The 60,948-nt window shown below is 39.0% G+C and overlaps 1 protein-coding gene, 5 long non-coding RNA genes and 1 pseudogene across 7 annotated transcripts; 4 read left to right on the top strand and 3 right to left on the bottom strand.

Annotated features, from left to right (window-relative positions):
• Window positions 1-21,358: 21,358 nt before the first annotated feature.
• On the bottom strand, window positions 21,359-22,042 carry LOC131256509 (uncharacterized). The gene is made up of 3 exons (XR_009176854.1): window positions 21,947-22,042; window positions 21,676-21,754; window positions 21,359-21,526 (listed from the first exon to the last, which is right to left on the bottom strand). It is a non-coding gene; the product is annotated as an uncharacterized LOC131256509 (long non-coding RNA).
• Window positions 22,043-23,242: 1,200 nt separating this feature from the next.
• LOC131255866 (uncharacterized) lies at window positions 23,243-25,821 on the bottom strand. Of its 2 annotated transcripts, none has more exons than XR_009176493.1 (3): window positions 25,465-25,821; window positions 24,779-24,980; window positions 23,243-24,409 (listed from the first exon to the last, which is right to left on the bottom strand). It is a non-coding gene; the product is annotated as an uncharacterized LOC131255866 (long non-coding RNA). The 2 variants fall into 2 exon arrangements; XR_009176492.1 differs by having other exon boundaries at window positions 24,779-24,946.
• Window positions 25,822-26,932: 1,111 nt separating this feature from the next.
• Window positions 26,933-28,226, bottom strand: LOC131255865 (pyrroline-5-carboxylate reductase-like). Its single transcript, XM_058256745.1, has one exon. It carries the CDS (start codon window positions 27,873-27,875, stop codon window positions 27,147-27,149), a length of 729 nt encoding a protein of 242 aa, XP_058112728.1. The 5' UTR covers window positions 27,876-28,226; the 3' UTR covers window positions 26,933-27,146.
• Window positions 28,227-31,625: 3,399 nt separating this feature from the next.
• LOC131255864 (uncharacterized) lies at window positions 31,626-33,036 on the top strand. The gene is made up of 3 exons (XR_009176491.1): window positions 31,626-31,747; window positions 31,853-32,717; window positions 32,909-33,036. It is a non-coding gene; the product is annotated as an uncharacterized LOC131255864 (long non-coding RNA).
• A 113-nt stretch (window positions 33,037-33,149) lies between these two features.
• Window positions 33,150-34,181, top strand: LOC131255863 (uncharacterized). Its single transcript, XR_009176490.1, has 3 exons — window positions 33,150-33,300; window positions 33,834-33,891; window positions 33,988-34,181. It is a non-coding gene; the product is annotated as an uncharacterized LOC131255863 (long non-coding RNA).
• A 2,927-nt stretch (window positions 34,182-37,108) lies between these two features.
• LOC131256507 (large ribosomal subunit protein uL30x-like) lies at window positions 37,109-37,843 on the top strand (annotated as a pseudogene).
• Window positions 37,844-37,999: 156 nt separating this feature from the next.
• LOC131256508 (uncharacterized) lies at window positions 38,000-39,354 on the top strand. Its single transcript, XR_009176853.1, has 2 exons — window positions 38,000-38,418; window positions 39,137-39,354. It is a non-coding gene; the product is annotated as an uncharacterized LOC131256508 (long non-coding RNA).
• The last annotated feature ends 21,594 nt before the right edge of the window (window positions 39,355-60,948 follow it).

The following is a 60,948-nucleotide window of genomic DNA, read 5'->3' as shown; positions in this document are numbered from 1 at the left end:
CAAAACCCTCTCCTATCTCTCTCTTTTCCTTTGATTTGAGTGCACAAATCTCTCATTTGTGTCTCACATACCTTCAAGTTCAACAATCTATCCTATTTCCACCTATCATTCTACTCCAATGGCTCTATTCGAGCTTGTGACGGCCATTTTCTCAGTTTTCATGCTTCTTTCTCTCATGGGGAAGAAGAGGACTCCTGTGGATGAAGCCGGGCTTAGTCACCCTACTCGTTCAAGGAGGCCTAAAGGCGCCACCACTAGTGCAAGTGCCGATCGGGAGATCAGGACCAAGTGGGAGCTTGATCCCCAGGCTCCCCTCAAAAGGATCCTCCTGACGGATATGTCTTATGGGAGATTTCAAGGTCGCAAGGTCCTCTTTGAAGCTTATATGGATGAGAGATACTTTCGGCAATATCTGATGATGGACCGCCTGGTCGAGGTAGGGTGGGGTCCTGTATTCGAGGGCGAGTACCACGCAATTGTGGGCACAGTCTGAGCCTTCGACGCCCACATTCGAGAGCCTACGTTAGAGCCCTTGCAGTTCAAGATCCTAGTTGGTAGAGATCGGGAGGCCACAATTGATGCTGGGTTGATAGCTCGACTTATGAAGATGCCGCTTGGCGAAGTGCATGCAAGCGAGAAGAATTTGAAGAGTGCACGTGAAAGGGATCGCCGCACGCGATTCCTTTGTGGACAACTGGCCCGCTGGAATCCGAACAACAGCCTCCTAGCAACCAATATGACTGACGACTTCCGCCTGCTCCATCACATCTTCACGTACAACGTGTACCCTAGGTGGAGTAACCGCAGCGAGTGCACCCGTCTGATGGTAGATTTTCTATACAAGTGGGGCAGGGAGAGAAGTTGTGCGTGCCTACGCACGTTCTGCGGCAAATAGTTCTTACCACACGCTCCACTAGAGCGTCTGATTCACTCCCATTCGGTCGACTCATATGCAAGATTGCACGTGAGTTTGGCTATAGACTTGGGGCGGAAGTGCCGGTGCTGACCCATTATATCAACAAAACTACTCTCAATCAGATGAAAATTGGGCCACAACAGCGACAAGCCCGACTCGATGAGAGTGAGGACGAGACGATAGGTGAGGAGTATGAAAGCGAGGAGGAAAGCAGAGAAGAGATAGAAGAAGAACAAGAAGAAGAAGTGGAGGTTCAGGACACGGATGAGAGCTCCCCTCCTACGACAACGGGGCATGACCCTGATCGGGCTGCTAGGGAAGCTCGCTTAGCTCGATTTAAGGAGGGCCAGGCTGCCCTGCGACAGGAGATTATCAATGTTCAGGCCCTCGTGAAGTACAAGTTTAAGAAGGTGACCCGCACCTTGAAAACTATCCTATGTTGCCTGTAGGATAAAGGCACCCCTCCTCCGTTGCCAGACTCGAATGTCTAGTCATTTATGCAGTCGTCCTGTAGTTTATTTTGTTGCTATTTTAGAATGTTTGCGTTTTAATGTTTAAGAGCTTAGTAGTATCGTAGGTAGATAGTGTGTTTGTGTTTGTTAGTTGTCTTAATGTTTGCAGCTTTACTTGTAATAGCTCATATGCGTTTCCTGTCATGATTCATGTAATGGGTATTTCATGTATTGTGACAATTTTGGTAAATAAAATGCATGAAATTTCTTTAAGCTGTGTGTAAATGCTGTGTGGTTGAGGTTGTGGGCATGCTTAATCTGACCTGGGTTGCACCCTATGTTGTATATAGGGAATGCTACCTAAGGCCGCACAGAGTACGGCACGGCTCACTCTTGGCGATTCGTTTGACGGGGCATCTCCCCTAAGCAATAACCATACAGACCCCAGTTCGGGCTCGTCTCTCTCTGACACGATGCCGAACTCTCAGCCAGCTACTGGCCCCACCAATGGGCCTACACCTGTTGTACCATCGGTTCCAAAGCAGAACCATGCGTCCTCTTCGACGCAATCTGTACCTCAGTCGGCTCCCCCTACCAATAGGTTGGAGCAGATGATGTTGTTAATGCAGTAGCAGCAGGTACAACAGCAGCAGCAGCAGCAGTAGTTTTTGTCTACCATGGCGGGAATTTTTACCCAGAGCATGGGTGTGGCTCCGCCTGCTCCATTTACATCCCCTGCTGGGAATACAGGTGCCAGCGGCTACTTTGAGTGATTTCATCGCTTACGGCCCCCTACCATTGCGGGTACTCACAGACCAGAAGAGACCGAGTATTGGCTTGACCGCATTTCTAAGATGCTAAAGCCGCTGCACTGCACAGAGCCAGAGCAGGTGGAGTTAGTCACCTTCATGTTCGAGAAGGAGGCCAGCTTATGGTGGGATATTGTCCTCCGTACTATTACGGTCGGACACATATGGACGTGGGCAGATTTTGAGACCTGCTTCCATGAGAAATACTATCCCATCACCTATCACCACGAGAAGGAGAGCGAGTTCCTTCGCCTCCAATAGGGAGGGATGTCAGTGGCAGAGTACGAGAACAGGCTTACAGAGTTGGGTAGGGACGCCCCATTGATTCTGACAGATGAGCTGATGCGTATGCGGCATTTTTCTGAGGGCCTGCGACCAAATATTCGCTCGAAGATGTGTTGCACTAGCATACCTAGCTATGCTGAGCTAGTGAGCATGTCCATGAGGGCTGAGCAGGACGGGGATAAGCAGTCTCGTATGCGAACACCGATGGCTCCTAGGCCACGACCAGAGATTCCAAGCAGATCATTCCTCGAGAAGAGGCCATGGGCAGATTCACTACCAAGGCTGACAACTTCACCTGCCCCTGGGAGGCGACCTAATGTGTGGTATGCCTACTGCAAGAGGTCAGGCCACACGGAGGTGAGCTGCTTCACCAGGATGAGAGATAGCGACTTCTCACCACCCCAGAGGATCAACCGCTAGCTTTTCCAGGCTATATCAGCACCACCTCTATTCTCGGCACCAGCTCATCCATCATTCCGGCCACCCGTACCTCAATATAGGCGGCCTCAACGACCTATGGTACCTCAGCCCAACCGATCTTAGCAGGCGCGCGTTCATGCACTTACATCAGAAGCGCCTGATTCTACAGCTACCGTACCTTTGGCCTTCCAGCTCACCGCCCACATTGAATGTACCTCTATATTTCTGTTGGTGGATACGGGATCCACTATATCCGTGATATCATGTTCTCCAGTCCAACGCTTAGGGTTGAAGACGACTCCAATGGTTGGGGTACGAGTTATCGCAGCACCAGGGACTTTTACAAATGCTACAAAAATGTGTAAGGGTTGCTTGGTAGATCTAGGGAGCAGGACGATATGCATTGACTTGATTGTCACCACGATATACCATTTCGACGTCATCTTTGGTATGGATTGGATAACTGAAGTGAGGGCCGAGATTGACTGCGAGACCCGACTAGTGACAGCTCATGGGCTTGAGGGCACGCCCTTTACGTTTCCCGTGCAGGTCAGTTGCCTTTTTCGAGTTCTTTGTTATGCTTCCTTACTGAAGAATGTTGATGGCCCGGCGCTTGAAAACACACTAATGGTTTGAGAGTTTGAGGACGTGTTCAGTAAGATACTCGGACTACCTCCTCGACGCGAGATCGACTTCACTATCGACCTTGTGCCTAGTGTGACACCAATATCTCTTCCGACTTATTGCATGGCTCCATGTGAGATGGAGGAACCGAGAAAATAAATTGACGATCTGTTAGATGCTGACGTCATACGACCGAGTGTCTCCTTGGGGAGCACCCGTGTTGCTTGTGAAGAAGAAGGATGGGTCGCTGCTATTGTGTATTGATTATCGTAGGTTGAACCAAGTGACGGTGAAGAACAAGTATCCCTTGCCCAGGATAGATAATCTGTTCAATCAGTTGAAAGGGGCGCAATATTTTTCGAAGATTGATCTGCAGTCAGGGTATCATCAGTTACGCGTCAAGGATGAGGATGTGCAGAAGACGGCTTTTAGGACTAATTTTAGATACTATGAGTTTCTCGTGATGTCGTTCGGCCTTACGAATACCCCGACCGTGTTCATGGACTTGATGAACAGGGTATTTCAGCCGTTTCTTTACCAATTCGTCATTGTATTTATTGATGACATCCTGATATACTCTAAGAGTCGGGAAGATCACGAGGAGCACCTGTGGGTAGTCTTCGATACACTCAGGAAAAACTAGTTGTTTACACAGTATAAGAAGTGCGACTTCTGGAAAGAAGAAGTCAAGTTCTTGGGACATGTGGTGTCAAAGGAAGGGATAACTGTGGACCTTGTAAAGGTAACCGTAATTCAGGACTAGGAGCAGCTCGGTTCGATTACCGAGGTGAGGAGTTTTCTTGATCTGGCAGGTTACTATCAACGATTCATTCGCGATTTCTAGAAGATAGCTAGACCTTTATCTCAGTTGACACAAAAGGATCTAAAGTTCACTTGAAATGAAAAGGCGGAAGCAGCTTTTCGTGAGCTGAAGGACAGAATGACGTCCGCCCCTGTGCTAGTATTGCCAGAGCAAGGGGTCAAGTATGTTATATGCACAGACGCGTCTCGTGTCGATTTGGGTTATGTCCTTATGCATAAGGACAAGGTGATTGCATATGCCTCGAGACAGTTGAGGAAACACGAGAAAAACTACCCTACGCACGACCTGGAGTTAGCAGTTGTCATCTTCGCACTGAAGCTCTGGAGACATTACCTCTAAGGAGAGGAGTTCGAGCTCTTTTGCTATCACAAGAGCCTCAGATACATATTCATTCAGCGAGACCTGAATATGAGGCAGTGACGATGGATGGATACCCTGAAGGACTTCAGGTTCGAAGTCTCTTACCATCCTGGCAAGGCCAACCTGGTGGCAAACGCACTGAGCCGCAAGAAAGCATTGGCATTTTCGGCTCCGTTGATGATAGCAGAGTGGGACATGGTAGAATTCGTGTGAGACTTTGAGTAGAAACTCACAATGGAGGAGCCGTATGAGGGCATCACACATATTTGAGTACAGCCCCTCATTGATGACAGGATTATCGTAGCTTAGACAAACGATGAGCTATTGGCGAAGATGAGAAAGCAGATTAGTGCAGATGAGGACTCAGAATGGAGAGTTGGCACGGATGGAGGCTTACGCTACCGTGGCCACCTATGCATCCCGAACCTCCCTGACTTGAGGAAGGAAGTTCTTGTGGTTGCTCACAATTCAAGGATGGCAATGCATCCTGGCAGTACGAAGATGTACCACGACATGAAGAGGTCGTATTGGTGGGACAATATGAAGGCTCACATAACAGATTATGTGTCCCGTTGTCTCACATGCCAGTAGGTCAAGGCAGAGCATCGCCGACCTCTTGGACTGCTTCAGCCCATGCCCATAGCTGAATGGAAGTGGGATTTCATTTATATGGATTTCATCTCAAGCCTACCAAAGATGAGAAAGGGACATGACTCTATTTGGGTGATTGTGGACCGATTGACTAAGTCGGCCCACTTCCTCCCAATTAAGGTCTCGAACTCTACAGACGAGTTGGCTAGGTTGTACATCAGTGAGATAGTGCATTTGCATGGAGTTCCCCTGGAGATCGTGTTAGACCGAGACACGCGATTCACATCTATCTTCTGGACTCGTATCCAGGAGGCGATGGGTGTGAAGTTAAAGTACAGTCCACCCATAGACTGACAGGCAGACAGAACGGGTAAATCAGGTGTTAAAGGACATGTTGCGAGCTTGCGTGCTTGATTTCAAGGACAGTTGGGACGACTGTCTTCCATATGCAGAGTTCGCTTACAATAACAGTTTTCAGTCAAGTATTGGCATAGCTCCCTATGAGGCCATGTATGGGCGCCCGTGTAGAGCACCACATTGCTGGGCAGAGGTTGGCGAGAAGAGTTTGATTGGCCCAGAGTTAGTATAGCCGACCTCAGAGAAGATCGACATTATCAGGCGACGACTTCTGATGGCGCAGAGCAGACAGAAGAGGTATGCCGATACGAGACGGCGACCGCTAGAGTTTGAGGTCGGAGACCATGTGTTCCTCAGAGTTTTCCCTATGAAGGGAGTCCTTCAGTTTGACAAGAAGGGAAAGCTTACGCCGAGATTCATTGGCCCATTCCAGATACTTGATCGAGTGGGTGTGGTGGCATACCGCCTTGCGTTGCATACACCACTTGCAGGTGTGCATAATGTGTTTCATATATCTATGCTGAAGAAATACGTTCCCGATCCTTCCCACATTATCAGATGGGAGCAGGTGCAGTTGAGCGAGGACGCTACATATATACTGCGACCGACGCGTATCCTAGACAGGAAGGAGCAGGTATTGCGTAGCAAAGTTATTCCACTTGTGAAAGTGCTGTGGACGCATCACACGGAAGAAGAGGCTACTTGGGAGACAGAAGCCGAGGTTCGAAAGAATTACCCTCAGATTCTCGAGGAGTACGAAAATGTACTAATTTCAAGGATAAAATTTTTCTTTAAGGGGGGTAGATTGTAACGTCTTGAAAAAATCCGTATAAAGACCCAAGTACCACCTCAGGCAGAAATCGCACAAGACCAAATCCTTTAGAAATTAGGTGAGAATTAATTAGTGTTAAACTAGTTTATCTACAAAATTAGCACTAACCACTTTAAATATGATCTGCAAGACCCAAACCGTGCAGTATCATTGACGCTACATTACCCTGAAATCTAGAATCCATCCTTAAACCCGGTTGCTCTCGGGAGCACACAGAAACTCCGTATCGGACCTGGACCACACGTCGAAAGTCCAATAACCGCAAAACTATAAAGTTATGACCGCATTACTGGACTTGACAATCCCACGGAAATCAAGTCTTAATTGTGTTTAGAAATGCATAACTTGAGCCCGGAGCAAAGTGTGTGAGAAACGTGAATATCTTTAGAAATGAAATCCGAATTTAAGTAATCTGAGTCGTGTCGCTTGCGGGTCAAATATAAGGATTCAGACCGTCAGAATCTAATCCAAATACACCCTCGAATCAGGGAAAATGTCCCATACATGGCCATGTACTTGTGGCCCTGATCGAGTGACCGTGACCGTTGAACTGAAATTGGTCTGCCACGGCTGATCTGTAAACCCGATCGGAACGAAAACTCAGCCTGACCTAGATCCAATGTCAGGGAGCTTAAGTCCGACCGCACGTGGAAAAGGGGCCACCAGAAGTGCTCCGTTGGGCTGAAACAGACGCCCTTTGGATATAACCTAAGTATATCTTGGCCCTGGGGCCATTCTCATCAATTCTAGGCCTATAGAAGGGCCTTAAACTCTCTCTCATATTCCATATAAATTCTAAAACCCTAAGAAAGAGAGTAGAGGAAAAGGAAAGGAAAGAGAGAGAAAGTGAGAGAGTGAGTTGGCGATTCTTCCTGGGATTCGATCCCGCTACTCCATGCACTCAACTACCATTCTTGTATCGCTATACAGGCGATTCCAATTCCGTTCTTAGGTAAGAAAACCTAACCCTAACTTGTCTTAGGGTTTTCAATTAGTGTAATAGATGAATTAGCTAACCTATTCCCTGTTATAGGTTATTGTGGTGTCGTAGACAAAGACTAAGCCTTTAAACTGAGTTCCTTATGTGTCTACCGGCGAAAGGTGCGGACTATAAACGTATAGGTTATGGTTTTCAAGGCTTTTAATGTCGGCTAATGATTTATTATTGACATGGGTGTCATTTCACATGCCAAATGCGTTGTCTGTTTCGCTTTACACGTACATACGAACTATGTTGAAGTAGTGCATTTCATGTGTTTGTTAAAATGTTTGCATGAGTATGGATTCTGGATATGGGTTTTCCATGATTAATTGTTATAGACATATGGTTGAGGTATACGTGACAACTCCTTAGTGAAAGGATTTGCCCTAATACGTGCTATCACCAACATACGTCACGTATGTTGGAATATTTAGTCTAAGTGTTTGTAGAAGTGTCTGAATGAACAAGTATGTAGTAAATTGTACTTTACATGGGTGTTGAGATGAGATTCTCTACTACCTTAATGATGTATATGATTTCCTCCATATAACTTATATTCTGTCTGTTTTACTTAGGGATTGCATATGTGTGAATTCATGTTTAAGTTGAAATCCATCAAATGCTCACATGCTTGTATGATTGGAATATGTGATCCATTACTGCTTTGATTATCTTATAAGATCATCTATTATAATTGAATGTGCTTGGGACTACGGTATAGTCCAGGCAATCAGTAACAGGCACTGAATAGGTGGCTGAGGTTGTTTCGCCACAGAGGACGTGTTCGATGAATTCGAGCCGTACTTGGGTTGTCGGCAGTGGTTAGGCCACACGGAGTGCTTACGCACTTCATGTCGATCAACTCAACGTGCGCTCGTACTAGTCGAGCTCATCAAGTAACCCGATTTACCCGATGTATGTTCACCATGTATGGATGCTACTGCTTGAATCTAAGGTACCAAACTCACCAGTGAAAATCCCTTTAACCTTAGTACCTCGATCCGCTAAGACTCATGAGCCGGACATGGTGGTATGGGACACCGTGGTTGAGCTGTCGGCCTACGCTGGGGTGACGAGCCTCCCCGTAGTGTCTAGTGAGCAACATAGCCTCGTGAGCCGAATACGGTGGTATGGGATACTGTGTTCGAGTTGTCGGCCTACACTGATAAGGTGACGAGCCCTTTGTAGTGACCTCGAGCGTACGCTAAGACTGCGTAGAGGCGACGAGCCTTTCCATAGTGACAAGAGTACAAATTAGGCCTACACTGATAAGGTGACGAGCCCTTTATAGCGACCTAGAACCGTAACATCGTATGAGATTTACTAGGACTGACGACCGTAGAATGGATTATCATTTGGGAATTGATATAAGGGAGGTACATTAGCTTTCCAATCCTGATATATGAAAAGGACTAATAAGAACTTGGTAATCATACCCATGCATCGCATTGCATGTGCCGTTTGGCGATGTGTAGAGAGCACGAGAAAGTGACTGACATGCGCGACCGTTAGATGAAGATCGCTGAGGGAGTGCAGGCGAGGGCACGCATCATTTATACATACCATTCCTACATTAATCAGAGTACTTAGGGATGTTCGATTGTATTGCTTTATCATTACTGCTTAACTGAATTGATAACATGTTAACCTTTGCTTTATTGTTCCACTGAGTTGATTACTCACTCCCACGTTATGGGGCGGTGTTTTAAATACCAACCAGACTCTGTCTTAGTTGCAGATGGAGACCCGACTGGCGAGGCAGGGCCAGATTTCGAAGACGAGGAAGATACTTTCTCGTATATGCAGTATTCAGGTGAGTTCATATAGACTGTTCTGATCGATGGGGCTTCGGGGTTACACTTATAGAGGACTCACATTTTTGACATTTTGTAACTTAAAATAGTATTTGTAATATTTCACCTGGGAGGTGTTTATACTCTGGAGATGTACCACGACTTATATGTTTTATATCCATCTATTACAGTCTTCCGCTTGCATAATTTAACTGTCTCTGGAGTATGATATGCTGTTTTGGTATGATCCCATTCATGTTTAATGCACTAATATGGACAACATTAATCATCATTTTCTATGTTGCATAAGTGATGCGTTGGAACTCAGGAGTTGGACTTCTACTCGACCCCCGATTTTCAAGGCGTTACACCCACAGTAATGTTTACTTACCATCCAACCTGTTCATAATATCAAAAAGATATGAATGAAGAGAACACAAACATCAGCTTGATCCAAAACTTCTATGCCCTCCAAGAATTTTTTAATGGTAGAGGTTCAATCACACTATTTCCTGTGCTGTGGTCCACTTGAGCTTTGGATATGCTTCCTTTTTGTTCTTTAGACCTCAAATTAACTGTTAACATGGATGAACACAGTAGATAAAATAAATAAATAATAGTGGACCCCACAGAGTTTACTCGGTATGCTAAGGGTAATGAGTAACTCACCTAAATATAGTGGAGAGGGGTTTCCTTAAAACATTCATAATCATATATTGGGTCTGCCTAAATGTGATTTACATATCCAACCCACCCATTATGTGTCCCACTTGGATGCGGGGTTAGGCGAAGTTTTAGCTGCATCCAAAACTCAATGTGGGCCCCATTAAGTGCTTTTATATTTTTTAGGATGTCTTCACATAGTTTTAGATGGTATGGCCCACCTAAGTTTGTATACGGATGATTTTTGAGATATCTTTTAACCTAAAGGGGACACATCAAGTGCACAATGTTGATGTTCGACACACATCATGATGGGGCCCACAAAACTTATTAACATCAATTCTTAGGTTCTCACGAGGTCAATAAGTTGGGTCACAATTTTGACCAGAATATTTGACCCATTTTATGTCTGGTCCATTCACTCTATTTTACTGATCATTACCATCAATTTGACTAGTTACTCACCTTGATCAGGCTACATATGAAAAAGATATTGGTTATACAAGATTGATCAACAATTGGATTGAAATTTGATTTAAACATTTAAAGTTATTTACTCTTTAATCCGGATTGATTAGATTGTCCAAAAATGGTTAAAGGTTCAATTAGTGGATGTGCCTAATAATTTAGTAAAAATATTTTTTTTTCACAGATAAATTTTAATTTCCATTTAAAAATCACATTTTTTTTTCAAAATGTATATTTTTTCTCTTAATTTTTCTTTGAAAACTTTTAATAAAATATCATTTTTATTATAAAATATTTCAAAAAAATTTATAACACAAATTTTGAATTTTTATTTTCAAAATCTTAAAAATTTTCTCAAATTAAAAAATTTTTTTTTCTCAAAATCTTCAAAATGCCATTTTTTTTCTTCAAAAGCATCATTTTGTTTTTGACTTTTCAATATTCTTTTTAAAAATGATATATATTTTTTTCAAAATCTCAATGTTTTTATAAATAACTTTTTCTTTTAATTTCAAAATTTGAACATTTTCAATTATTTTTCAAAATCACAAATTTTTTCACCTTCTTTATTTTTTGTTTCAAAATGTTTGTTTTTTGTTCAAGTATTGATTTTTTAATATCATTTTATTTTAAAATTTTCAATTCTTTCGAACTTCTCCATTTTTTTTAAAAAGAAATTTTTTCGAACTTGTCAATTTTTATCGAACTTCTCAATTTTATTTTATTTTTGAAAATACAAACTCTCATTTTCTTTTTCAAAATATTTTCATTTTTCAACATTGTCAAAATTTTCACATTTTTTTTAAAATCTTTTTAATTTTCTTTTATAGGATATTATTTTTTTCTTGAAATCAAATTCTTTTTTTCAAAATTATCAACTTTATTCAATATTTCTTTTTTCTTTTACCCACAAAATAGATCCTTATTAAATCACGATTTTTTTTCATAATCTCAATTTGTCTCAAACATTGTTAAATTTTTTAAACTTCTCGATGTTCTTTTTCATGTGATATTACAAATCATTTAAATATTAGTTTTAAATTTTAAGAAAATAATAATTTCCACTCATTTGACATAAAAACAAAATGAATTTTTTTTTTGCATTCATTCAATTGTCAGAAAATAATTTTAGATACAAATATGTACAATTAAACCACTAAAATTCTATTAAAAAACAATTCTTAGACTAAAAAGACATAATTTTCCACCATATTCTACGAAAAATGAAAAAAATAAATGCCGAAGGCAAAAGTCCTTTTACGACGGACCGAAAACCGTCGCAAAAGCATAAAAAACCGTCGCGAATTGCTATTTTGGGCGGGAATTTGAATCTGATTGTTGGCCATCGTAAAATCAAAATTTGCGACGGATTTTGTCCGTCACAATTGACGACGGACCACATTCAGTCGTAAATCAGATTTTAGCGACGGATTTTGGTCCGTCGGAAAATTTCGCAACGTACTGATTTTCAAGAAAGTTGGGATTGGTGACGGACCTTTTCAATAGCGATGGAGTAAAGGAAGGGATTTTTGCGACGGACGAAGTCCGTCGCAAAATCTGTCGCAAATTCCATTTATTTCAATTTTGGCAAGGAGAGTCGGCCGTTTTCTTATTTGATAAAGAAAAGAACAGAGTTTGTATGAGACAAGTCTATATAGAATGCATTCGGTTGATCAAAGAATTACTGAAACTACTTCCAGTATTAGCTGCTCCTGTGAAAGGTAAGCCGCTTATTTTATACATATTTGTAGCTGAAAATTCAGCCGCAGAAACCCGAACTCAACCTCGACATCACTACCCCCGTCGCCGCCCCCAGCAGAAAGCAAGCCATCGTTTTGGAAGCTTTCGGAGGCGCTGCCGATCTGAGAATTCTGATCAGCGAGAAATGAATCAGCGGCATCAGAGACTAGGATCAGAGAAGATGAAGGATTGAGAAGGACAGAGGATCGTCTCTACTACTGTTGCTGCTGTTACTGCTTGCCATGGAGAGGGTTGCGAAGGGTATTCTTGGAATTTCTTTGAGAGGAGGAAAAGGCAGAAGGGTATTGGTGGAAATTTGAAAGATACAGGAAGAAGGAGAGTGTTTGTGGGATTGAGAGTGAGACAATGGAAGAATAGGTTTGGATTTCATCCAATTAAAATGTAGGTTTTCCACCCTTTTATTATATGGTGGTGACTATGTACCGTACACGTGGCCCACTAGTAGGTCAATCCAGATCGTCCAAATGGTGAATTCCGTTGTAGATAGAGCATCTGAAGGGAATCAATTGTTATCATCTGGTTGATGATGTTAAATGGACGGCTGAGAAAGCAATAATTTGTTCAGTGCCAGTATGGTATGTGAGCCAGCATATACATGAGTTTCGTATTCTGACAAATGGGGCCATTGGTTGGGTAATCCAGACCGTTGTTCTGTTTTGGCTCTCTACAGATGGACGATGGATCAAAAAGTACATGATAAGAGGAGTGTTATCTGTTGGATTTGTGTCCTACGGATTGACCGTTAAGAGTAATGCAACAACGGTCTACATTGTAAAGTATTTCAATCAAATGGTTTGGATTGCAATAAAATGGGCCCTAATTGTGCAGATGAAAACACGTGTGTAATGTGCGAAGATGCGGACCATACGCGCGTATTTTACCATTTCTTAAATCTTAAGCGTTGAGCGGATTAGCTGTTACCCGGTAACCTTAGTGTGTATTACCCATACAGTGGGGCCCACCTTGATGATTTTTTGTATATCCATGCCGTCCATCCGTTTCTCCATACAATTTTAGGATGGGTCCCAAAAACTATTAAGATAAAAATCTTAGGTCGACCACACTACAGGAAACAGTGGTGATTGAGTGCCTCACCATTAAAAATTCCAAATAGCCCATCGTAAGATTTTTTTTTCTAATGTTTATTTACAATCAAACCTATTGATAATTTCAAAAATATCTAGATGAAGTGAAAATACAAAGATCAGATGCATCCAAAGCGGATTTTAGCCTACAAAAGGTTTTTAATGGTTATTCATTATTGTTTCTAGTGGTATGGTCCACCTGAGATTTATATTTTATTAAGGTTTTGGATCAAGCCATAAAATGAGAAGTAAAAACCGATGGACGGAGTGGATATACAAAAAATACATCAAGGTGGGCCCCGTGTGGTAAGGATAACACTCACTTTGGTGTTATCCACTCCCTAATAAGTGGTGGTTACCATTTAACATACACGGGGCATAAGAGAACTTCAATCTAGACCGCAAATCGGAATTCTTACTTTGGACGAACCGTAGAAAAGGATCGAACTGATCAGATCAGCTCAGGTTTCTGATATTGACCGTTTAATAAGTATTAGCAACCATTTTGATATTGTCTGCCATTTGATGGCCACGATTGGACGGTTAAGTTGTACCATTGGAGGGGATGTGTTCTGTCCAAGTAGGCCACCGAATTTGGAGGGTTTGGATCTGATTGCATTGATGTGATATGCATGATGGATAAAAAGGGTTTTGTCTGATGGGACACCTCCGTTTAGAGATGTATGTCTCTCCGTTCAGTTGGGAATGTAAATCAACTAACTCCCGGGGATTGGGTGCCGGACCTAGCTAGAGACGGACGGTTAGGTCGAGGGCTTTGTGGGCCCACTGTGATGTATGTTTTTCTATCCAAGCCATCCATCCATTCTGAAAAATTAATTTTAATAAATATTTCAAAATTGATGCAGATTGAATGCTCAAGTGGACCACAATCTAGGAAACAATAGAGATTGAATGCCTGCCACTGAAAACCTTAATGGGATAGAAGTTTTGGTTTGATACGTATGTTTCCAAGTCACTCAGTTCTTCAATCTTTCTCCTTTACAGTATCATGCTCTACAATGATCTTTTAAAATAGATATATCATTAATGTAGCCTGGTAGGTCCATCTCTAGCTAATAGGACGGACCGTCTCTAGCTAAATCTTGGTAAGAGGAATACTCAATCCACGCCCTCAAATAACCATGTAATAGCCTATTTTGGTGATAATTATTTACCATTGTATTTACTACATCTTTTTCCATGCAGAGAGTGACGACTTATTTTTTTTACTCTAAAATCAAGGAATTTGTGAAATAAATATGGGGCTCACCATGATGTATGTGGCTTATCGGCACCACCCATTTATTATGCCAGCTAAATTTAGGGCACGGAGTCTAAAAATGAGGCAGATCTAAAACTCAAGTAGACTACACCAGAAATAGTGGGAATCAAACACTTGCCGTTTAAAAACTACTTGGGTCCCAAAGGTTTTGGATCATGCTGATATTTGTGTTTTCCCCTTATTCATGTCTGCCTGATCCTAAGAGCTAGTTACATGATGAATAAACATCAGTATAGGCCCAATAAAGAAAATAACTTTCAACCGTGGATAAATTAAGGCCAATATTTCCTTTCATGTGGGTCATTTGAGTGTTGGATTTGTTGTGATAAAATAGATCTACAGTGTAGATATATCACATACTATGGTGGGGCCCATGGATTTGGTCAAAACTTTTGGACTAGTTTTTATTGTGAAATTACGCACCCATTTTCAAACCAAGTGACAAAATAATAATTACTTACATCTATGTAGGAAAATTAGACTGACCCTAAATGAGGAAGGATTGCTTGGTGTCACTTTGGTGGTGTGTTGACGTCACCACGTTCAGAGGGCCCCACCATTTATTGATATTTGTTTTTCAATATCATTTTAGGAGAAGCGGGTTGGCTGGTGTACATCACACCAGCTGTATAGCTGCTGTATTGACGTCAGCAAGTTTTGTGGGTCTGAGCATGAGGTATGTGTTATATCTAAACCGTCCATCCATTTGACAAGCTTGTCTTAAAGTTTGAGAAGAAAAATAAGACAAATCTAACTAGAAAGTGGATCATGCTACAAAAAGTAATGGGGGATTGAATGTCCACGAGTGAAACACTTTTTGGGTTTACAGAAGTTTTGGATCATAATGTAAAAAAAATTTCCTCTTAAGTCATGTCTTTTGACCTTATAAACAAATTAGATGTAAAATAAACGTTATGATGGGCCTTACAAATTTTTTAACGGTGAAAATCATTATCTCCGCTGCTATTTGTGATGTGGTTCAGATGATCTTTGAATATGAATCATTTTTTGAAAAATGCTCTAAAAACGGATGAATAGTGTAGATATAATAAATACATCAGCGTGGGTCATATAACTTTGATCTCCTTTAAACCATTGGTACTACTCAGAGATCGAGGAGCGTCAGTGCTCATCCTGACATGAAACGTACCTACAGCAGCCATCTAGCTGGTGCACATCGCACCCCTATACACGGCTGTATTGACAGCAGCAAGTTCCCTGGGTCTAATCATGAGATATGTGTTATATCCAAACTGTCCATCCATTCGTCTTAAGGCTTGAGATGAAAAATAAGACAGATCTAAATATCAAGTGGACCACACTACAAACACCAGTGGGGGATTGAAGCGTCTACCATTAAAACCCTTTTTGGGATTCCAGAAGTTTTGGATCAATATGAAATTTGTTTTTCCTCTTCATTCAGGTATCCGTGGACTTATAAATAGACTGGATGTAAAATAACATTATGGTGGACCTTACAAATTGTTTAATGGTGAAAATCATTATCTCCGCTGCTATTTATGGTGTGGTCCAGATGATCTTTGAATATGATTCATTTTTTGCATAAAACTGTAAAATGAACTCTAAAAATAGATGAACGGTATAGATATAACAAATACATCACTTTGGGCCCCATGTAACTTTGATCTCCTTTGAACCATTTGTTCAAGTTGGAGCTCGAGGAGCGTCCGTGCACGACACGTACCTACAGCAGCTATATAGCTGGTGTGAGGTACACTAGCCAATCCGCCTCCCATTTTAGGGCATGACCCAAAAATGGTATAGATCCAAACTCAAGTAGACCACACTATAGAACGTGGTGGTGATAGAATGCTTACCACCCAAAATTTATAGGGTGGGATAGAAGTTTGTGGTGGTGATAGAATGCTTACCACCCAAAACTTCTAGGGAGGGATGGAAGTTTTGAATCAAACTCATATTTGGTTTTTTTTGTTTTTTCTCTTTGTCAAAGTCTATGTGACCTTACGAGCAGGTTAGACGGCAAATAACCATCACAGGGAGCCTGCTGCTTTTTGTGGTGTAGTTCACTTGAGCTTTGGATCTGCCTCATTTTTTGAGTCATGCCTTAAAGATGGTCTTGGAAAATGAATGAGCGGTGTCGATGTGAAACATACACGATGGCCAGGCCCACAAAACTTGGTGACGTTAACACACCGCTAAAGTAGTGGTGTGTGGGACACCACCCAATCCGCTTCCATGAAAATATGTTCCCCTTTTGACCTTCTGCATTGCAAATATATCTTCGATTTAAAGGAGGAAAGGCTGTCAACAAGCCGGGCCGGACTTGGTCTGTCTCCTCCTGGATTTTGAACTTTTGGGCTGGGCTCTCAGGCCAGGCCTATTGAAAATATTGGTTTTGACGGGCCCAAGTCAGGCCCATTAACTCCCCTAGGAAATATGTATAAAATCCGGTCTGTCCATCAAGTATCCCTTGATCGACTTTGTTCACACAGTTTAATATTAAAAAGTAAACTAAAAAAAACGAAAAAACTAAAAAAAAAAAAAAAACAATTTCGAAATACTATTTTTGGGTAATCCTCTCATATCAACAAGGCATGGGAGATGGTTGAAGTCAATGGCATATAAACACCACAGTGGGCCTTACACAAAATCAACGGTGGATGTTCAATCCAAATTGTTTCCTATGATATGGCCTACTTGAGTTTTGGTTCATTATGATTTTCACGTCCAATAGTGAGCAGAGGCATCCTTACAGGTGCATTCATGCATGGCCAGATCAATTTTAGGCTGTGGTTGGGCTTATTTCCTTTAGCCCGACCCTATCTCCAATATAAACCATTGGTTTAGTTCATCTAACATTATTATTATTTTTCCTTTCTGGACCACTTACAATGGGTCCTTACTCATGCCTAGGTGATAGACTCACAAGAGTTTTAACATAAGGTCATGGGTTCGAGTACCCATTATGGTGAAATCCCACTGTGGTGTGAGTGCGATTTGCTTTGAAAATGCGTCCATGAATTTGAATTTGAGGTCACTTCTACTCTGTATAATGCTAAAATGGCCCATGAAAACAGGTGGACCACCAATCATGTCAAACCAGCACGATCACAGACCGCCACCTGTACAAGGTGGGGCCCGCCTGACGACTTGCCTGCGTCCAGCTACTGGAACTCTACCCTCAACATTCCTCAAATCCCAATTCATGCTACCATACCGATTCGAGCTGTGGATTCCAATCTCAAATCCCAATTCATGCTACCATGAAACACCCATTTGAGCTGTGGATTCCAGTCTCAGCATTCTTCAGATGTTCCTTCAACTTGTGCAGCTCTTTCTCAGCCAAGTGAAGCTGTGTTTCCTTCGCCAATACTCTCTGCAAACAACAGGGCACTTGTTAACGAAGAGTTCAGAGCAAACATTACCATCGAAGGTTGGGAAGCGAAAGTCCTCCAATCTCACATTCCTGCATGCAGGATTCAGGTGTTCATAAAAAAAATTAAAAAAAAATACACTGGTCGGATCCTCATGTGGGCAAAACAGTTCAAATGTGTATGGATGGTTCCAGAAGTAACCCGTGATTACATTCAATGCATACATGTGACCCACCAAATGACTGGACATACGTATTTTTGGGCCACAGGACAAGCGCAGAGGGGTGCACCTTATGAAGAGTCCAGATCTCCCAGACATGCCGCATTGACTTGTCATGGCAGGACTAAGAATTGGAAGCCTACTACAGGAGGTAGTCTTGAGTCTTGACAGGCTTCCAGTAAAGCTACGTCAATGGAGACCAAATAGAATGTATAGATCCATGTGAACAAGAAATAGAAAATACGAGGAATTCAACAGCAATATGATCCTTCGTATGGTTGATGGAAGTGTTAAGTGGCAACAGATTGGAATGAGGGAGCAGGGAAGTATCTGTTCCAAAACATTAGCAAGTATAAACAGCTTTGGAGCTGGAGCATAAGTTTGATTCAAAGCACGATTTGAAATGGGAGAGAGCTTGTTAGGATGATTATGCAACTACGCATTTTATGTCCAGAGAGAGCGGTTGGGCTTATAAAACGAACATCAAGCAGCTTCCAAAAAATACCATTGTCGTCGTTTCAGAAATAAATGCCTTGGATTTATAGGTTACCTCTGTAGGGAGAGCCTTTGATCTCTTCACAGTAGATTTCTCAGCTGAGAAGGCTCCTTCACCAAATAAGCTGACAGCAGCTTTGACAGATTCAAATGGTGCTTTACTGCCTATCTCTCCAACCTCTACTTTCAGAGAACCAGTAGCATTTTCGCGAGCTTTTAGGCCCATACTGCCTTTTTTCCTTTTGAAGCCTGTCTGCTAAAAGCCTGAAACAGGTCAGGAATAATAGCAACTGAGCAGATATAGACAGAAGAAGAAAGAACGGTGCTTATGAATTCTAGAAAACACAAAACTCAGATTGGTCAGTGTAAATTCAATTTTTTTTAACAGAAACAGGCATGCCATCAAGGAAGAAGGGAATGACATGCTTACAGATTCTATATGAAACATCTGAAGATGGACTGCAAGACACCCCACTCCTTTCACCTCCACCTCCCATCCTGAAAATTGGCATGATAATACATACTGTAGTGTAGTTGCCTGTAGGTGATCAGATCTCTGAAAATGGTACTTTTGATAAGTACCCACGTTGTCATATGGACATTTGTATAGGGTTGCTGGACTCGGATTAATTGCATAGTGTAGAGCACAGCACCTACAGGGTATACTATATACATGGCAAAACGCTGTTAGACCCACCGTGATAGATGTGCTTTATTCACACCATTTATTTACTTTGCTTAGGTTATTTTAGGGCATGATCCCAAAAATGAGGCAGGTCCAAAGCTTAAGTGATCACACCACACGAAGCAATGGGTATTGAACACTATTGAAAATTCCGAAGAAGTTTCAGATCAAGCTGATATTTGTTTTGTTTTGGTTTTTTTTTATCCTTTGTCTATGCTAGTGTGACCTTATGGATAGGTTGGATGGGAAATAAACATCATGGTGGGTCCCAAGAAGTTTTCAATGGTGGGCATCATTATCTCCACTGCTTTTCGTGGTGTGGTCCACTTGAGCTTTGAATCTGTTTCATGTTTTGGCTTTGCCCTAAAATGATCCGGCAAAGTAAGTGGATGATGTGGATAAAACACATACATTATGTTGGGCTCACAAAGTTTTGGTCTGCAACACCAGCATTAGTGGTGTTGTGTTCTACATCAAGCAATCCGAGTGCAGACACCCAGATCCATAGCTCAACTAGCACACTGAGTGGAGACACCTCGTTTCAACACTTAGGTCTTGGTATCGATCCCTAGCGGGGGTTGCTAACATGGAGTGTGTGTACTGACATGGGTGTGTACTAACAAGCTAACCCAAAGAAAAAAAGAAAAAAAGAAAAAGCAATCCGAGTGCAGATCGTTTGTGTTGAAGATACATGCAATTCCTGTTTCATCCACGTCATTTCCAATGACACGACGATTTTCTGTCTCCTGAATAGATTATATACTACATAAACTTTTAACGTATGGAACTTCTCTAGGACCTAGATCCACACTGTACATCAAAATTTCCAGATCATTCTAGAGCATGAGCTCAAAAATGAGGCACATCCAAAGCTCAAGTGGACCACATGACAAAAAGAAAACGGTGGGGATTGAATGAACTACTATTGAAACCTTCTTAGGGCTAACCCTAAGGTTTACTCACCATCTAACATGTTCATAGGGTCACACACACGGGCAGATGAAGGGAAAATACAAATATCAGCTTGATTAGATCGTTATGTAGTCCCAAGAAGTTTTCAAAGGTATCAATCCAATTCCTACCGTTTCTTGTGGTGTGGTCCACTTGAGCTTTGGATCTTCCTTGTTTTTTAGTTCATACCCTAGAAATATCTAAAAAATGGATAGATAGTATGGATCTAAGAAATACATCATGTTGGGGTCCATATAAATTTCACACATGATTGCTTGCTGTTGTGCAGCACATTCTAGGAAGAGAAGAAAACTGTAAGTGTTGACAGGTAGAACTTTTGTGGCCCATCATGATATATGTGTCAGATCCACACTGTCCATTTATTTGTCCCCATCATGATATATGTTTCAGATCCACACTGTACATCTATTTTTATCATATTATTTTAGGGCATGAAGCAAAAAGAGGTAGATCTAAGTCTCAAGTGGGTCACACTATAGGAAACGATGGAAATTGAACACCTACAATTGAAAATTTCTTGGGACTACAAAAGGCTTATATCAAGCTGATATCTATGTTTTTCCTTCATTGAGAGTTGCGTTACCATATGAAGAGGTTAGATGTCAAATAAACCTCAAGGTGGACCCTACGAAGGTTTCAACGATAGTTTTTTAATCCCCGCTACTTTACATGGTGTGGTCCAATTGCGCTTTTGTTATGCTCAATTTTAAGCTCATGCCTTAGAATGAGTTGGAAAAAATTGATGGACCATGTATCTAACACAAAAATCATAGTGGAGATAGAGAAGTTTTACATGTTAAAAGGTGTGTTGTGAAGTATGCAATATATTGGGGGAGGGAAAATCAATGTATTTTGTGAGCTCGGATTAGTGATGACATGCATTTATGTGTTTTATCCGCATGGATCCATTTTCCCAGCTAATTTAAAGGATTATATACTAAAATTATATTTCAAAACAAATGAACGGATTAGATAGAACACATATATTGTGGTGGGCCTCAAAAAGTCCCTCACAGGACCATCAATTTCTAGTAGTGAAACACCTATTTTGCTACGGATTTAAACAGTAGCAATATAGCTACGATTTATATCCATAGCTAAAAACCTACATAGTTTATATGCTTTGCTCATTTTTTTGGTAGTGTGAGTCTGGTCCCCAACTGATGAATATCCCAAATCTGACAGATGCTACAACGATCCTCTTTCCTTTGCACCAATCTCCTTTGCATTTCTCTCTATTTTGCAGGAGGCAATACCTTTCCATCTAGCCGTTCTTTTTCCTTCAAGATTTCTTGCTGCCAGTAGAAAGGATATAAAAATTCAGTATCAACATAACATACATTTTCTACTGCATTGAAACTGAAATAACCAACACAGATCGACGAACAACCAAGCATGTTTTGCAAACGCTAACATGATAAAGAAAAATCTTAAAGAAGCGCACCTTAATATCCTCTGGCATATTTTCTGAAAGTGCCTATACTCTCAAATACAAGGGATGCAGTGCAAATACAAAGAGCGAGCTGTCAATCCAAAAAAACTTAAATGAAAATCACTTAATTATTCCCTGATACAAACTGAGCACTGACTTCAGTTCACAGTGTATGCACCAAGTCGGTGCACCTTTATCTTCATCCCCACTGAAGAGGTAGTGAGGTGAAAAAATCAGATGTCCAAATGGTCAGAGATATCTTTTTTAATATAATTAAAATTACCATGGTTCTACTGGATGCAAATCCACAGACTTCACTCGTTCTGATCATTGCACAAGTTTCGTTTGATCCACATACTTCACTTGAACTTTGGATCTGCAATTTAGCTAAGAAGCAATAGACTAAGAAGCAATCATATTTTCCAGACACATGAGCAAGGAAATTGCCGCTGTCCAATAATGAAAACGAAATTTCTCAAAATGGCCCATATAGATGAAAACAGTCTTGAAAATGCAATCAGTTAATACAGCAAAGTTCTGTCCTTTTCTGAATAAATATCTTACAACTCTATAATCAATGCTTGTAATGGGAGAAAAACACTAATGACAACTCAGCTCCATGTTTGTGTGATGCAAGGGAAGCTAACACGAGCCCTGCAACAGCTTGACATATTAGTTCTATGCATGTATGGTGACCGGGGATGTAGATCTTGTGGGCCACTGCATGGATGGACCGTTGGGAAAACCCTGCAGTGATGGGACAACCCTGACCATCCAGCTATTACGAGCTTCGCCGTGGAATTTGGACAATTGCTTTTTCAAGTGGATACCATAGTCCAATAGCTAGATTCATGGGAGTGGTGCAAGCGCTTGCAAAGCATCCCATAGAATGCCTATTTGTTTATGGTAATGTTTGGTTGCAGCACATATCATGAAATTTTATTATATTTTACCTATTTCAGTATTTATGCAATCTATTCTCCAAAATGCCTCCTCACCAACATTAACATTGTTTGTACTTTGTACTATTTTCTATTGCTAGTAGAAAATACCCAATTAGTTAGCCTCTTCCTACTTAGGCTAAACACATGAATTATCTTCCCTACAATGAATGAACCTGAATGCATCACCTTGCTGCATGATTACATGCATTTGGATTATTTCATTGTTTAGCCAATCTAGGAATATGAACTGACTCGGGCTCTTCAAAGATTGAGGGCAACTTTGGAGCCTTCAAGTAGTGACCAATTCCAACATTGATGGGCCCACCTTCTGCCCCCTATTCCCAAAAGCTGAGATTAACAAATTTGGGTCTTGGAATTAAGCAATGTTAAGATTGATGAGCCCACCTACCACTCAATTCCCAAGAGTATAGATTGACAACTTTGAGATCTTCACTAATTTTAAGATTAATGGGACCCACTTGCTGCACCCAATTCTCAAAAACTGGCATGGACAGCTCTTATAAAAAAGGTCATATCTCACCCGAACGGACGTGAAAGAATCCATGAAATGTTGGTATTGTAGTGTAAAAGCTAAAAATAGCTTAAAACTAGGGAATAAGAAAAAATTTCCTTAGCAGTGGCGGTCATGTAATTGTTTGTTTCCCAAGATCAATCTACACAGAGATACTGGCTTATGACAGATCTATACTTGAGCCCTCCAGTACCTTATTAAAATAGTCAATAACCTGCTCCAAATCATGTAATTGGACTGTAAGTTTGAAGTTCAAATAAGATATCAAAGAAAGGCTCAAAAAGTGCCATTGATAAAAGAAAATTCAGACACCAAATCATCCAAACGGTCACATTCTGACATAGAGCAGGATGATCAGATGGCAACATTCTCCAATAAACCTTGGACAACTTGAAACAAATGCAGACATACACAAAGGCCATGAAATAGGCAGTAAATCCTGATAAAACAATCCTAGCTTCTAATCCATGGACACTTGTTTATGGCAATAGGACCGTTGGGCATGAAAACATTTTTAATCATCCAATAAACGTTCACTATTTTGATAGTCAGACAATCAGATAGTGTAATTTTTGGTTCATGATATATCTAAACTGAGAACCATTATTTGAACAGTTTAATTTGACTTGTATGGCTTGCATGCAATTTATGTAATTTGTAAGTGCTTGCATATCATCTATTACACTCTGTTACACCATCAAAAATGGGGTGCCCACAAGCAAATCTAAAGAGATGCAGTTCAGGAACAGCTAAACAAACAGCTCATCATGCTCAATGGTTGTAGAACACACAAGCAATGTCAGGAGAAAAAAAAAAACAAATTTCTGTCCACTGTGAATTCATGCATGCATATACATGTATGAAATTATGAAGTACAAAACATTAGTGTTCTTTTTTCCTTAATGAAATCTCCTTTTTTCAATTTTTTTTTTTTTTTAAAAACCAGAATTTTCTGTCCATTTTGGTGTTTCACTGTAGTGGATTTCCCAATCCTAAGTGGAATAACAAAACTTGAGTGCTTTTGGATGCTCAATCCAAATGAATTGCAATTCATTGAATGTGAACTGATCCAAGTTTCATGAAATATTATGGTCAAACATTACAGAAGTCATATTGAAGTATAGAAGATTGGTAGGAAAAGATGTAGACATCGTCATGCTATAATTTGAAAATATCATCCAAACAGCTCATACCATTCATAAATGAACTTCCATTAGTGACCATTCACTATGTCACATCCATTTGCCTCACACATGCCAAGTAACTTCTACTACAAAAGAAAGACCGCAAATCAGATCTCTAGTTAAAACTTAAAAACGATGCTCTACTATTTATACTAAAACAAGTCATGAGCCTGTTACAATCTGGCTCGGCTGGTGATATTCTAGACTATAGCTCTGATGGGTCTCAATTTGGACAGAGAATGTCTCCAGATTGGAAGTTCCTAATCCTTCGATCAATGGCCTACAAGTAAACAGTTAAGGAAAAAAATACAGTAACAAGCCTAGGAAAAAGGACAAAGATTGTATGGTTAGGAACTTTTTCTTGGATCTCATTGGGCCCTGATAGAACAAGAACTTGTAACAATTAAGAACAATCACTAACGGAAAATTAATTTTCAGTGCAGATAGGTAATTACCATTCTCATTCAATATGGCTTGAAAGTATAGATCCACAAAGTTCAAACATCTTGGCCCTTCTATGAGTTCTTTGGGAAGTATTGTCATTTAAAATAAATTTTCAAGCTGTGCTACCTGACATATTAGCATGATGATCCGAGAAATGTAGGTCCTTTCCCATCATGGGCCTGCATTAGCCAATCATGGAATGTGCATCAACAACTGAAGGAATTCAAAACATTTTACATAAAAAATAATAATTAGTAATGGTTAACCAATGATTGCTTTGCATTCAAACTCAAGAACCTATGACATTGATAAGATTGAAGTTTAACATAGAACAGAGTCAATAGGATGATGAAACAGCCAGGTATTTCATAAATAAGAACATGTTCTGAATGGGGAAGCTGAAAAACTTTACACAACAAATAATGCTCGACCATAAATTGAGTTTGCATTGAATAATCCTTTTTGTTGGGACCCTCCTGAAAAGCTGTAAATTTTCAAGAGTAATGAAATCTTCGTGGCTTTTGTTAAAAAAATGTGAAGAAGAATATGAAAAATGTGATTGTTGCAAAGTTTCAAAACTACATGTTTGAAACCAAAACTATGGAAATGAAGAAGAATATAACAGAAATGACAGTAGTCTTTCCAAAAAAAAAAAGACAGTAGCAAAAGGAAATGAAGAAGAAGAAAGGAAAAAGACCTTTTTACCCATGATTTATGCATCTTCTTTTGCAGCCTTTGAAGTCACTGTCTCTGCAAGCAATCTTCCCCTTAAACAATCAACAGTTCTTGCTTCTCCTTACATCATCTTCTCTTTGAAAGAAAAAAATAGCCTAATTTATCATATTAATCCCACACATCCAAGTTTGCTCTGATTGATAATTGAATTTGAATTTGAATAGTATGTAGAATGATAATTGAATTTGAATCACAGGAATTAGAGCTTAACAGAGAGGAATTGGAAAAAAAAAGAAGACCGAAACTGCAAATTCAGATGATTTTGAGTCTGAATTAAAATACATGATATGCAATGCCAACCTCATTCAAAGTAGAATAATGATACCTGATTCAAGATTGTTTTTTTTTTCTTTGTTTCCTTTAGTTCAATTCAACCGAGCATGCCTTGCATCCAAACATGCCTTACGTTTAATATAACAACGTCCAGAAATCCCGACATGGTTTGCAAAGTAGATTTGATTTTCAGCTAAACCACCTGCAACCAGCAAACCAAGCAAATGTATTTCTTTTTACAATGCAACAAAAAGGAGAGGGAGTTACCATTATTGATCAAACTTCATATACAACAAACCCACAACCTGCCAAGAAAAAACCACCACCAGTTAAACTAGCAATCAAGTAAGCAACTAAAAGAATTCTTTAATATGAGTAGGGACACTGCATTGCATTTGAGAAGTTTGAAGACACTTACCACCTCACCAGTTAGCTTGTATACAGCTTGCCATACAGTTCTACAGGTACCATCCCCAACTTTCTCAATTACCTTGTACCTGTGACATCCAAATCATCTTAAATTAAATGGATAGGATGGTAACCTACATTACATTGTAAGAAATCTCATCATTACTTCAGATTCACAACTTGCACCAACACAAATTCATACCTTTTTGATGAATGGGCTTCAAAGCCTTATTCACTAATGACTCTTGAAATAGAGCTTCAACACTACTGTGCGGTTACGGGCCATATGACGAATGTACCATACACCAAACTTCTTGAAAGAAATAGAAATACCAAAAAGTGAAGTTAGTGTTATTTCAAGCATTGATGCTACAATAACAATCAAGATCAGACTCAAAGAAAAAGAAAAAAGCACATAGAAAATGGAACAAGCTAGTAGTTAATATCATTAAACCCACCAACACATGAAGCACAATCCCTAGCACCAGGAGAACCAAGTGGACTGTCAAAATGGCCATTAACTAAAACTGATGGATCAGTATCCTTTGACTCTGTTGATGAGATCCTGTAATTTAACTGCAAGTTATTCATAGCATTTTTGAGACAAATCCAACAATAAAATTTATTAAGTGCTAGATATGGTACGTAATAAAATTGTTACATGGTATAGGTTTTATGAAATTGGAAGGGAAATTTTCTCCAAATGCAGCATATGCAAAAATATGACAAAAAAACATGCCCATTTCAGCACAAATTTTTTTTTTGAATGTTTCAAGTAAAAACTACAAAATTGATTATCAATAACATGTTATGTATGAGACACCTATTTCCGCATACACATCAATAACCATATCTGTGTGGTATCATAATAAAAAAATCTGTTCCTTCGGCTTCTAGAACATGCAATTAAATCAAGTGTGAACGAATCTGCAATGGAGAAAATGGAAGATGTTTATATCAGAACTACCACTCTGAAAGCTCTCGAATCCAATTGGCAGCAGCAATGACTGCATTCATCAAAGTTCCACCAAATCCGCCGTTCTCCAACTCACGAACACCAGCAATGGTGGTTCCTGCAGGTGATGCAACATCATCTTTGAGTTGTCCTGGGTGCTTTCCTGAATTGATAGCCATAGCAGCTGCTCCCAGAACTGTTTGGGAAGCTAGCTTCAATGCAAGATCTCGTGGAAGACCAGCAGCAACTCCTCCATCAGCCATATCCTCTATTGCTAGAAATATGTATGCTGGTCCACTGCCACTCAAGCCTGTGACTACGTCAAAGAATTTTTCGTCCGCTCTCCATATCTTGCCAATTGCTCTAAAAATACACTCTACAAGTTTTTCAACTTCTTTTGTTGCCATTTCTCCCAAGCTCATAACTGTTGCTGCCTCACCAATAGTTGAAGGAGTATTTGGCATTGCCCTGATTATTTGACCATGGCCAGCCCATTCCTGCAAATCTTTTAATTTTGTTCTTGCGGCAATGGACACGAGAAGTTTCTTCCTTGAAAGCAGTGGCTTCAACTCCAAAACCACCTCCTTTACAACTTGAGGTTTTACAGAGAGAATGATCATTTTTTTCTTATTCAGTCCACTTCCATTGATACCACACAATGCCAAGACAGTCTCCTTTACCTCCAACCCAACAAAAACATGCGCAGTCCAAAGAACGAGCAAGAAAAGTAGGGCCATGGAGGGGCAGTTTCTAGGCAAACAACTATGCACAAAGCACCCACAAACATGAAAGGTAATGCTCAAGTAGTTGGCTGCACAAAATAGAAAAGGAACCCACTATACATTATTACTAACATGACTCACATGCTAACAACGTCAACACCTTAATACAACTGTTACTGAATGTGATATGATAGTTAATGAATGTGACATGGGCCTAACTTGGACCCACTTAGATGGGTTCTTATAGTCTAAAACATAAAGGAGATTTTTTGCTTGTGTTATTAAGGGAAAACAATTAATGGAATAGAGGATAATTTCAGTTCTGATGTAAATGCCTAAATCATACACCACAACAGCCATGAGATCATTTGATCAGAAATATAACTACGGATATCAATATTTGTTATATGTTTCCATCAACACAAAAAATGTTTATATGGATTTGTACTGTTAAAAATGTAAGTGTTTCTTGTACACAACGGAGGATAGAAGAAAACGATAACGAAACGATCAGATCTGTCCGGTTCAAGGCTTGACTTGAATAGTCAATTTCTCAAGACAGATTTGCTGCCCTTTTTCTAGAATTTTTAGCAAGTGCAAACGAAGGAAATCTGCAAATTGTCTTCAGGATACAATGAACTCTCAATCCGATTTTCAACACAAAAATTTGCACATTCAAGTGTTGAACAAATCTCTAGTTTTGACACCGATATGCCTTAAGACGTTCAGAAAAAACTTAGCAAGAGATCAGATCGAGAGTAATTGCACAGAAGATGATATAATCTTAAGGATTAAGAGTGTTTTCTTCAGGATTATAGTATCCAAGATTTATATCAATTGAAAGGTTATGGATTTCTTCCTGAAGAGGTGCTAAAGTGCCTCTTCAAGAAATCCATACCCATTCACAGCAAATAATTGCCTTCCATGAAAGGACATGACTCTTTGTCCTATGGCAGTTATTTTTGTACCCATTCAGATTGAAGCAGTTATCCAACAGGAAAAACTGTATCCACATAAGCGACACATGGCATAGGTGCTACATATACAATCATGTTACAATTACTTTCAATTAACAAAAAAGGTAATAAAACATCAGGGTACCATAGCCCAAAAATTTTGAACCAAGTGCCAAAAAGACTAAGGCTCTCTTAGCTCCTTGCGAAGTGCTAAGTGCGCCTAATAAAGTGCCCAAGCAGCCCTACAGCCCACGCCGTGCACACGGACGGTGCTTCGCACCATCCTCGAGGAGATTTGAACCCTGGTTGCATAAGCAAAAACCTCTTCTCTTACCAACTGGCTATACATACTATTTATGGAAAGTTTAAATAATTAATATATTTATTTACTTTCTAAAAATAACTTTTATTTTTGAAATTTATTTTTATTCTAAAAACACAAAAATCCCCCACAACTTCAAAAATAAAATCAAATTTTGGAACGAATGGCATATCAGTATAAATAGGTGCATAAGTAAATGTATCTTTTGGATTTGAACCTTCACTTTAGTGTATACGTATCAAACTAATGTCAGGTACTTAGTGACCCATTAGTCTTGAACTAAAGACCCTATATAACTCACCGGACATATAACACACATCTATTCATATATAACTGGAGATCTAAAAGTTCTCACATTTTTAGCCTTGTGCATATCCTTGTTTCATGAGTATTCTAGAGACGATCCCAATCTCTTCAAAAGCGGTCTTACTTCTCTACTCATATAGGTAGATCTATCAAAGATGATTCCGCTTCATCTCAGCAAAGTTTGCTTATAGATCTATTAAGAGTTAGTACTCAGCCTCTTATGAAATGCAAAAACCAAACACTAGACTTTTAGGAATGAGACTCAAATTTTCTTTTTTAGTGTATATTTTAGTCACATACTTGACTTGTTTGTCCCTTTAAATCTAGCCTATATTTCAAAACATAAGTAGGGTTGCCATCAAGAGTGAAAGTTACATCTTTATGGATCTTAGTCTCATTCCTTTAGTGGTTCTTCTTATTTGATCTCTTGATAAACCTTTTGTCAAGGGATCTGTTAAGTCTAGGATAGATTTAACATATTCCACTGTGATTACTCCATCTCTGAGCAATCCTTTTAACAAAGTTATGCCTTAGACCTACATTTCTAGACTTACTAGTATAAGTCTTACTCATAGCACGATAAAGAGTAGCCTGACTATCACAAAAGATAGAACGGGCAGGAGTAGGTTTTGGCCAATACGGAATTTTCAACAGTAGGTATCTTAGTCATTCACCTTCTTTACAAGCAGCACCAAGTGCAATAAATTCACTTTCCATTGTAGAGTGAGATATGCACGTTTGTTTCTTAGATGCCTCATGATATTACTCTTCCTCCAAGAGTGAATATCCAGCCACTTATAGATTTAAATTCTATGCTATATGCATTCCAACTTACATCGTTGTACCCTTCAAGTACAGCGGGATATGATTTATAATGCAGTCCATAGTCTATGATTCCCCTTAGATACTTTAAAACTCTCGAAATCACATTCCAATGCACTTGTCCTGTATTACTGGTATACCTGCTTAGCATTCCTACTGTGAATGCTATATCGGGTCTAGTGCAATTCATTGCATACATTAAACTCCCAATAACACTTGCATATTCTTGTTGTATTTTATATCTACCGGTATTTTTAACCAATTTAATACTTGGATTAAATGGGGTTGAAACCGGTTTACTATCATAATGATTAAACTTCTTTAACACTTTTTCTAGGTAATGAGATTGTATTAAGGCTATTCCATCATTAAGATTATAAATCTTAATACCTAATATTATATCGGCTTTGCCCATATCCTTCATGTCGAAGTTGGTACTCAGAAACTTTTTAGTTTCTTTCACACAGTCCTCATTCGATCCAAATATTAGCATATCATCTACGTATAGGCAGATAATGATTTGACCTTTAAAATATATGCACTTATCTGCTTGGTTTACTCTAAAACCATCAGATTGTACTACTTGATCAAATTTCTCATGCCAATGTTTAAGAGCTTCCTTGAGCCCATAGAGAGATTTGACCAGTTTACACACTTTGTTCTCTTGCCCGGGTTGAACAAACCCTTCAGGTTATTCCATATAGACTTCCTCATCTAGATCACCATTTAAGAATGCCTTTTTTACATCCGTTTGATGGATTATTAGGTGGTGAATTGCTGCAAGAGCAATTAAAGTCCTAATGGTAGATATTCGAGCAACAGGAGCATATGTATTGAAAAAATCGATACCTTCCTTTTGTCTAAATCCTTTAGCTACCAATCGAGCTTTAAACTTATTTATGGTTCTATCAGGATTGAACTTTCTTTTAAAAATCCATTTACATCCTATAGGCTTTGAACCTGGTGGAAAATCGACCAAACACCATGTGTTATTGGAGACCATGGAATCCATTTCATCGTCGATGGCTTCCCTCCAAAACTGTACATCAGGAGATGAGAGTGCTTCACTAAGTGTTGATGGATTACTTTCAATACTTAGTGGTAGAGTAATCTCCTTTTTTATTTCATTTTTATCCCCTTCTATAAGGAACATATAGAAATCTGGGCTAAAAGATGTTTCTTTTTTTACCCTTTTTGATCTTCTTGGTTCATTTCTTTCTGGATGAGTCACTACAACAAAAATATGTAAAACTGGCACTTTGGGTGCATTATGCACCAGCGCTATTTAGAAGCGGGCCCACGGATGTGTATATATATATATATATATAAAACGCGATTGCCATTTCGCTCCCAACTCTCTCTCTCTCTCTCTCTCTCTCTCTCTCTCTCTCGCACGACTCTCAGCTTCTTCCTACCCCCGACTCTCTCTCTCTCGCGCGAGCTGCCATTAATTTCAGGGCTTAAATGAAGATCTGAAATAGGTAAGAGTCTAGATTTCATCAATTTCAACCTTAGTGATTTCCTAATTAGGGATTTACAATGTTAAAACCCTAATTAGGGATTTACAATGTTAAAACCCTAATTAGGGATCTCTCTCTCTCTCTCTCTCTCTCTCTCTCTCTCTCTCTCTCCACCCACGTTCTTGTTGCCGAAGCCCTACCCACGCACGCCCTCTCTCTCTGAAGATCGGTTGAGGTATTTCTCTCTCTCTCTCTCTCTCTCTCTCTCTCTCTCTCTATCTCAATGCCGATTTAGGGATTTTAGGGTGGATTGTCTAAAATAGGGATTTGGGGATTTTAGGGTGGATTTGTCAATGCATATGGGGATTTACGTGATCAGGACCCATCCATTCTGCAATCCACGTTGTAATGGGCCATGACCAAAGATCAGTCCAATTGGACAGTCCAAGCTCTGCTTGATTTGAGGAAAAAAGGCAAGTCCTTGGGCCATGTTCTGATTGAGCATTTAGGATGGTCTGATAGGCCTGATTTTTTGAACCATGCTCATGTATGGTGATCTTGTACAAGTCTTCCATACATTCCTGTGGAAACTTGTGTGTAAAAATGTGTAAAGTTAGCATTTCATCATACTCTTGCCCTCCTTAAAGCTCCTGGTAACAAAGGAAATTCTAAAATGGCACACATGCTCTGGTAACCAAGCAGAGGGCGCACATGCTCTGTGGATTTTGTGCATCTGAAGTCAGATTTAAGTGTGCTTTTAATTTATTTTTATTTTTAATGCAAATGGGCGTGTGCATTAAAGAATGGTGCATAGTTTGATGTATGATATAGAATGCATCAAATGCTTCAATATAATTGCTAAATGCCTCTTTAATCAAATGAACCATATACATGTTTGCAGGAACTCTTGCATGCTTCCATTGCTTGCTGCAGGAAACTTATAGTGGAATGGGTTCCAGCTGCCCACCTTGAAGATACAACTGCAAAAGAGGTTTATTGACATTGACTTCAAGCCATACATTTCTGTCCATACTCTATTCTCTCTCTTGAATTTGCAATGCATTCAACTTTCCACTTGCAGACGCCTGATGTTTATAAGGCTGCATGGAATATTAGGAAAGGATGAGAGTACTACTTTCTAAGGCAGTTTTCCTTAAGAAGGAATCAAATCTTTATTTGCAGCATATTACCAGATGCTGAATTCTATCTCTGGGGAGCAGGACTCATGTGTGACACTGGCACCTAAGTGCATTAAATGCTAATCCCACTTGGTTGTGGGCAGAGTTGTGTCAACATAGGATCTGGTAAATTATATTTCTAAAGGTACCTTTGATGTGCATATTGACTGATTTAAAGAGTAAATATAAAGACAAAAATAGCAATTGACTGATTTAATACTGTCGTTCATATTATTTCACTACTTGAGAAGTATCAAAAGAGGCCTGAGTCATCTCTTGCAACTGGTTTGTTATCTGTGACCCTTGCTACACTGATGTGCTATCCTTTGGACACTGTGAGAAGGCAGATGCAAATGAGGGGTTCACCATACAGGACTGTTCTGGATGCTTTTCCAAGTAAATTGTGTCACCTCTAACCATTACAAACTTGCCAACATAACCGATTGAATTGATTGATTTTGCTAACTTCGTTTAGTTGGGTTCTAATGTGTTCTTTAAGGCGCAATTTCAGTTAGGTTGTAGCAGTCTTAATTGTTCCCTACTTGTAGAAAATATCATTATCGAAATCATTTTCATATATTTCTATCGTTTTGTTTATTTTTCTATTTCCAACAGTACCTTACATGATGTGTCTTTCAAAGAAAAAAGAATAAATGATGCATTTTCGTCAACAAATATGGAATGTTTGATCTGTTGGAAGTCAGAAATATGAATCCACTTGTTGTTTAGAATATCGTGTTTTTTGCATAGTGGGATATTTTCTATCATCTTCCTCATTTCCAGATCAGTATTTTATTGTGCTTGAATTAAATATCCTCTTGTATCATATTTTGCTTATTTGGACTATCTACAGCTTGAAACATAAGTACAAAAACAAAAGGTCTTCAGCTGGTCTATTTCTATCATCTTCCTCATTTCTGCTTTTTCAGGTGCTTGCTTTTGAAGCAGGAAGGCGCCACAAGATTCGAGTTAATACGATATCTGCTGGTATGCCGATGATCACTGTCTTTGTACTATCATTTTTCTGATGCTCAGGAATGCTAAGGTGTCTGCAATAATCACGTTCCATCTTGACAAAAACAGGCCCGTTGAGAAGCCGTGCAGCAAAAGCAATTGGATTCATTGACACCATGATTGAATACTAATTAGCCAATGCACCAATGCAGAAAGACCTGCTGGCAGGTGAATACCTAAAATTCTGTTGTTGGTTTATAGTTCGAACATATTGGCCATTACATAACAAAATTCGAGCTGCTGATTACAATAAGTGCTGTTTGTATTCCCTTGACGTCAAATCAAAGGTCACCATGTTAGTAATATTCCCTTGACATCATATGTTGTGTGTGTAGGTTGGTACCATGTTAGTACTATGTTACAATTCAGCACCTTATCCTTCCAAAAGAATAAAGAACCATGGGCATTATGTTGGAATACTGGTCATTCAATTGAAATTGGTTATTTGTTTTGGCTGGTTGGAAATTTCTGCAACTATTTTTCATGAAAAATATTCTAGTGAAACTAACCTATGCTATTTGAAAAATAAAATAAAAAATGAAAACAAAAACTGGCTCAGGGTTTCAACATAGAAAAATCCCTATGTATTCACATCAAAAAACCTGTGGAAGCATTCATGAATATCCTTTTGTCATCTGTAACTACAGGTAACTTGAAACCTTTTAACTGAAACATCTCAAAGATCTTGATGCTTCATCTTGCATATTTCAAGCAAATCACTGGTATTAAAGACCATTACAGGATTTGTCAAAGGTAGTGACAGCTCATCTTTTTGAAATAGACGCACATCTCCACCTGCACCTGAATATTTTGCTACTTTGCTTCATGCTTCATGCCACTATAAATCAACCAGTGAGCCCCAATTGTACAAGCTATGACTGGAGGATCATATAATGCCCCTTTAGTTCATTAAGCGTGCTTACTTGTACAAGCTATGACTGGAGGTTACCTTTATATAGACTTTTTACAACTACATAAAAACTCTGATATAATGTCTTCCAGGTAAGCAAGGGTTGTGGTTATGATTTTTTTTATTTATTATTTTTTAAAATTGGGCTTCATGCTCTTTTCTTTTTTTGTGTATAGTTTTTTGCGTATTGGTGCCTTCTATTTATAAAATTTTGTTGTCATCTCTCTATTTCTCTTAGAAAAGAAAAAAAGGAGTAAAAAAAGAGAGAAAATACTTGATATCTTTGCCGCCTGATAGGATTTTTGTTGAGCTATATGTCATCCTCTCATGCGAACAGACATATTTTTAAGGATATTATGACATAAATAAAGTATGGAAGATTTTAGAGTACAATAAAATGTATTAATATGCGGGTCTTTAGGTAATTATGTAGTAAGAAGAGGGTTTTTTTTTTTTTTTTTGTAGGTTGTGTCACTCTATATATGGGAATATTTAGTAGTTGTCTTCTTCAAAGTCATAACGCGTTTTGTATGGTATTAGAGTTTGCAGAAATCTATATATGGTATTATAGTATGCAGAAATCTAAGTAATACTGATTGACATGCCCATGCAGTATCCATATCATTCCTTGGTAACAGTGCCCTAGAATGCTGACATCTCACCATTGCTAACACCCTCTTCATGAATTGGATTCCTTTTCTTTTTTTTTTTCTCTTTTCTTTTGCTTTTTCATGTTTACCCATCAATTCTAGACTTCCAACTCCTTAGAATTCCTCAATTTCTTATGAATGTTATGTGACCATTTATAATGAGGCTCCATCATTTGAAATATCTAAATGCAGTACAGTTAATTCCATTAGTTGTACATTCAGTTACATATTTTCTCAGACACACATGTTACTGTTGACATAGGAAATAGAGGATGGTGAGGCTTATTCGTTTTGTCATATGTTCCAGGTGAAGTTCTTGGCATTCTTGGTCATCATACCATGGGCTTTAGATTTTGTGGTTCATGACTACATTCTCATGCCATTTCTAGACAGGTAACCTTTTCCTATCATGCTGCCTATATCTCATGATTTCTCATGCTGTTCAGTGTCAAAATTCAAAATGTGTGTTTTTCCTTTCCTTGTCAAACCTCTTCATTTCTAAGTACAGTTTAAAATGAGAAGATATTGCTTCTTTTTCAATTTTAGATAGTCATCATCATCTAGGCGTTACTCCACTAATTGGGGATCAGCTACGTGAATCCTGTTGCACCATTCTTTTCAAAATTTAGCTAGTTAATCTTGTAATTATTCCCAATAGCTTACAGATTCATATGCAGATCCATTTTTTTTTCTTTTGACAGCCTTGATATTAAATACAAAATATTCTCGACCCTTTCAATTGTTAATGCTACCCACTCAACAGCCATTGAACACTTCAAACAACTGAGAGTCAGGAAACAACTACAACATTTCATAGTTTGTTATTTATTTATTTGTTTATTTATTTATTTATTTATTTTTATTTTTGTTTTTTTATTTTTGTTTTTGTTTTTGTTTTTGCTTTTGCTTTTTTTTTTTTTTTTACTATATACAATAGAATTTCTTGTACAAAAGATTGCGAGTACTAATTAATTTCTTTTTATTGTTTTGTTTTGCGGGTTTAAGGAGAGATGGATTGAGCTAAATGAAAGGACCTCTCTCTCTCTCTCTCTCTCTCTCTTGAAAATATTTTATATTTTGTGCATGGGTTTAGGATTGATGTGTGATTGGTTTTGGATAGAAAGTGTTTGACTCTAATTTTGCAATTTGGATTGACTTAAGATCCAATGCATATGATAGGTTGGGTTACTAAATCAACAAGTTAGCCAACATGATTTACTCTTGTTCTTATCAATTTTCTTTATAACTCAATGCAACTCTTGTTCTTTCTATGTTTCTTTACAACATTAATAATTCAAGATATTAATTGTATTGCCAACTGTACATTGGAGCAGTGATGAACTGAGATAAGTTCATTGCTGTAGAATTATAAAAGGGCCTCTTGCATGTGTAGACATGTAGATTATCAGATGTAGTCTTGGGTAACTTGGAGAAAAAAGATTCTTAGATTCGAAAACATTTGATGATCTGGCCTGAAATTTGTGATTGAGCTTGGAACGTTAAGTAGAAATGAGCCTGGGCTCAACAACGTGTTCTCGCTATGAATATATGTTCTTAAGAGATATGGCCATACCTTTGTTCCTTTACTTCAGTCGTGTGTTGACATTGAATCACTAATAGTTAACCTACATATAGTATTAATGCCATGCACCCAAAGACAAGAAAAATTCTGCAGCTCTTGCGTTTGAGACAGGTGTAGTTAGGTTAGCGTTGGTTGTTTCTGTGGTTCCATTTCTTTTTAGTAATAAAAAAACAATGCCTTGTTCTGATGTTTCACCGTGTTTGTTTTTTTTCCAAAACCAGATATTTAATGGTGTGTTTCTGAAGGTCAATAAGGCCACTGTGAACATGCTGCATAGGGTTGAGCCCTGCGTGACATATGGGTTTGTATCTTAGTCCTGTCCTGTCATTAGTATTCCATTTATAAAAAATAAAATAAAATTTGTACATATCTCATTCATAGGACATGTCTGTTTCAGCTATCCCAATTTGAAGAGCGTGAGGGAATTAATTTACAAGAGGGGTTATGGCAAGCTGAACAAGCAGAGAATTGGTTTGACTGACAACTCTGTTATTGAGCAGGTAGAACACTCATGCTTCATTTGCTTTAAAACATGCATATGCTTGGTTGCCACTTTGATCTCTAACATGGTACTGTTCTTTTATAGGCGTTGGGTTTGGCATAATCTGCATAGAGGATCTCAGTCACGAGATCATGACTATTGGACCCCATTTCAAGGAGGCCAACAACTTCTTATGGCCCTTCAAGCTCAAGGCGCCACTGGGTGGTCTTAAGCAGAAGAGAAACCACTACCTTGAAGGAGGGGATGCTGGAAACAGAGTAGAGTAAGTTTTTAACATGCCTTTCCTCAAAATCAAGCCCATCAATGATCACGAAGATCATGTTTAGTTAGTCTGTCTAAGCAGGAGAATATGAAATCCTTGAAAACACTTCCAACAGATGATCACAAAGATCACGCCTTTATATTTGAAGTTTCACATGCAGTCCTAGCAATGAGTTGTGTGCAGGACATGCCACAACATGAAAATCATCTAGGCAAATTTTGGAAATGGTGCATCTTACTCTTAAAATCTAGAAGTGCATCTATCACTTCTCTGTAGGTAGTACTTATCTCTTGTTGACATCAGCTATCCTTTTTCAAGAGCATGGGTGAAGGGGATAGCTGTATTTGGTGGGCAGCTGATTGTGGAACTTTTTTTTTTTTTTTTGGAGGATATGAATAGAACATATTCCATTTTGCATACTACTAAATATTATCTATACCACTGTTAAAGTACTGTTGAATATTGTATTTTAAAATCCTAACTCTCTTGGATATCGACAATTTAAAGATCAAAATGGTTGGTAATGTGGCTCAATATGAACAGGTTGGACTGATGCTTTCGGGAATGGGAGCTAACTCTGATGTTTTCAAAATGGTAAGATTAGGATAGCTGTTGATTTGTTAGGTATACAGGACTGTTAGATCTCTTATGCTATGTTTATTTGTGTGGAAGGCATCTTCTCGATGGGAAAAGCGCCAATCAAAAGTCTTGGTAAAAAAACGGATTCCTCTTTAGCTTTCATTCACAAAGCATGTGCGCGCACGCACACACACAGAGGGAGGGAGGGAAGCTTGTGTTTGAAGTTTGAACTTGTCTATTTTCTCTTCCATTTGAAACGTTTTTATTCCTTCCATTGAAAAGTAAAAAAATTCATATTGTTTCCTTTCTTCTATGTTGCCTGCAGAAAACTGTTTTCGGTGGACAACCTACTAAAGCTGACTACAATCATATACCTTGTGCTGTATTCTGGTAACAAAAATATTCCACCTAAATTTCAAAGTTATTTTACATGACACTGCTGTATTCTGGTAACAAAAATATTCCACCTAAATTTCAATGTTATTTTACATGACACGGCTGTATTCTTTGTGAAGTAAATTACAACCACATCCATTTTCATATATCTTAACTTTCTATACCAAACTGTCTCGTTAATCTCCTTCAATGATTCCCCCCCTCGGAATACTTTTAAAATGTATAAATACCTTTAAACTTCATTGTTGCTTGTAAAGACTTTAAAAATCATAGACACTAAGAATTCTTTCAAAAGAGATGAACTTGATAATTTACTTCTTTTTTTTCCTTTGTGCAGGATTTTAATCAATTGTGCTTAAATTTAGGCTTACAAGCACTTCAGCCTTTTGACGCCACTCGTGCTAGGAGTATGCCATATAGAGGATTTGTTTATTTATTTAGTTATAATTCAAGACCATTTTCAATATATTGTAATAAATATTATATATATATATATTTATATTTGTGTAGTAATATAAATTTTGTTTAATATTCAGTTTTAATTATATTGCAACATTTTTTGTTTCAAATATTAAAAAAATTGCAGGTTTTAATAGAATTATATATAATAAAAAAATTTACTGGCCTATGCTTGGCCTTGCTTTTCCGTAATTAAAAGTTTAGAACCCCCTTTAGCCAGCGCTTTGTCAGAAATACCAGCGCCCAGCAAAAGCGTCGGTGAAACCAGAAAGGCGCCCCCATAGACTCCACAATTACCGGCGCTCATTCAAGCGCCGAATAACTTAGTGCCGCCAAACCTTTTACCGACATACCCTTCTGTCAAGCGTCGGTTGAAGATATTACCAGTGGTTTTTGGGTCTTTTACCGGTGTTTTTGGCTGCCGGTAAAAGTTCTTTGTCTTGTAGTGAGTATTACATTAATTATGAAAGTTTTTAGGCTCTTCGTTCATTGGTTCTATTATATTTTCATCAGCCTGCCTTTTTGTATGATTATTCATATGGTCTTTGTACACTGTATTTTTAAAAAATATATCATCCCTAAACTCTATAATCATGTTTTTGTCAGCAAAAGAAGTTTATTCTAGAACCAAGAATCTATATACGAGACTATGAATCCCATAACCCACAAAAGCACACCTGATTCCTCTAGGACCTTACTTTATTTCTCTTAGAATCAATAATCCTGACTTCTGCTATACTTCCCCACACTTTGAAGTAATGAAGATATGATTTCTTCTTTTTCCATAATTCATATGGGGAGATATCTAATTTTTTGTGTGGGATAACATTTAGCTAAAACCAAGAATCTATATACGAGACTATGAATCCCATAACCCACAAAAGCACACCTGATTCCTCTAGGACCTAACTTTATTCTCTTAGAATCAATAATCCTGACTTCTGCTATACTTCCCCACACTTTGAAGTAATGAAGATATGGTTTCTTCTTTTTCCATAATTCATATGGGGAGATATCTAATTTTTTGTGTGGGATAACATTTAGAATACGGTTTGCTGTTAACAATGCTTCCCCCCATAAATTCAGTGGTAATCAAGAATTTAATATCATACAGTTAATTATTTCAACTAATGTCCTATTTTTGCATTCCGCTAGATCATTTTGTTGAGGTGTGTAAGGTGCTGTAAATTCATAGATTATACCATTTGATTCACAGAAGTCGTTGAATTCATTAGAAGAGTACTCACTCCCTCTATCACTTCTGAGGGCTTTAATCTTTATATTCAACTGATTTTTCAATTCGGGCTTATAAAGCTTAAACTTTTCAAATGCAGCATCTTTAGATTTTATCAAGTATACATATGAAAATCTATTAAAGTCATCGACAAATGTGATAAAATATCTTTTTCCTCCATGAGTTAAGGTATTATTTAAATCACAGATATCGGATGAATTAACTTCAAAGGTTGTGATTTTCTCATGCCAGTCCCAAATGGTTTTCTGGTTATTTTAGAATGGGCACACACATCACATTTCCCTTCTTGTTGAATTTCATGATTTGGTATAAGGCCTAGGATCATCATTCTTTTCATTGAATGATAATTAACATGACTTAGTTTAGCATGCCATAAAGATACAAAATCCACTATATAAACGGAAAGATCATTATTATTATTAATATTCAGTTTAATCATACCATTACATGAATGTCCTTTGCCTACAAACATACCCTTCTTGGTGATAACTAACTTCTCAAACTCAATCACTATTTTGAATCCTCTCTTATTGAGAAGATCGCCTGACACTAGATTTTTAGACATGTCAGGTACATGCAATATATTTGTTAGTGTCAGTCTTTTGCCTAATGTAAACTGAAGCTCTACTGTCCATTTTCCAGCAACGTTCACATGAATGTTATTACCTATCTTCACTTCTTGTCCAGTTATTATACCTTTATAGGTCTTGAAGATGTTTCGATCCTTCGATATATGAATGGTTACACCAGTATCTAGCTACCATCCACCATCAGATATTACTGTGTTAGCTTCAATAACCATTGCTACAAATTGGTCTTCTGCCATGTTAGCCTAAGCTTTCAATTGTTTCTTCCTGTGTCGACATTCCTTTATGTAGTGTCCAGGCTTATTGCAGAAGTGATACTTGCCATTTTTCTTTCCATTTTTCTTAAACTCTGTATCTTTCTTTGGGGGAATAGATTTGGAGTTTTGAGATTTTGGCTTCTCATCTTCTACTATATTTGCTTTGGAATGATTTTCTAAAGCACTTTCTTTCTTGTTTCGGTTTCTACACTCTTCTTCTATACGAAGATGTCGTTGAAGCTCTTCAAGAGTGTACTTCCTTTTATCATGTTTTAGTTTCTTTTTATAATCAAATCATGATAAGGGTAATTTTACAATTACTACAACGACTAGAAATTCTTCAGAAAGATCTATCCCACTAATCTTCAATTCATCAACCAAGTTTTGTAGTTCGGTTACTTGGGAGAGAATTGGCTGATCATTTTTAAACTTAAAGTGGACATAATTGTTGATCAGAAATTTTTGAGTACTGATCTCTTTAGTTTTATATTTTTGATCCAAATTTGTGTATAGATCTTTAGTAGATGATATTTTATGGTACGAATTATAGATAAAATTAGAGAGGGCGTTTAGGATATGATCTTTGCATAGAAAATCATCCTCCTTCCTTTTCTTCTGTTCTTCCTTCACTTGATCTGAGACGTCTTCTTTTGGCTCGGGTAGAGAAGACAGATCATCATCTAGAATATAGGATAACTTGAGAGTAGTCAGAAAGAAAAACATCTGCTGCTGCCATCTTGAGAAGAATTGACCGTCGAAACGATCCAGTCGTACAAAGTCTTGGTTCATAACTTGAATGGAATGAATTGCCTCCATTGTGAAAAAATAAAAATTCTGTCTTGAACCCGATCGATCTAATCATTTCGTTATCGTTTTCTTCTGGATTATAGTATCCAGGATTTATATCAATTGAAAGGTTATGGATTTCTTCCTGAAGAGGTGCTAAAGTGCCTCTTCAAGAAATCAATACCCATTCACAGCAAATAATTGCCTTCCATGAAAGGACATTGCTCTTTGTCCTATAACAGTTATTTCTGTACCCATTCAGACAGAAGAAGTTATCCAACAGGAAAAACTGTATCCACATAAGCGACACATGGCATAGGTGCCACATGTACAATCATGTCACAATTACTTTCAATTAATAAAAAAGGTAATAAAACATCAGGGTACCATGGCTCAAAAAATTTGAACCGAGTGTCAAAAAGACTAAGGCTCTCTTAGCTCCTTGCGAAGTGCTAAGTGCGCTTAATAAAGCGTCAAAAAGCGCCCATGCCACGCGTGCACAAATGGTGCTTCGCGTTGTCTTCGAGGAGATTTGAACCCTAATTGCATAAGCAAAAACCCATTCTCTTACCGACTGACTATACACACTATTTATGAAAATTTTAAATAATTAATATATTTATTTACTTTCTAAAAATAACTTTTATTTTTAAAATTTATTTTTATTCTAAAAAACACAACATGTACATTGTCATAGGAGATCTGATTTCAAGAGACAAGCATAAGCAAATGTGACCACCACGAGATATACCAACCTGAGATGAAAGCTTTGCATTCATAAAAGGGCAACAAAGAACCTTCAAACAACCAATCAATCTAATCAATACCTCCTCAAACCCCCAATCTAATTCCATTAAAAAAAAAAAGAGATAGAAATATGAATATTCAAATTAAAGAGAAAAAAAGAAGATAATCGGTCTTGCATACCTAAAATGGACGCGGATTATGGGGTGAGAGAGGGGATGGTTAGGGAGAGAAGAGGGGTTCGTGAGAGGGGAGATCGAGAGAGAAAAGGGGCGCGGAGATCGAGAGAGAGAAAGGGACGCGGAATGAGGTTTTTTTCTCAGTAGTGGAGGGAGATGAAAAGTTCGTGAGAGGGGGAAAAGAAAAAGGGCAGCTTGGGATGAATTTCCACATTTTAGTTGCTACGATTATACTACGGTTTTAAACCATAGCTAAAAGCCCTCTGGATCGTAGCCATTATACCATCCTCCATGGCTCATCCGCTTTCACACAAATCTAACGGGTTCTGGATGAACGGTCCTCTTAAGGGCTTTGTAGGATCCATTGTGATACGTTTCATATATCCACTCCGTCCATTAAATTTTTTTTTTATAGGGAATAACTCCAAAATCTATGCAAATCGAAGGTCCAATTGAACCACACCATCAATCAATGATAAGTATTTAATCTCCACTATTTCTTACCGTGTGGTCCACTTGAGCCTTCGATCTACTTTCTTTTTTGGGCTCTTGCCCTAAAATGATCTTTCAAAACAGATAGACGTATTAGATGGAGCTCACACATTTTAATGGGTCTCGTAGAGTCCCTTATAGGGCTATCTCAGGTTTGCAGTGGTTTTAACTTTTAGCTACAGTTTGAGCAACTTTTAGCTATGGTTTTAAGCCGTATTAAACTAGCTAAGGTCTATATCCGTAGCAAAAAACTCGAATAGTCCATAACTTTTGATCATTTTTTTTCTTGCAATCACATATCTCGCAAATCGGAATGAGTTACTTGACATACCATATATGATTTTAGCGTAGGAGTAGCAACTTTAGCCAACCAACCCGACAACGCTAGGTTGCCCATGCCAAATTTGTGAGACTTCATTAGATCGATGGTCGAAAATCAATTTTATTTTCGTTTTTACTATTTATAGTAAGTTTTAGTTTGATTATAACTCTTCATCCTTTGAGCTTTAGGAGTTGTGTTGAAAAGTGTTTAGAAAAATTAGGAGAATAATGTGGTTAAAAACCACATAGGACACTATAAATAGTAAATTTACTATTTGTTTATACTAAGTTATGAATTTTAGGGAGTTTTAGTTAGTTTAATTTTGAAACTTCTTCCAAGGCTTGGTATCTCTATTTAAAGGGTTGTAGATTCGTTTATTTCAAATATCAATCAATGTATAAATTTTTTAGAATATTATTTTTATTTTTTTATTTTTTCCTCATAGATTCAAGAAGTCTCTACGGGAAGTCTAAAAAAACTTAGTGGATTTGAAGTAGCTATTCTTGAGGAAGACGGTGGTGGACCTCATTACGTCCATCGCTGCGTCAAATATACATGCAAGGTTTGATAGAGTACATAACCATGTGTAGCAATAAGATATGCTGGGGCTCTAGCACTTGGATCATGGTCTTTTCAACTATATAAACCACTTATAATGATGGGCCTCCTGGTCTGCCGGATGCTTCCTTAAAAAATGGTCTACTGGTTGCCCCAAAAATAAATCCAATCAAAATATAGGTAGGCCACATTGCTTGAAATTAAAGGCTTGTGCATGCTTTCACAATATTTCATATGGTGTGGCCAATATGAGCTTTCAATCACCATGATTTTTAGTGTGTCCCATCTTCATAATGAGCCTCATTAGATTCGTAGTTTGGATGATACACCACAATTACCATGGACACAAAAATAAACCCCTGGCCATATTTTTACTAGTAACATACAATCGTTCGCTCCTTTCACTCTTTCCTACCTTGTAAAGATTTTAAGTTTTCATCCAAGGTGAGGCCCATTGATGGGACCATTGAAAGATGAAGCCAGGTTGGAAAGACTAAAACCTACGCATATTCCAAACGCATATTCCAATGGGTGGGCAACATATCCTAACAACATTAATGATGAAAGGACGGTCCGACATTTTTATGGATGAATGTCTATTCATGGTCATCATTTGCAAGGTGTTCCAGGCTGGCACGCATGACTAAATTCAGAGAATGGTCGGATCTGCATGACACGCTTGTTGATTCCTTTGCCTCGCTTCCCTCTCTTTTCATGTGGCATGCCAGTAAGAGGAGGTACTTTGAAGTGTGACACCGGACATTTAGTGGCCAAATGGCAACCGTGAGATAAACTGTACAAAGCAGTTACTAAAACCGTTCAAAGCTTTGTCCTTGACAATCATCCTAATCTTTGAGTCATGGACAAGATAAACTGTACCAAGCAGTTACTAAAACCGTTCAAAGCTTTGACCTTGACAATCATCCTAATCTTTGAGTCATGGATTTTCTTGTGACGCATTACAACGTTGCCTTTTAGTATTCCGAATTCATATTCATATACATTCATTTGTATTCATACACAATATTACCTTCAACCATTTTTTCTTAGGATGGATTAGATTTAGATAATTTTTGGATCATACCCTAACATGATCCGGCAAAGCTGGCGGATGGTTTAGATGTGAAATAGACATGGCAGTGGACCCTACAAAGCTTTTCGCTGTAGACCCACTTAGGAGGTAGTGCATGTCACCTTCCATTAGTATCTACATGTTGAGATGGTAATAAATAATAACATTTGATTTTTAGGATTGAATACAAGCCTTTGAAAATTCTCCATCCACACGTCAAAGTTCATCCATAGACAACGACAGTTGTAATCATCCTTTCAGTGTAATTTTATATGATGGCCTTCATAGAATGGAATCTACAACATGAACAGTTCTGATCATTGGATCACTCAGCCTGTGGGCTCCAGTGACAGTTCTAAATCCTAAGTGACATGAGAAGAAAATGTTTTTTTTTTCTTTTTTTGTCTAAACGGGTTTGAGCAACTATTGAAGCTGGTTTATATTGAACTCTGGATTTAATCCTATGCTTGTATTTGGCAATTGAGACTTGAGCCTCAGCTGCAATTGAGACAAGACGATCTGTAAAATGGAAGTAGTGCATTGATCCAGACTAGTTATCTATTGGACACACAGATTGGATGATCCCAACGAGGTGCGGATTAGGTGTGGCCCCGACCTCAACGAATACAGTGTGGCCCTGACCGTAGGCCCACGTTGATGTATTTATTGTATATCTATGCCATTCATCCATTTTGCCAGCTCATTTTACAGCATGGGCCCAAATATGATGCAGATCCAAAATTCAGGTAGACCACACACCATATGAAATAGTGACCATTTTGCTAGCTTATTTTAGGGCACGAACCCAAAAATGATCCACATCCAAAATTCAGGTGGACCACATCACATGAAACAATTGTGATTGGCTATTAAAAACTTCTTGTGGGCCACAAAAGTATTGGATCAAGCCAATATTTGTCAATCCACCTAAGATTTTGATTTGCTTTATTTTTTGGATGATGCCCTAAAGTGAGCTGTCAAAATGGATGGATGACATAGATGTCAAAATGGATGGATGACATAGATGTAAGGAACATACATCTTGGTGGTGCCAAAGTTAGGGCCCCACTGACCTCAATGAACACTGGAATCAACTAAAGCCGCCCCAGTAGGGAATGGCAGATGGACACATATTAGAGTTGCCAAACCCTCAACCATCTTGTTGTTGTTGGGGGCTCATGAATTTATATTATATGATAAGGACATGATATACAGCAAATAAAGCACCATATTCAGTGACCGTAGTATGGAAAGCTGTTTGGATGGTGACCATAGCAAGGTGTTGGGGGACCGCAGCAGCACACAGAGATGAATCAAGGATAGCTATCCAATAGTACAAAACAAAAGGAAGAAGAACACAGAGATTTTAATGTGGAAAAACCCTTTCAGGAAAAAACCAATACACAGTGACAAATGATCACTATGAAAGCAGAAATTACAAAGAGAAAGAGCTTACCTGAATCGAACAACTTCGAATCTCACCCTTGCTACACCCTTTGAAACCCTCGATCCCGTTTACACCCATATATATAACCTTGGAAAGAATCTCAAAGGAAATTAGAAACAAATCCCACAAATTCGCAGCTTCGTGAAAAATCTGTGCAAAATCTATCGATGCCATCGAACACTCGTAGATGGCATTAAAACTAATCCTTCGATGGCATAGAAACCCTGTCGATAGCATCGAACTAACACCTCAACTGTCCAGAGACAAAACATAATTTTTCCTAAAATTCTTGATGGCATCGAACACTCATCAATGGCATCGAAAAAGTGCTTAGTTAGTCCAACGACCAAATGAAGAAAATTCAAAAAATATCGATGGGATCGAGAACTGTTCAATGCCATCGAAGGTGACATCAAACAAACTGTCAATGGCATTGACAGACCCAGTAACAGACTTGATTTAAGACATCTATTACAACAATCTCCACTATGTCTTTAATCTTCAATCATGTAGCTTCTTCTCCTCTTCTCTTATCTCTGCCTTTCATCATAGTTCCATCAATGCTTCCCGTGTACACTCCGTCTTCCTTTTACACCATCGCAAAGCCTAGAGAAGTTGCACAGAATTTGAACTTCTTTGCAGAAACCACCTCGGTGAGCATGTCCAACGGATTCACGCTAGTATGAATCTTCTTCAGAGTCATGCCTCCTTCTTCAAGCACATGTTGGATAAAGAGGTGACGAATATTAATGTGTTTAATATGAGAGTGACAAACAGAATTTTTAGCCAAATTAATAGCGCTTTCACTGTAACAATTAACCTGCATGGCCTTTTGCTGAAGCCCCAACTAATTTATCATGTCTCTCAACTAAACACCTTATTTAAATGCTTTTGTTACTGCCATATACTCTGCTTCTGTTGTGAAAATAGTCAACATAGACTGAAGCTTCAACATCCAACTTATTGCTCCACCCACTAATACAAACGAGTGCCTGAAGTCAACTTTTTTGAATCCACACTGCATGCGTAGTTTGAATCCACATACCCTACTAACTTTGCTCATATCTTCTAAAAAGTTAAGACTTAGTCTTTTGTACCTTGAATGTATCGAAGTAGCCATTTCACCACTTCCTAATGTTGTTTTTCGGGGATTAACATGTATTTGCTCATAACACTGACTGCCTGTGAAATATTCGGTCTCGTATAAACCATGGTATATATTAAACTGCCAACCGCATTCGAATAAGACAAATGAGACATAAACTGCTTTTCCTCATTTGATTTAGGATATTGTTATGAAGAAAGCTTGAAGTGAGCCGCATGGGGAACGTTTACCGGCTTTGTCTGGTCCATCTCATACTTGCTCAACAAATTTTCAAGGTATTATACCTAAGATTACCAAATCTTGCTCCTCTTCTTGTCTCTATGAATATCTATGCTGAGAACCCTCTTTTCAGCTTTCAGATCTTTCTTCTCGAATATCCCTGATAATTGAGTCTTCAGTACATCGATTTTAGACATATTATAACTGATGATCAACATATCATCAACATACAATACTAGGATGATGAATTTGTCATCACTCAATGTCTTGTAATCATATTCATTCCAAGTAAATTTCTGACTCAACATGAAATAATCAAATTTTTTATACTATTGCTTAGGCGATTGTTTCAAACCGTATAACGACCTCATTAACTTGCAAACTTTATTATATGCCCCTTTAACTTCATAGCCTTCTGATTGCTTCATGTAGATCTGCTCTTCCAATTTCTCGTGCAGGAATCCAGTCTTCATGTCCATTTGTTCCAACTCAAGATCGTACTAGGTAACCAGCATTAACACGAATATGATAGATACTTGCTTTATAATTGGCGCAAATAAGTCTGTGCATTCTCTCTTAGTGTAAACCTTCATTAGTAGCCTTGCTTTGTATCTATACTGTTTTCTTTTGAATAACCACTTGCATCCGATCACTTTTTGGCCCACTAGAAGCACCACCAGCTCCCATGTGTTGTTTTTATACAACGAGTCCATTTCATCATCCATAGCCGTCTTCGACTTTTCTACATCAGGCTCATCAAGAACCTCATGGATAATAGACAGGTCTCTCTCATCTGTAATAAGAGCATATATAATATTAAAGTTGTCTTTGTATCTTGCCGGTAACCTGTGATATCACGGTAGGTTTCTTCTCACAGGTGACTACTCCACTTGCTCCTGTATCTCTGTCAACATATCTGTCTCAGCCTTTATGCCTTGCTCACTCATATGGCACAGACGAGCATGCCACATATGAGTAGAAGTAGAATCCGTTATAGCCACTACAACTCCACCTGTTGAAGTACTCTCTGTCATGCTCCAAACTCGGAAAACGGGCTCACAAAATTTTCGATCACTGAATCTGGCGCCGACAACCTCCGTAGTGCCCCATTCTCGGATCCCAGCACTCACATGCCAGATTCCGATCCTAGGATCCTATAAGGTGGATTTTTAGTATAATTTTTTTTTTTGTAATGGAGCAAAACCACAAGCATAACCAAGTTACAAAACAACATCACCATATATTCACTATATCAAAAAATTTTAAGTACAATGCAAAAAAGGGAGATAAAGGGTGATCAAAAAGCTCCAAAATAGTCTGATACGCGCTCCTGCCTCAGCGCTACTGCGATCCAACGACACCTGCACGCAACAGTCGTGCATAAGCTTATAAAAGCTTAGAGGGTGGTGTAAGTATGTGCACACGGCAAGTGTCAAGTATACAATATCAGAATAATGTGAAAATATGCGGATAAGTCCATGAATACTACCAGTTGTACCATAGCTATATGATGCAAGGCATGAATGCTATCGGTCATACCAAGACCATGTGATGCGAGGCCTATGTAGCCAAATGTCATATGTGAGATGCAAAGCAAGCATGCCAGTCCTCATCAAGTACACATATCCATACAATTTCGCTCTGGGATATCACCGGGGTCTAATACACTTCACACTGTTTGCCGCCTCCCTAGCCGCACCGCCCAATAAGTGGAAGAGACCTCACTATCCGCCTGACCAGTAGTCCGCCAATACCTACCCAGCTCATTGATAGCAGACACATTTGCGAGCTGGTCAAACTCAACCTAGCTTACAACCCCCTCACTCAGGCAGATAAGGCCACAACCCATTCCAACCGACCACGACACAGTGGGAGACGCGGCCTACTGGTATTTGGCACTCAGGCGCTCGTGTTTCTACTTGGTATAGACGTTGGAGCATCTCCTGGTACCAAAAAAGTTCTGGGACTTTCACCCAAGGACATCCTAAGTGCCCACAATACTAGAACAAAGTATTTTCGACATCCAATACGGCCATCCACGATGTACCTATGGAGCCACGGCCCTGATGTCGCTAGAGCGTACAATGATCAAGACATACAAATGCAAGATGCATGAAGCACACTGTCCAGTCATGTAACAATCTTGGGCATACCACGCGCTCATGTAGGTAACTCCTATCAACGAGTCTCATAAATAATTTGCCCAATGGCATATTCATATGATGCGTACGGGCATGGAGTTACACTAAGCATGTTATAAGGTGATGAACTATACTCACAACGAAGATGGGCCTAGATAGCCTACGCGCGACAAGTATGGGCCTATCAATGGGTCCTAGGGAGATTTATAATGCGAACATTAAACCAACATTATTCTTACAAGGCATGGCCCGCCATAAATATCATTACACAAACCATGGGGGAATCACACATTGCAATGGACCCTAAGGACATCACGTTGGGCCTTAACCCATGGGCCTTAGATACATCAAATGGTCCGCATCATATGGGCCTTATATAAATCAAGTGTGCCACATCAATGGGCCTTATGTACTTTGTAATGGGCCATAACCCCTGGGCCTTTGAATACATCACAATGGGCCCTCATACGGTAAGTGGGCCACATGTATATCAAATGGGCCACACCCAAATATAAGTGATGGTAATGATTTCCACCATTAAATTCCTAAGGCCCACCATAACATATGTTTTCCCATCCAACCCGTTATTAAATTAACACAGTGATAGATGAAGTGGAAATAAATATCAGCTTAATAGGGAACTACTATGGCCCTTAGAAATTTTGAACGGCAGACGTCATTGTCCACTACCTTAAATGGTGGGGTCCACTTGAACTTTAGATTTGACTTATTTTTAGTCTCAAGCCTATTAAGACAAGCTTGCTAAATGGTTGGACGGTTTGGATGCAACACATGCATTAAGGGTGGGGTCCATTGAACTATGGATTTGACTCATTCTTTAGCTCATGCTAGAAAATGAGCTTTCAAAGTGAATGAACGGTTTGGATGCAGCACATGCATCATGGTGGGTCCCACCGTCCAGTGGTAGACGGTGTGAATAAAACACATACATAATTGAGGGTTCCACGTGGGGCCCACCATAATGTGTAAATGCCGTCCAACCTGTTGATAAGGTCACGCTGACCTGGCTGGAAGGAAAAACAAATTTCATATTGACCTAAAACTTCTGTGATACCCCAAAAAGGGTCTCAATGGCTGACGTTCAATCACCGTTGTTTCCTATGGTGTGGGCCACTTGAGCTGTGTATACAGCTGATTCTTAGGGTGGCCCACTGCCCCGAGGGGGCCTACGAAATGGATGGTGTGGATACTCAAAACACATCACGGTGGGGTCCATGTTTAGGGACCCACGGTCGGCTAGGGACCGTCCCAGCACAGCAGCGCCTGCTGCTCTGTCAGCGGCAGCAGGTGCTACCTACCTATATATATTTTTTATATTTTTTTTTGAAAATTTAGTTTTTCCATGGTTTTTCACATGTGGGGCCCGCATCAGGTGAATCTGACCCAGCCATTGGTCGCTAGGGCTCAAGACAAGCCAAACGAGCCCAATATTGAGCATATTTCGGAGTACAAAAAAACATTGGAGTGGATTTCAACAGTACAGCCACTATCTTCTATGCTATGGCCCACCAAATGATCATATTAGCTTCATTTTTCGTCTCAACATCTAAAATGACCTGGAGAATGGAATGAACGGCGTGGATTAAACACATACATCAAGGTGGGGCCTGCATGAGCAATCCACCCCAAAACCAAGAAAAACTCTTTTTTTTTTTAACAATTCACGTCCAGCGTCCCTGGACGCTAGACGTCTTGGCCATAACACATATATGTAAGGTGGGCCCCACGTGGACGTGGCCCACCTATATAAATCTGATGATTGTGTTTTTCCATTATCAAAGGATAGGGCCCACATTTGGCTTGGACGGCCATGGGGTCCACTTGATGGATGGTTAGATATCACCTACACTCATCATGTGGGCCACAAAATGATCAAAGGAAGGAGAGAGAGAAGGAGAGAGATCGAGTGATGGAGGGACCTCGCCACTATGGGCCCTCCCTTGTATGATTTAAAACATACATTAAGTGGGTCCTATTTCTTATGGGCCCACCAATCAAAATCAACAGTGGAGATCCTTTCTCCACCGAAATAGAAGTTCTAGATGACCCCCTTTCAAACTAGAAAGTAAACATCATGATGGGGTCCATGGAGAATGACCCCATCATGGAATAACCATGATGATCAAGGTGGGCCATCGGCCGAATCTTAGGGTCCAAAGTGAGATCCATACCATCGATCAGTAAGCCTCACTTAGCCCATCATAAAAACATGAAAACTAGCCTATAGAAGCACCCACCATCCGATCTTCTAGGTCTAATAGATCACCGATCTCCTTGTGTCCCTCTTTAATGGAAGATGGGAAGTGATGGCTTGGATGGAGGATTTTGGGAGAGAAAAGTGGGCCACACAACTCACTCTTTTCTCACATGGAAGAGCTTGGATGTGGGATTTTTCCTTGCTTGGGAATGTGGGTTTGAGAAATGAGAGAGAGATAAAGAGAGTTATAAAGAGAGAGAGAGAGGGAGAGAGAGAGAGAGACTAGCTTAGGTAGGGCATGATTACTTGTAAGAGAGGTATGGGTGACTAGCAATAAATGCTTGTAAGAAGGGCTAGGGGTAGGGTGGCTAGCCATAAGTGCTTGTAAGAAGGGCTAGGGGTAGGTAGGGTGGCTATAGCTAGGGTAGGGTGGATATAGATAAGGTGATGTCATTACTCTCATGATTTTCTAGGGATTGGTGCCACATGGAGTAGGTGGGTTCCGCAATATTTAGTCCACGACCATTATAATGCACGGTCCACATCTTATGATCTAAGCGTCAGATTGGCGCACGAGACGTGGCGTTGGAACCGCAGCGACAGTGCGATCGCAATGGTATGCGTCTCGGATTAAGCTGACTCAATCTACAGGATATGACTTAAGATCACACGTAAACGTCGATTACAGGTTGCAGGTTGCCGGAATTCGACGGAAATGATCGCGGGAGTCAACGGAATAGTACGGATTAGGATACGGGTCTTACACTCCCGATTAACATGTAAAGGTTTCTGAGCATCTGTGCTTTCATGTTTATAAGTGGCCCCTTAGATACTTTAAGGGCACCATCAAATTCGGTGAACTTATATCATATTGCCTTAAGTGCACTAAGAGAAATCAGACTCTTCTTCATGTCTAGAATGTGTCTTACCTCAGTCAGGGTACGCTCTATCCCATTAAACATCTTAATGCGTATCGTACCAACAGCCACAACGTTACAGGCAATGTCATTGCCCATAAACACTTATCCATCATTGCATTCTCTGTAGTTGGCTAACCAACTCCGATAAGGAGTCATGTGATAAAATGCCCTTGTGTATAGAATCCACTCATCCCTATGATCATCGTATAAGTGTCCGATCATAGACATGATAAGACATCACCTTCACATCAACTCGTACATTCATCAGACGTGGCAGTGTTAGTCTCCCTGGAAGAAGCCTTAGAGTCTTCTCTCTTCGCTTTAGGATTTGTACAACCCTACTTCATGTGTCCAGTCATCCCACAGTTTCAATACTTTAATTTGCCTTTACCATTGCCCTTGGATTTGGATCAGGACCATGAAGATCATGCATCTCGCTCAGTATTCCTGCCTCTCGTTAGCAGTGAATCGAAAAAGACTCCTACACTACCGTTTATCTTTCTCGTAGCCTTCCCTTGAACAGATGAGATAACGGTATCCACACTCTGGGACAATTTACTGGTGCACAATGAGTCCTTGAACGACTCATACGGCGATGGAAGAAAATTCAACAAAATACATGCCTGATCTTCATCTTTTAACCACTTCCTCCATGTCTAGCAACTTGCAAATCAACTTATTAAAACTACTAACGTGGGCTTCCACATCTCCGCCCTCTGCCATCCTAAAGTTGAACAACTGCAGCTTTAAGTGTAGGCGATTCTCAAGGGACTTTTTAGTACAAAAGTCCTCTAACTTCGCCCACAAATTCGTTGTGGTTTTCTCCCTCAAAATATTGTAGAGAACCCCATCCATGAGACACGATCGAATAGAGGATTTAGCCTTCTTATCAAGAGTATTCCAATCTTCATCACTCATATACGGTCGACGCTCCTCAAGAGCTCCATCTTCGCCTTGCTTAGTTAATAGGCTAATCATTTTAACCTTCCATAGCTCAAAATTATTTTTTCCTGAGTACTTCTCAATATCATACTCAGTGTTTTCTAACTCTAAATGAGTTGTGGACTGCATTAATGGTGAATTTTCCATGACGTTTCTAATCTCCCCCGCCTGGTCCGGGGCATTTTCTTTTGGATAAAGCAGGGTTGGGAGCAGTTAGAAAGACTAATTGAGCTCCTTTGTTTAGAATATGATAGGCGGATCAAGTTTTTTTTATCCCTGGTCTCTGTCCGAAGTCCTTGCATCCTAACGTTAGCTTTGATACCGCTTATTGGGGGACCGCGGAAGCACACAGGGATGAATCAAGGATAGCTATCCAATAGCACCAAGCAAAAGGAAGAAGAACACAAAAATTTTAACATGAAAAAACCCTTTCAAGAAAAAAAAAACCACAGCACAAAGCGACAGATGATCACTATGAAAGCAAAAATTACAAAGGGCAAGAGTTTACCTGACTGGAACAACCTCGAATCTCACCCTTGCTACAACCTTTGAAACCCTAGGACAATTTAAAAACCCTTAGAATACCTCTCAATCTCGTTTATACCCATATATATATATATATATATATATATATATAGAGAGAGAGAGAGAGAGAGAGAGTCTTCGAAAGAATTCCAAACGAAATCGAAAACAAATTCCACAATTTCGCAGCTTTGCGAAAAATCTACGCAGAATCTGTCAATGCCATCGAACACTCATAAATGGCATCGAAACTAATCCTTCGAAGGCATCGAAACCCTATCGATGGTATCAAACTAACACCTCAACTTTCCAGAGACAAAACATGATTTTTCAAAAATTCTCGATGGCATTAAACACTCATCGATGGCATCAAACTAATTACGTCGATGGCATCAAAAAAGTACATAGTTAGTCCAATGACTAACTGAAGAAATTTTGGAAAATATTGATGGGATTGAGAACTGTTCAATGCCATTGAAGGTGAGATCGAACAGACTGTCGATGGCATCTGCACACCCAATAACAGATTCAATTTAAGACATCTATTATAACATATTATAACAAAAAACAACGTCAACTATCAAATTGTAGGTTTTTCTCTTTCTTCTGTGTTGACTCTTTAAGTTGCACAAACTCATGACTCACATACATTTATAGTTTTAGTCATGAATGCTCTACCACCGGGGATAAGAAAAGACAATGGTTGAGAGGACCAGCACCAAAGATCTGTTCACGTACATCACCATGTGTTGCAATAAGATATGATGGGGCTTTAGCGCTTGGATCATGGTCTTCTCAAGGATCTCAACCACTTGTAATGATGGGCCTCATGGTCTATTAGATACTCCAAATATAAATCTAATAAAAATATAGGTGGGCCACACTGCTTGAAATTGGAGGCTTGTGCATACTTTCACACCGTTTCATATGGTGTGGCCCATGCGAGTTTTTGATCAGCATGATTTTTAGTGTGTCCTTATTAGATTCACAGTTTGGATGCTACACCGCTATTACTGTGGACACAAAAATAAACCCCTGGCCATACTCTTACTAGCAACGTACACTCATTCCCTCCTTCCACTTTTTCGTACCTTGTAAAGTTTCACGTTTTCATCCAAGGTGAGGCCCATTTATAAAGCCAGGTTGGAAAGATCAAATCCCACGCATATACTAATAGGCGGGCAATATACAATAACAACATTAATGATGAAAGGACGGTCCGACATTTTGACAGATGAATGGCTATTCAGGGTCATCATTTGCAAGGTGTTCCAGGCTAGCATGCATGACTAAATTTATGGAATGGTCGGAACTGCATGACACACTTGTTGGTTCCTTTGCCTTGGCCTGTTTGTTTTTCAAAGAAATGAGAAATACCGGGTAAATGGTAATAATCATTTCCCTCCGTAGTTTCCGCACACTTTTCTGTAATTGATTTACGGCTTACTTTTTTAAGGTAAAAGTAGCGAATATGGTAAAATATTTGTGAGTCCTACCATGATGCATATCATATATCCACACCGTTCATTCATTATGTCAGATAAATTTATGATATAAGTCAAAAAATGAGGCATATCCAATGCTCAAGTGGACCACGCTATAGAAAAATGTGAATTAAATACTTACCATTAAAAGCTTCTTGGGCCATTGTTTCTTTTGGTATGAGCCAGTTGAGCGTTGGATCTAACTCATTTTTCTCCTCATATCTCAAAATGTTGTGATAAAATGGATAAACATATCATATACATCGAAATGGGGTCTTAAAATGGCCACTACTACTTTTGAACCAGTTTTCAAGAAGTGAAATCTCCGCAAAACGGTAATAATCACCCATTTTTAAGGTATTTACCTCTTCCTAGTTGCCAGCCAGAGGAGGGACTTTGAAGTCTTATGTTCACACCGGACATCCAGTTTCCTGTGCCTTAGTAGCTAAATGGCAACCGTAGGATTAAATCCAGAGTTGATATAAACTGTTCAAAGCAGTTAGTAAAACCGTTCAAAGCTTTGACCTTGACAATCATCCTAATCCTTGAGTCACGGATGATCCCAATGGGGATTGGATTAGGTGTGGTCCCAGCCTCAGGGAACACGGTGTGGACCTGACCACAGGACTGTCCTCGGTGTATTTATTGTATATCCATGCCTATCATCCATTTTGCTAGCTCATTTTAGGGCATGATATCAAAAATGATGCAAATCCATAATTCAGGTGGACTATATGAAATAGTGGCATTTTGCTAGCTCATTTAAGAGCTTGAACCCAAAAATGATACAAATCCAAAATTCAAGTGGATCACACGGCATGAAATATGGCCATTTTGCTAGCTCGTTGCACGAGTCCAAAAATTATCCAGATCCAAAATTCAGGAGGACCACACCACCGAAAAAACAGTGATTGAACATTAAAAACTTCTTGTGGGCCACAAAATTATTGGATCAAACTGATATTTGTTGATCCACCTAAGATTTTGATTTGTTTAATTTTTTGAATCGTGCTCTAAAGTTAGCTATCAAAATGGATAGACAACATAGACATAAGGAACATACATCATGGTGGACACCACATTTAGGGACCCACCGACCTCAATGAACCCTGGAAACAAATGAAGCCGCTCCGGGTAGGGAATGCCAGATGGACACGAATTGGAGTCGCCAAACCCTTCATCTTGATGTTGTGGGGGACCATGAATTTATATTATATGATAAGGACATGATAATTAGCAAATAAAACACCACTGGGTCACGTTGGTGTGGAAAGTTGTTTGGATGATCACCATGGAAAGGCAACATCAATTATCAAATTCTAAGTCTATCTCTTTGTCGGTGTTGACTCTTCGAGTGACCTGCAGGCTCACATACACATAGGGGCTGTTTGATTTTTTAATTACAGTAGTAATTCATGGTAAATGGGTAATAATTATTTACCTTTGAATTTTCTCCTCCTTCCTTCATTTATAGCACCTCATGTCATCTAAGGAAAAAATGTTAAATTTGTGGGGCCCGCCAAGATATATGTGTCTTATCCACACTGTTCATCCCTTTAGCCAGCTCATTTTAGAATATGAGCCGAAAAATGAGATGGATCTAAAGTTCATGTGAACCACACCACAGGAAATAATGAGAATTGAGTTCCTACCAAGTGAAAGATTTTTTAGGGCCCTGGAAGTTTTGGATCAAACTGATATTTTTGTTTTCCCTTTATCTATAACTCTGTGACCTTATGAATAGGTTGTATGACAAATAAACATCAATGTTGGCCCTATGGAGAAAGTAATTTTCAATGGTTGACGTCTTTACATTCATTATTTCTTAAGGTGTGGCTGGGATTTGCATCATTTTTGGACTTACACTCTAAAATGTGCCGTTAAAAAATTTGGATGGTGTGGATAATTCACATACATCACGATGGGGCCCACAAGTTTAAATCAGTAAAAACAACGTTTTTTGGACCCATTTTCCGGATGTAATTCCGAAGAAACTTAAAAATCAAACAGCCCCTTCTAGTGTAATTAAGTCATGCATGCACCCCCATGAGGGATAAGAAAAAATAGTGCTTGAAAGGATCAGCCTCAAAGGTTTGCTTGCATACATCACCATGTGTTGCAATAAGACATGTTGGGGCTTGAGAGCTTGGATCATGATCTTTTCAATGATCTAAACCACTTATAATGATGGACCTCACCTCCTATTAGATGCTCCAAGAAAAAAAAAAAAATCCAATCATAATAAAAGTGGGCCACATTACTTGAATTCGGAAGCTTGTTCATGCTTTTACACTTTTTAATATGGTGTTGCCCATGTGAGTTTTATCAGCCTGATTTTTGGTGCGTCTCATCTTCATGATGGGCCTTATTGAATTCATAGTTTGGATGCTACACGATTATTAGTATGGACACAAAAATATTCCCCCTACTATATTTTTACTAGTACCATACACTTGACTCTAACATTAGCCTTTGGAGTTCTATCCTTCAACTTTTTCATCCAACGTGAAGCTTTCAACCAGGACATGGAAAGATGAAGTAAGGTTGTTGAAAGGTGATAACTTCCACATATCCAACAGCTACCAATACCACGTGCAATGTACTCTAGCAGCATTAATGAAGGGAGGTGTAGTAAATTTTGACAGATGAAGTTCTTTTCATGGTCACAATCCGGACAGCTTTCCATGCGACGGTTTGCGTGGATGACTCCCTTGTTGATTCCCTTGCATGTCAGGTCCGTTTTTTCCTGCCTCTCCTGGCAGGAAGAGGGACTTTGAAGTTTCCAGATTCTCCAATTAAATCAGTTACTAAAACTGATTAATTATTATTATTATTTTATAACTGTAAATAAGATTTTTCTACATGGGGTTTTGGGATGGACTTTCACCTCTGGCCGTACCGTACATGTGATCTGAACCAATGTTCTCGTTACTTTCTTATGAATTAAAATTTTTCTTTTTTAGGATGGATTGGATTTAGCTAATTTTTTGGATAATGCCAGTGGAGCGGTGGAAGGAGTAGATGTCAATAGACATAGCAGCCAACCTTAGAAATCTTTGGTTGAAGACCCACTTATGATGTAGTGCATGTCACTGCCTGTTAGAACCTACAGGTTGTGATGGTCTAATAATCTAAACCGTCCAAATTCTTGTTACTACAATAAACAACGTATACCCTATTCATATCCTAACATTTGATTTTTAGGATTCAATACTAGGTATTGAAAATTCTCTATCCACACTTCAAAGTTCATTTATAGACAGCAACGGTTCTGATCATCCTTTCAGTGTAATTTTATTGTGATGGCCTTCATAGAATGGAATCTACAACATAGATGGTTCTGATCATTCGTCCAAAACATGTGGGCTCCAATGGTCTGTTCTACATCCCAAGTGGCAAGAGAATCAAAAGAACATTTTACCTTAACTAATTTTTTTTTTTGGCCTTTTTTTTAGCGTACCCACACACCACAGTGAGTAATTGAACCCGTGGCATCTACAGTGAAATTCTTGTGAATCTACCACTGGGCCATGAGTAAGAACTCTTTCTTAACCGGTTTGAGCAACTTTTGGAGTTAGTTTATCTAAAACTCTGGATTTAATCCTATGACTTTTATTTGGCAATTGAGACTTGAGCCATAGGGTGCGTTTGGTAAACTATATGAAAAAAGTTTGAAATTAATTTAAGTACTGGATCCGTTGTGTACTGAATTTTATGCATTGATAAGTGTTGGAATGCCTGTTTGGTAAACTGGTCCTGAACACTGAAATTTAGTACTAACTTTAAAAGAAAATTTATCCGATGAAATGTCCAAAATTTGATAATTTTATCAAATTACCCATGTCTTAACATGATCTGGAAAAATGGATAGATCTTCCCGTACTAGGACCACACCACATAAAGCAGTGGGTACAATCATATCTGCCGATGAAAGCTTTTCCATCCTGATGTTTATTTATCATCCAGCCTACTAAAGATGTTACACAGACCTGGATAAAGGGAAAAAATAAATATCAGATTGATCCAAAGCGTCTGCAGCCTCCCAGAAATTTTCAACAGTTGACGTTCTATCTTCACTGCTTTTTGTGGTGTGGTCCACTTAAGCTTTGTATCTACCTCATTTTTGGGCCCACGCCATAAAATGGATGGACATTGTAGATAAGAGATTTTTTTATTTTTTTATTTTTTTTAAAGGAGTGTTATACTCCTTCTGGACAAAATTACAGAGCTTCGGGTCTTCCTCAGTAAAAAGGACCAAAGGAAGACCTATAGTAAAGGCCGAACAAAAGAAAAAAAAAACCAGAAAATTACAAAAAAAATCAGAGGAGCTCTTCCTATCCCTTATCGCTCCAAGCCCCACATTGTCTAGGAAAAGGACGCCCCTCACCTACCTAGGAAGATCTGCAGAACAGGAGAAATATAACTGAGATTGGGATACGC

This window comes from Magnolia sinica, chromosome 9, assembly GCF_029962835.1.
Source record: "Magnolia sinica isolate HGM2019 chromosome 9, MsV1, whole genome shotgun sequence".
NCBI lineage: Eukaryota > Viridiplantae > Streptophyta > Magnoliopsida > Magnoliales > Magnoliaceae > Magnolia > Magnolia sinica.
This window is presented reverse-complemented; position numbering and strand designations above follow the sequence as displayed.

Coding starts and splice junctions, on each gene's coding strand:
- LOC131255865 (XM_058256745.1), bottom strand. CDS start 27,875: ATGGCCCTACTTTTCTTGCTCGTTCTTTGGACTGCGCATGTTTTTGTT.